Source organism: Amblyomma mixtum, chromosome 7 (genome assembly GCF_055824585.1).
Source record: "Amblyomma mixtum isolate Tamu chromosome 7, ASM5582458v1, whole genome shotgun sequence".
Taxonomy (NCBI): Eukaryota; Metazoa; Arthropoda; class Arachnida; order Ixodida; family Ixodidae; genus Amblyomma; species Amblyomma mixtum.
Window position 1 is genome coordinate 44925626 of NC_143018.1, and position 71615 is coordinate 44997240.

Here is a 71615-nt window from a genome sequence, read left to right on the forward strand (position 1 = left end):
CATAAATGTCAGGAAGTGTGATAATGTTTAGTTCCCTGAAGAGAGGTGCAGTGTGACTATCGTATGCAGCGTTTGCAACTATACGAATTGCCTTTTTTTGTAGGAGGTGAAGTTTTGTAATATTTGACAAAGTAGTTGTACCCCACACTAGGTGACAGTAGTTAATATGTGAAGTAAAAAGGGCACTGAAAATAAGGCGTTTAATACAAACAGGAGCAAAATATCGCAATTTGCACAGGATCCCTGTAATGCGACAAATTTTAGTTGCAACTGCATCTATGTGAGCATTCCAGGACATGTTTTTTTCGAACAGAACACCAAGACATTTAACTTGCGACGCTATCTGAATATCTGCAGTGCCGAGATGGAGTATGGCCTGCGTGTCTATGTTTCGGTTTTTCGGCCTGAAAAAAACAGCTTTTGTCTTACTGTTGTTTATGGCAAGCGAATTAACGGTACTCCAGGAATGTAGTTTATTTAGAAGTACATTTGCGCGTGAGATAAGAAGCTCGGCATCAGACCCTATTAAAAGTATGCTGGTATCATCAGCGTATATGATGAATTTTGCTGTGTTGTCAATGTTTACCAGATCATTGATGTAAAAAGAAAACAGCAGAGGCCCCAAAATACTTCCCTGAGGTACTCCTGCGTGAACTGCTCGTACATCAGACAAATGATTATTGATAACAACTTGCTGGCGGCGGTATCGAAGATAGGATTTTAGCAACTGAAGAAAAACGCCACGGAAGCCATAATGTTGCAACTCGACCAATTTCGTTCTCGGTTTTATTGATTTATGCGGTCTAACTAGAAAGGTTAATTAGGCTATTTCATATTTATATTATTGTATTTCTATCCATCGTGTTCTGTCATTAACCTGTCAATTGTTGGAACTGTCTAGGATGTTCGACACAACGTATGTGAAACGAGCAACGTCTTACTGAGTGGGGATCGAAGTGCGTGGTGGTGAAGGGAACGCGGCTTCGTACTTATATGTTTTTTTTCAGCAGCGTCTCCTTCCGCGGACGCTGTTGTCGCTGCGGCGCGCGTCTTTCTTTGCTTTTCTTCTGACCTCTTCATTCTCCTCTATATTAATTAGGCTAATTGATTAATTAAGCAATTAACTAAACTCAGTCCAACTTAGTTGCAGGATCACTATACGATCCCTTTGATTGGTTGCATGGTTACTAGCCAAAGTACAATTGGCCCCATTTGAAATTCGCGCACTGTGACGTCACGAGCATTTCGACCAATTGAAAAGCGTGACATTGGGGGTGGAGCTAGTTACGAGGCCGACGCCGACGACGACGCGAAACCCAGGAACGGACGCCAAAGAGCTGCGCTCTAAAATGGCTGAGGCTAGTCAGATGCGAAGCATATTGATGGCTAGGCTTGGTCGTCGCTCAAATCAGCCCTGCTTCTAGGCGGCATCCCAACACCTGGCCGCCTCGTAAGTGCCCGGAGAGTTGTTGTTGTTGTGACTGACCACGTGCAGATAGACGAGAGGGAAAAGATCAGAGGAGAGAGAAAAAGGAAAGAAAAGACGCGCGTCGCAGCAACAACTGCGTCCGCGGTAGCGAACGCTGCTGAAAAAAACGGATAAGCGGCCGAAGCCGCGCTCGCCGAAGCGAGGACAGATGCTCGCCGATGCCCGGAGAGCGAGCCAAGCTCAGCTTTATACCACTGCTGTAGCGTCACGTGGTCAGCTGCAGCGCCTCTGATGTGGAGCCTCCACCGCCGTGGCCGACCGCGCGAGCCGGCAGCCCATCTCTCCTCTGTTATGACGTCATGTTGTCACGTGGTCAGCCGCAGCGCCTCTGATGTGGAGCCTCCACCGCCGCGGGAGCCGGCAGCCCATCTCTCCTCTGCTGTGACGTCATGTTTTCACGTGGTGTCACGTGGTCATGGTAGCTCCACCGCCGCGCTCGACGGGCTGTAGTGTAGCTCTAGTAATATGCTTCGCATAAAACACGCAGTAACACTGATTTCTCAGTGCATTCGTCACCTGCACCGTGAAGGTAGGACCAGCCAGGCTGCACGCCGTGAGGGAAAGGAGGAAGATCGCAGTGAAAGAAGAGAGGCAAAAAGAGGTGCCGTAATGGAAGGCGCCGGTATAGTTTTCACCACCTAAGGGATCCTTACAGTTCACTGACATAGCACAGCACACAGGCGCCTTTCCTGACACTGCGTCCGAGATTGCGGCCGAATGACAACTCCCCTAGACGGCACGGTTAATTGCCCACTGAGCGTAATGTAGTAACTGCGCCTTCCTTTTCCTCTCAGACTTTTCAGTTTGGCGGCCATGAAAGGCAGGACACAAAATTTTGGCTTTAAAATTCGCTTGCTCTATTCCTTAAATTTGTTCAGTTCTGTATTTGATATAACAACTAGGCGGAGCTAGCGTAGCGCAATGACATTTTCGCCGTGATACTCTGTGCGACGTTATTTTCGCGTATTATTGTCACAAGAATTCTAAGCTAGCTACTGGGCCTCAGAGCACTCTAGAAGCTAAAGTTCAGTCTTTTAAATTCAGCATCATTGATTATCAGCGGTACCGCGGTCTCTCCTGACTTATTTACGGGCGATATGTGTAGCCGTAATGTGTGCTTCTGTTTTGTAGAGGGACGGCTGTCCCTTCTATGCTCCTGGGTACAAATAAATTTGTGTTGAGTGCTACGTGATGAACTTTTCATAGGTTCACAACGTCCTCGTTATGTGGGGCGTGGGTGTGATGGTGGGAAGGATCACTTCTGCGAAAGCTACACCATCTGGCAGGGAAACATCCCCTACTCATCGGTGGGGACTTCAACAGTCAGCATACTGACTGGGGACGTCAAGGACTTGAAGAATTACAAACCAATCAGCTTATTGTCCGTTGCCTACAAGGTATTTACTAAGGTAATCGCTAATAGAGTCAGGACAACCTTGGACTTTAGTCAACCAAATGATCAGGCAGGCTTTCGTAAAGGATACTCGACAATAGACCACATTCACACTATCAATCAGGTGATAGAGAAATGCGCAGAATATAACCAACCCCTATATATAGCCTTCATTGATTACGAGAAAGCATTTGACTCAGTGGAAACCTCAGCTGTCATGCAGGCATTGCGGAATCAGGGTGTGGAAGAGTGTTATGTGAAAATATTGGAAGATATTTATAACGATTGCACAGCTACTATAGTTCTCCATAAAGTCAGCAATAAAATTCCAATACGGAAAGGTGTCAGGCAGGGAGACACGATCTCGCCAATGCTCTTCACTGCCTGCTTACAGGAGGTATTCCGGGGACTGGAATGGGAAGAGTTGGGGATAAGAGTTAATGGAGAATACCTGAGTAATTTGCGATTCGCTGATGACATTGCCTTGCTAAGCCACTCAGGACAAGAACTGCAAAGCATGATCAACCAGTTAGACAGGCAGAGCAGAACGGTGGGGCTAAGAATTAACATGCAGAAAACCAAAGTAATGTTCAACAGCCTAGCAAGGGAACAGCAGTTCGCAATTGGTAGCGAGGTGCTGGAAGTAGTAAGAGAATATGTCTACTTAGGGCAGGTAGTGACCGCAGATCCGGATCATGAGAGGGAAATAACTAGAAGAATAAGAATGGGGTGGAGCGCATATGGCAGGTTCTCTCAGATCATGAATGGTAGCTTACCAATATCCCTGAAGAGAAAAGTATACAACAGCTGTATCCTACCGGTACTCACCTATGGGGCAGAAACGTGGAGGCTAACAAAGAGGGTTAAGTTTAAGTTAAGAACAACGCAGCGAGCTATGGAAAGGAAAATGATAGGTGTAACGTTAAGAGATCGGAAGAGGGCGGAGTGGGTGAGGGAACAAACGCGGGTTAATGACATCTTAGTTGAAATCAAGAAAAAGAAATGGGCTTGGGCAGGGCATGTAATGCGAAGGCAAGATAACCGCTGGTCCTTAAGGGTAACGGAGTGGATTCCAAGAGAAAGCAAACGTAGCAGGGGACGGCAGAAAGTTAGGTGGGCGGATGAGATTAAGAAGTTTGCGGGGATACAGTGGCGGCAACTGACAAAGGACAGGGTTAATTGGAGAGACATGGGAGAGGCCTTTGCCCTGCAGTGGGTGTAGTCAGGCTGATGATGATGATGATGATGATGATGATACTGACTGGGGATACACAACCACGACACATCGAGGTCGCAGGCTCTGGCTGCTCCTGCAGAACCTCCAACTCACTGTGCACAACACGTTTCAGACGCCTACACGGATCGGCAACAGTGTCAGCATGGACACCAGTCCGGACCTGACGCTGAGCCGCTGTATCCGCGGCGTTACCTGGAACAGAACACAACATACACTGGGCAGTGATCATTACATTATACAAATCACTGTCCCGTACAAACCACCCCGTCACGCAAATACAGCACACAAACTCATTAACTGGGATGCTTTCGCGCTGCACGCACCGCCCTCCCAGACACTCCCATCGCAGACATCGATGCATGGGCGCAGTCACTCAAGCATGACGTTCACCACAACACGCCACACATTGAAACTACAACCGAAACACCTACCCTTGACACACGCCTAGCCCACCTCTGGGAGGCTTATCACAGCATCCTGGAACGCTGGAAAGGCAACAAACTTAACAGGACACTTAAAAAGCGGCTGGCAGCGCTGCAGACACAAATCCAACAGCACTCTGAGGAGCTCTGCAGATCCAACTGGGGACAGATATGCGACGGCATCGCCGGAAACCTGTCCAGCAAACGTGCATGGCAACTCCTCCGACACCTCATTGACCCCGCACGCACCAAATCAGCAACACAGCACCACGTGACACGCCTCACACATGAACACATTGACGATCCCGACACCCTTCTATACACACTTCAAACAATGTACACATCTCCAGGCGGCCCCATACCTCTACCGCACTACACAGGACAAGCACATCCCACACTCGACACCAACATCACGGAGACGGAAGTCAGAGCGGCCCTCCTGATTCTCCGCGCCAACTCCGCACCTGGTGCAGACTAGATCACAAACTCGATGTTCCGTAATCTGGATGACCAATCGATCACCCACATTACGAAATACTTCAACCAGTGCTGGAGGGAGGATAACCTCCCGCAGTCCTGGAGCCACGCGAAGGTAATATTCATACCTAAACCCCACAAACCACTCACCATTCAAAACCTTCGCCCGATTTCGCTAACCTCATGCCTCGGGAAGCTCCTCGAGCATGTTGTGTTAGCGAGACTCACAAGTCACATGGCGGACAACAATCTTTACCCGCATAGCATGGTGGGATTCCGCCCTCATCTATCCGCACAGGACGCCATGCTGCAACTCACACGCGACCTTTTTGACCTGCTTCTTCCAGGCCACACCAAGGCAGTCTTAGCTTTGGATCTCTCCAAAGCTTTTGATCGCATTGAACATCAGGTGATCATGACTGCTCTATCCCCATTGAATGTGGGTGTGCCCACGTACGCCTACATTCAAGCATTTCTGACTGACCGCACGGCTGCGATTCACTTCGGCCCTCTGTCTTCCACCTCCTACACGCTTCAGAGTATCGGCACCCCTCAAGGGTCCGCCCTTTCCCCCTTTCTCTTTAACATTACCCTCATACCCCTCGCCCGAAAATTGGCAACTATTCCCCACCTCAAGCACACTCTTTATGCCGACGATATCACCCTGTGGACCACCTATGGCAGTGACGGCGACATAGAGAACACCTTACAGGAAGCAGCCACCCTCACCCAAAATTACGCACGGACCATCGGACTGTCTTGCTCCCCAGAGAAGTCCGAACTGCTCCTCATCCGGCCTAAGAACCACCGCTGCCCCCGCTCCCCTATTGCCATTGAACTGAATGGTTACCCGGTACCTGAGGTTGGCACCCTCCGTGTATTGGGCCTGCACATCCAGAACAATGGCAATAACACCACTACCTTCAAGAAACTCAAGCAGATTGCAGGCGCGATATCGCACCTCATCCGCAGGGTTTCGGTACATCATAGAGGCATGAAGGAGCGCGACCTATGTCGCCTCATTCATGCCTTTGTCCTCAGCCGTGTATTGTACACTACCCCATACCTACAACTATCCAAACATGACATAAACGCTTTGGATGCTTTGATTCGCAAGGCATTCAAGGTAGCACTTCATCTTCCCCTCAGCACACCCACAGACAGATTACTAGGCCTGGGCCTCCACAACACGATCGGGGAACTGGTGGAGACCCACCTACAGGCCCAATACCTCACGCTCACAAAAATTTCCACAGGTCGGTATATCCTGGACAACCTGGGAATCAGAATACCGTCCAATGACCCAACCCTCCTCGCCATCCCACGACCCCTTCACCGGGAGCTTCTCATCAGGCTGCTCCCGAGGAATATGCACCCGTCCCACCATGAGCACCTCCGCAGAGCCCGTGCGAAGGCACTACATCGAGCGTACGGCCTCGAGCCGGACGCCGTATGGGTGGACGCTGCCTGCACGACTTGGTAGCTATCAAGGAACCGATAACAATGCAGGATATAGAAGTTTGTCATCGTGTCCCGACAAAGAATAACCCATGCCCAAACATTATCGTACAATTCCGAAATCGGTCAAAGCGTGATGCTGTACTTGATAAAGCCCGACAATCAAAGATTACCACTGACAGTCTTCACCTTGAAACAGTTGCACAGGCAAGCGTTGCCGATGGCAATTCTAACTCCGAAGGCGATTCAAACGGCAGCCTGTCTCGGACTCGTGCAGCAATTTATGTTAACGAGCACCTTTGCCCCACATTGAAAAAACTGCTGGGAATGACTGTCACTCGAAAAAAGGAGAAAAAATGGAAATTCGTCTGGACGAGAAATGGACGCATTTTCGCGAGAAAGGATGAATCGTCCGATGCGATCCGCATTGCCTGTGTAGGTGACCTAGATAAAATAGTTTAAGGAAAGTACGTTTCCCTTTGATTTTGTTTCACTTCATCATGGCCACGCAGCTCTTCTTGCCCGCTGATGTTTCTAATTTACATTCGAAAAACAAAAATGTCACTTCTTTCTTTCATTTGAATGCTCAGTCATTACGCAACAAAGAAGATGAGGTCTTTACTTTTCTCAAGTCGCTAAAATTCTCATTTGACGTAATTATGATAACAGAAACTTGGTATCGAGATGATGAAGAAGTTCTAACCCTCGAAGATCACAATACATTTTCCCAGCATCGAGTTAATAAGAAAGGAGGTGGTGTGATGTTAATGTTAAACAAATCTTTTAATGGCAGTGTTATTTCTCGCTTCTCCATGGTAGTGGACGACTATGAAATACTTTCTTATAGCTGTGGCTCAAATGTGTTTTCAGTGGTTTATCGTCCTCCCGGTGGAAATGTGTCTTCTTTTCTTTTGTTTCTTGACGATTTTTTGTCCTGGATAACTGACAATGGGCTGAACCTGATATTAGGTGGCGACATCAATATAGATTCTTTAACTTCATCTCATGAACAGCGTGAATTAAATATGGTTTTGGATTGTAACGGTTTTCGAAACGTCATCTTAGAGCCAACAAGAATGCATGCAGGCTCATCTATCGATGTTTTTATCACCAATGTTCAGTGTACATTCACACAATCTGGTGTAATCTGTGCTCAACTGAGTGATCACTTACCAATTTTTCTCTTTGCTGATCGTGTGAACAAGCGTCAACGAAAGAAACAAATAGTTCAAACATACCAAACGATAAACCCAGATACCTTAGAACTATTCAGAGCCAAACTTAAGGAAGTGTCCTGGAAGTGCGTGTACGAAATTAATGATCCAGATCTAGCGTACGATAGTTTCGTAAAGATAATTACAAGCATATATTTAGAGTGTTTTCCTGAAAGAACTTGCAAAAAGCCAAGGAAAGCTCGTAAACCGTGGATCAACAGAGACTGCCTCGAAATGATAACAAAGAAAAACAAACTCTACAGCCGTTTCCTTTCTTCAAGAGCTCCCGATGACCTTAAAGCTTTTAAAAATTTTAGAAACCAGGTAACATCATTTCTTCGCCAAGCAAAGAAAGACTACATGAATAAGCTATTCAACTCCAATACAGTAAGACGAAGCGATCTTGTTTGGAAGGAAATTAACAATATCTTAAACCCTCAAAGAGACCCCCAAACTTGTACATCGATCACAATAGGCGACTGCGCGTTATCTGGAAGGCAGCTGGCCAATCGCTTCAACGATCACTTTGTTTCACTTGTCAGGAGTGCTCATGATCAACGCTCTGCAGAATATCTAAAATTTCGTACCCCTGAAACTGCGTTTCTGTCCCCGACAGATAAGCATGAGATTCAAAGTCACTTCGCAACCCTTCGTAATAGCAGGTCTCGTGATATAGATGGCTTCCAGGTGCAACCCTTTAAATATGTCATTGATATTATCAGCCAAGTATTAGAGTACATATTCAATATCTGCCTAGAAAAAGGAGTATTTCCAAAGCGGATGCAAATGGCTAGGGTTTCTGTTATCTATAAAAGCGGTGACAGAAACGACCTCTCTAACTATCGTCCAATATCGATACTTCCCGTCTTCTCAAAATGTCTAGAAAAGGTGATGTTTAAACGTATTGCTAGCTTTAGTAAAAAACACAACCTAATAACTACATGTCAGCATGGTTTCAGAGAAGGCAGGTCGACAGAGAGCGCCCTTCTTGTGCAGAAAGAATTAATACTGGAATCATTTGAAAAGAGGGAGCTTGTTCTGGGCATTTTCGTTGATTTTTCAAAAGCGTTCGACCGGATCAACTATGAGACTTTAATAGCCAAGCTAGACATATACGGTTTTCGGGGCGTCTTTCTTCAGTTAATCCGATCTTACTTAACCTTCCGTTGTCAGCAGGTCAAGATTGACAATCAGCTTTCCGATATACAGCCTCTACGAGCTGGTGTTCCTCAAGGCAGCATATTGGGTCCACTGCTATTTAATCTTTACATAAATGATGTTACTAGTCTAGATAACCAATGCACATTTATAATGTATGCTGATGACACCAGCCTATTTTTTAAATCAACTAATGTATATGATCTCTTTGGGCAGGCGAATCAGTGTTTGCTTTCCCTCCATGAATGGACAGCCATTAACTCCTTGGAAATGAATACCAAAAAAACAAAAGCAATGCTTTTCCGTCCCAGAAATAGGATCATTGATTTCCTGGGATATTCGCTGTGGCTAGGTTCGGTAAAAATTGAGCTTGTCTCGGAATTTAAAAGTCTTGGAGTGTATTTCAATGAACATTTATCATGGAATAAACATATAGATACTACGATTAACAAAATAGCTAAGGTAGTGGGTATTCTTTCCAGGCTTCGGTATTGTTTACAGCAATGTGTAAAAAAAAATTATCTTTCAGTCCCTATTTTCTTCTGTTATAGGATACTGCTTTTTGGTTTGGGGGACCACCACCTTTTCGAATGTTAGCAAGCTTCACAGATTACAAAAACGAGCCCTTAGAATCATCGTCAACGTTTCTCGAGACGCACCAACAGAAGCGATTTTTCGTAAAATGAATATAATTCCTATCCCGCAGCAATATAAACAAACCTTATTAAGGCGCTACAGGACTACAGCCATAAACACAGCTATCTTCTTCAAGGAACTCTACAGACTTGAACGCAAGTCTCACAATTACAGCACTCGTACAAAAAATCATTTCGTCATTCCACAAACCCGAACAAATTACGGACGGCAGAGCATTAGTTACACCTTGCCTCTTCTTCTAAACACAATCCAATAGTTATAGTGTGCAGATAACACTATTATTATTTTTATTACCTCACTGAAAGTGTGCATTTCTGTAATTATGTTTTCCACACTGCGTGTATGTTTTTTTCTTCTTTGCCGCAATCCTATGTCACCTTTTCTACAGTCTTTAGCTAAACATTATGTGAAAGTGCCATTTCGCCCTGTTGTTTGTGTTAAAAATATTTTTCATTGCATAGTCCACTCTTACGCCGAAGTTACCAAGTTTTTGTACGGGGCGCAGCCCCTCGTCAAGCCTTTAATAGGCTTTTTGGCTGCGCCCCTAGCATCCTTGTGATGTTGAAAATAAAGATGACTTGACTTGACGGGTGATGAAGCGACAGCAGCTGCGGTGGACTCCTCTTCATCCACCCTCCTCACACTACCTCTCCCTCCAGACACGTCCCCAGAGGCTGCCGAGGAATCCGCCATTGCACTTGCTATCACTCGCACGGAAGCCCGGTATATATTAAGTGACTCTAAAACTGCAATTCTAAATTTTGCTCGAGGCCGAGTTCATGTCCCTGCTTTTCACATACTGGACTCGCCCGATGCACCCCCGCCCCGCCAAGTGGAACTGATATCGGTGGCCGCGCACTCCGGGAATCCCGGAAACGAGGCCGCCAGTCTTTCAACCCGAGGTTCTTTAAACCGGGCACAGGTGGCCTCGGATCGGGGATTCACGAAGGTGCGCATGCACTCATTCAGCGAGCTGACGCAAGCTTACAGAGCCTCACGCCAGCTCTATCCCCCGCCCCACTCCTCCCTAGATAATAAACAAGCAACACTCTGGCGCAGACTGCAGACACTCTCTCTCCCCTCACCCCTTACTCTAGCCCACTATCATCCCTCCTTCCCCCCTCTGGCATGCGCGCTATGCCCAGAACCCTTCGCTTCTTCCCTCCACATCCTTTCCCTCTGCCCGGCGGACCCTCCCCCGCGGGAACTAGAGAACCTCAAGACCTGGGAGGACTGGGAGACCCTGCTGCGCTCGGAGGACCCGGCCGTGAAGACCATCGCCACCGCCGTGCTTAGGAACATAAACACCTGAGGGCAGTGGGGTCGTGCGGGGACCCTGGGGCGTGCCCCGAATTCCTGTTGAAATAAAGTTTGTCTCTCTCTCTCTCCTCTTTATACTAAGTGCATCAATGTACCGTGTAAGAGAAACCTTAGCATTCCCCATCTAAACGTGGCCGCCCGGTTTCTCTAGCTTAGTAGCCGGAGTAAATTTCAACTGGTCGAGAGCGGTTCCGTTAAGCTAGAGCTTATCATTTGGTCTTCTACAAGAAACATGCCCCAGCGGGACCCGCCATAAGCTTAACAACACTAATCGCCGCCTAAAACATCCAGAGCTTCCTTCAAACCGTCACATCCCAGCAGCAGAAGTAAGAATGTGGTGCAACAACAAGCCTACTTTGGAGGGCTCTCTGTGCAAAAATGGCATGTCATGTTCCTGCACAGTAGTGATGACTGACCTCGCCGGCTTCAAACAGCAGAGTCTTTGAAGGGACCCTGAAATGATTCCGATAGGCATACTCTAGTAGAACATATGTGTAAAGGTGGTCTTTGTGGGTATTCCAGTCATATTTGGAAGCTCTGCGTGGAGAGAAAGAGAAAAAACTTTTTTTTATGAAAGGAATTCGAGATACGCCCCGGGGTCCCCGCAAGGCCGCACCGCCGAACCGCACTCAAGTGTTTATGTTCCTAAGGTCCATAACACTGGCAGCCCGGCCGGTGGCGATGGTCTGCACCGCCTGGTCCTCCGAGAGCTGCAGGGTCTCCCAGTCCTCCCAGGTCTTTAGGTTTTCTTGGCCCCAGGGGGAGGGTCCGCCGGGCAGAGGGAGAGGATGTGGACGGAAGGGGCGAAGGGTTCTGGGCACAAGGTGCAAGCAGGAGTGGGGAAGGATGGATGATAGTGGGCTAAGGTAAGGGGTAAGGGGAGAATGTGTGCCGGTAGTCTGCGGCATTGTTGAGTGTTTGTTATCTAGGGAGAGGTGCAACCCTTATAGCTTAGAAAAAAATCGCTACTCGCAGTAGCTCCCAACCGATTAGAGCAACACACCACACCGCGCGTCCTCTACCCCGATGACGTCAGTGGGAAGACTGGGCGAGCTTGAAGTCTGGCTCTTCTGCCCGCTGACATAAACGAGGTAGGAGACACGCCTCAGGGACTCGCCCTGAGGCGTGTCGCCCTAATCAGTTGCGAGCGACTGGGAGCAGCGATTTTTAAAAATTATTTCTACATTATAGGGTCACCCAGAGCTTTCAAATTTGACTTGAATGCCCACAAAGACCACCTTCACACATCTGATGCAGTAGGATATGCCCATCTAAATTATTTCAGGGTCACTCTAACTAGGGCTGTATCTACGGTCATTGCCGCGTCCCTCAAATGTCCTTCCTACCGCTAGAACTTTGTACCGTGATTATCACCGACTTAAAGTCCTCACTGCAATTCTTGTAACTCGGAACTCCCGTGGAAAAATTTCGACTCCTGTTACTCATCTGGCTGAAGACACACCGTATCAAATAACTTGCAGCTGCTTTCTAGCAGCTCCTATCTTACGTCCGCATAGGCAGGTCTCCTTGCTTAAGAATCTTGGTGACCTACAACATCTGCGGCTGTCGCAAAAGACCAGAGCTTCGGAAGCCACATAGCAATTCATCACTTCTTTACGGGTGCATCTGCACCTTTTTTTTAGTTACATGGCGCCTGTCACAAGTTCAAGTTTCTCATCTGCGCACCAACTGCGACAAATGCCGGTACTGTTTCGTAAGATTCTCCGTGCTGAGGCTCTTTTGTGTTCCAACTGCACTGTCCTATGTAGAGGTGTGAAGGCCGGAAAAGACACTGCAATTTTGGAAGAAAAAAAAACGTTTTTTTTCGTTTTTGTTTTCAGAGGAGAAAAGATAAAAAGAAACATTTTAGTTTAGGTTTTTGTTTTTGCTTTGAAAACCATTACAGCGTGCATCGTTGAACGATTGGAGAGCAGTCGTCATCGCAGGTGCCAGGTGGTGCTTTTAAAACACTCGTGCTGCGAGTACGCGAGTTGAAGGCCAGGGCAATATAAGATCCAGGCTTGACTTAAAAACACACTAATACTTGAACTCACGGCTGAAGTAGAACAAAATGGCTGCAAATTCTACAGCGCTATACAGATGGCATAAATAACATAGGCTGCTGCGCACGTAAGCGGTTTTAGCCAAATACAAGCCTAGCTTCTTGATTTCTAACGTAGCAGAGTACAAGACATCCGCAGGAATTTGGTCCAGGACAGGGATCTTCAGCGAAGCACATGGCCCCATCTACCTGGTGGCAAGGCCTTTGCACCAACCAGCCGCTAACTCCTCTGGCTTGCCGACTGCTGCAAATACCACCTTCATCGGCCAGCTGCGAACAAAACTGGTCACGTTTCGGAAACGTCCATACAAGGATTCGCAAAAGGCTTTCAGGGGAACGTGTTCGAAAGCTTGTGTATATGCAGGCGAACCTAGCTGTGGACACAACTTCAATCCATGCTGCTGCGCGCAGTGCCGCATCCAGCGACAGTGGCTGAGTCCGGTATGGAATAACTTATAGATCAGTTTTCATGTTCCCTTTCTCGGTGCAATAGAACAAGTTCGTTCCACAAATATGATATTTATATCTCCATATTCTCCTGAAGTGCAAATATTTATCTGCTCAGTGCAATAGAACAAGAAGTTCGTTTCACAATATGACATCTATAAGTGCGTATTCGACTGAACTTTGGAGCATTATTATTGATCGTTGTGCTGTTGCAAATAAATGTGTTTTTGTCACGTTTTACAAAATTTCCAATTTTTCATGAAAAAACAACCTGAAAAAAAAAAAACGTTTTTTTTTCATGCCATTCAAAATTTCTTGAAATTTTACATTTCTAGTCGTGTGAAACGTGTATATTGTCCCTTAGTGTGCGCATGCTTTTCTGATTGAGCGATATCCTGCTGTGGAGCGTTTAGAGATGGAAGGCGTGACTGCACGACGTAAACCTAGTTTGTGGACTCCGGAGGTCTAACAGCAGATCGGCACGCAGCCGAAAAACACTACCACATTTTTTCTGAGCATTAGCCTTAACAGATAGTTGCCGAACAGACATTTCATTAGGTGCCACGGGCAGAGAAACTGCTTAGAGACTCCATGTAATCCGATCCGGCATGCACAAAACAACCACCACCACCGATCACTTCAGAATTTTCTTCTCCTTTCTCTCTTTATTTTAATCGTTAAGAATGTTCGTTCTGAAGTAATCCGCTATCTCAAACCATTTCAAATATGATGATTTGGCCCTGTGAACCTAGTTTTGAAATGTTCGTTAAGCGTAAACTGTGAATAGTGAAAAGCCATCCACACTCAAGCGTTGCCCTCGCGGCGTGTGGAGAGAACGGAATCAGCGCCGAGGATCCTCAGGTGACGTATTTACTGCCACAATAGCCAGATGGTGCCCGGAGCATCTCTTCTTCACCCGGCGGTGGTGAAGCGTTCGTTCACACACTGCACACCAAGTTCACCGCTCATCTAAAGGCGGGTTCTTAAGTGCGGCGCATGATCCATGTTCGACACAGACACCAGCGATGCTGGTGGTGGCGGCGAAAAGCATTTATTTGGCTATATTTACAGAGAGGTGCTCGGGGAGAGGCCCCTAGTGGGTCTCACCCCTTACAATACAAGGCGGAATCCCTCATTCAGGGATCTCGTTGGTTTTGACCGCTGCGCAGGTCCGTCGAACCAGGGCCTGTTGGGCCGATAGTTCCTAGCAGCCGAACAGAGCCCCCTCTCAGTCCTCTCGAGTAGGGGAAGGGGTTATGGGGAGGAGAGAGGGATTTTTCCTGCATGTTCAAACCATGTGGATGGTGTCGACCATCCACATGGTCGACACCATCCCCCACAGAATAAGCAGCGGCCGTCAAAAGAAGGATTAAAGTGCTTGAGAACCACCGCGCATAAAAGGGTGTTAGTAAAGAGCCTGAGGAGAGTTCGTTAGCCAGCTTTGTGCACTCTCCTCATAGGAGCCGGGTATCTGGAGGAATAGTCTTCCTTTACATGGTAGCAGAACCAGTGATGGAGGTTTTCTCGGTGTTTCTTCACAATAACTAGACCATTATATCTGCCTAACCGGGCATTCAGTGGGCAGCTCAGATAAGAGGTTGGAGTAAGCACGACGTGCAATACATTCTGCACTGAAAAGCAAACCGAATGCGCTTGCCTAGATACTGGATCGTTTATTAGGTATCCATTTCTAGCAGAGCGTTTCGGTGTTGTAAACGGTGCTATGTCAGAGGTATGTTGTCAGCAAGGTGAAAGAAACTGAGGGGTCTGATTGTACGAATATGGGTAAATTTAATCTTGGAATAAAATTAGGTGCAGTTGAAAGTTTCTTCGCTAGTCTGGTGCGATTTTTTTCAACCAGCCCTCAGTGTGCTCCTTTTGCAGCGCAGAACAGAGGGCGCTCTGCAAAGCGAGCGCAGCCTCCTTCATGACGGATTCGCCTTCATTCTCTCGCTGCGCATAGCGCTAACGAAGAACGAATGTCACGCAAGGGTTTCGTTAGTTCGTCCTCACCTAGAGAGTTTTAGATGAAATGTCGTCGCTTTGAAGACTGAATGCGGATATCTCTTTGACACTACGCCTAACTGAACGCCAAGCGCGATGGTCATGGAAACGCGACGTAAAAAGAAGCGCAGCGTTCAAATACTTTCTGTATCATCCGCAGCAAGTGTAGAAGGCCCCCCGCCCCCCCCCCCCCCCCCCCGACACACACACACACACACACACACCTTGCATTGCTTTTTCCTGAAGTTGAATGTAAAACAAGCACTAAGACATTGGAAGCCAGAGGAGTGATAAAAATTTCCTGTCTTTATGAAATTTATCTGAATGGTTAATGGAGGAAATAGACCGTTTGAAAGCAAGCACTGAGTGGAAGGGAGAGTGGGATGTTTGAGAGGTGATCTGTTGGTAGCGTTGAGAACAGACGATGGTTTTTTTCAGTTGTGGCTGACTAAGAAGGAGGCACATAATGGAATGTAGAATATTGCCGAGGGCTAAAGCTTTGGAGTTGATTCGCCTGATTTTCTCTTAGGTCAGCCTACCGCTGGGCTACGCGGCGCGCGAAGTGGGTAACTGATTGACAGGAATGAATACCGGAATTCACGGCATCTTTATGAAAGCGTTCATCAAGATGGATACCCAGGACTCTATAAGATCCAACCCCAGGAGTAGAGGTGTGATTAAGGCGGAGGGAGATGAGTGAGTTGACGAAACGCTGATGGGAAGTGTGTAAGATAAGAGAAGCTCCGACTTCTTTGGCGATGGTTGTAAGTGAGCCTCGGAAAGATAGGGGGAGATTACATTCAGGCCTGCTTGGAAAGTGGCCTTAATTTCTTCATTTTAGCCCCGTGTGCACCAGAGTGTGATGTCATCAACGTAGGAGGTATAGAAAACGTGAGGAATGTCATGAAGCTAGCGAGCGAGTGACGCCATGCCCAGGTCAGAGAGGGTAGGGGATATTACGGATTCTTGTGAAGTACCGCGGGTGCGATTGATACGTAGGAGGAAAATTGTCATCGTCGAGCCGAATCCGAGCCGTACGATTTGTAAGAAAGTTTAGAAATTAATTATATATGTTTTGACCACGCCGCGACTGCTGAATGGACTTCAGAAAGCTAACATGTCTGATGGCATTGAAAGCTTTTCGAACATCCACCATGATGAAAATGTGTTTCAGGAGAAGGAAGAGATCCTCAGCGAAAAGGTGTAATCTAAGATGGGCATAAAAGTGGTTCAGCACCATAAATATCATAGTTTTACATATGCATAAATTATGGGATTTGGGGCAGTGGCTCAAAGGCAGCAGGTTTGTGCGCTTTGGAATTAATACAATTACGCATGGCTTCCCCTACCGTAGAAGTCATCCGGAGGAAGTCAATTCCTGAAAGTCAAGGAACTGGCTTTCTTGAGGCCTGAATATGAAATTTTGGTGAAGTATATTTGTTTTAAGTCGAAATGGCAAAAGGTGCCAGAAAGCTAAAAGGACGGCGCACATTGCATAAAAAGGCCATGACACACGTCTACGCCAGTAGCTAGCTCTGATTGCAGCCACTGCATTGCCAGCCTGGCATGGAAGCGAACTAGCAACCTCACGATTTCCTTTTCCAGAACTGGTGGTTTTATCAGTTTTCATAGGCTTTAAGCTCATGCATACAGCTTTGGTCAAAACTCTTACAACCAGTGGTTTGTTTACTTGCCCTGTATTATAGCTCTTACCGCCTCCTCAGTGATCAAAATGTTTTAAAAGGTGACGATTAAGGTTTTTCCTCTCTCTCTAGAGTTGAAAATTCGAGCTTTGCATAAGCTACCTACTTCATGGCTGAAAATCAAATTATATGCATCGAAGACTTGAGCAAGGGTAGCCACTTTCCTGGCACCTCCTCTGCTTTCCGTTCAGCACGAAAAGCTGACATAGTGAGTAGGTACTGGGGACCCCGACGAACAAATCTACGCATTGTAATAACCTGCTGAGCGGCGGACAGATGACGCCTTGGAAACCGAGTTTCCTGCAATATGTTCCTTCGTTGGTGCGGGCTGACATGAACCCCAAGATGAAACGAATTGGTGAAAGAAAGGGTTGCATGCAAACTAGGCTAATTCCCATTACATTCAGGGCACACCAAGGCAATAATTATAACATAATAAAGACGTCGCCGTATTTAAAGAGAAGATAAATTGAAAGACCTTTCTGCCGAGTAGGATCGGCCAGTAGACTGCACCGCTGAAGAATGCTTTTTTCTTGCTTATCTCTGGTTTGTACACTGGGACAAACCCCTTCACTTATTTAACACGGTTGATAGGTAGCGACAATGCCAAAAGGGAACACGGCAGCGCGTGGCCCTCTGCCCTTCGCGAAGCGCTGGCGCTGAGACCCGGCGATAATCGGCTGCAAAGGCGCATGCGCAACAAGCATGGGCGGATGCTCTTTTCGCGCATGCGCCTGGTGCTGCCCATTCTAGCCAAGTCTTGGAAGCAGCGCTTCGCGAAGGGCAGAGGGCCACGCGCTGCCGTGTTCCCTTTCATATCGCCGCTACCTGTACGCTTCCTGGAATGCTCGGCAGCGCACTCAGACATGATTGGATTCATATCCGCACAAAAAGCGCTATTCTAAGCCGCACAAAAAGAGGTCTAAGCAGCGGTGGTTCTTATGTGTTACGAGCACACTTCCTTTATTGTGTTTCTGACATGTACAAACAGTGATTACGTAAATGTTTACAGGACACTGTCATGCAAACCTGTATAGTTAAGATGGGTTTCAGGATGTTTATTGAAACCCAACAACCGATATTTGGAGTCTGGCTTCTGCAAGTGTCGTCTTTAGAACCTCTGTATGCAGGCCAAGTACCTTACAATGCGGCCAGTACAGTCTCTGATAAACGTTACTTTATTTACGTGAAGTTTGACAAACAATATTCATCTAGGAAACAAGCTCCTCAGCACAGAAAACAAACTTACAAGCAGCGTTAGCACACTTTGAAATTGAAACTCAAATTTCTGCAGCAAAATACATGTTAGTTTAGCATGATAGAGTGTCAGTGCTGTTTGGAGGGGGCATCTTTTGAAATCTGAAAAAGCGACCGTACAAATCGCTGACGGCGTATGAACGATCCAGGGAAACATAGTGGCCGCCGAAGAGCACGCTGGCATACATCAGAGTTACGGCCCTTTTCTCGTAACCCAGCAGTTCGAGCGAGCTATTATCCCCCCGGTGCCACATCGTGCGGCTTGCGTTCTTGAAGTGCTCACTGCCACGCCATTTCAACTTCCTGAACTCTCTCATGATATTGACAGCGGGGAAAACGTCGTCGAGCTGAGCCGTATAAAGCAGTACATGTCTGTTGTTAACAACGTGCTGCAATACGCGCTCGTGATCCACAAAAAAATCTTCTGCAGCTAAGGCAGCTGCGATCTGCGGCCTAGTACCATCCAGCGTCCTCGAAGCACTAACGTGAATTCTTTTCTTAAACTCTGAGCTGTTCGCGTAACCATAATATGCATAAGTTTCCTTGTTCCTCTGAGCCGTTATAATGCTTCCGTGGTGTTTAAATCCAGATAACATTTCAAATAAGCTCTCATTCCCTGGGCTACGTAAGTTTAGAACAGTCTGGCTGAGCAAGTAAGCAGCCAAGGTATAGTTCTTCTTTGTCTCAACCAGGTATCGAATTTTTTTAAATTGTTCTGCAAACTTTGCCATGCCTTCTTCGTCTAGCAGTCCGGTGTAATAGAGATAATCAGTGGAGTCGATGATATCTAACAGAGGAAACAAGAATCCGACACCCAACATCACCCCCTTGAGGTGGAAGGGGACACTGTCTGGTCTCTTTTTCAATATCTTGCTTGCCGCTCCAATGGCTGATCTCGCTGAAAAACAAAGAAATAATAAGGACACATTTCTCTGTGCAAAACAAACGCAGGCTACGAATAGTAAGAGTTAGCTACGCAAAGTCTTATTCCTAACGCTAGTGTTCCTTTATGGTGCGACCCAGTATTACCCGCCTGCAGGCGACGTCAACAGATGGTGTATGAATGATGTAGCAGTGGGGTTTGCTATATTATTGTATTTATTTGAAAACTGCGCAGCGTATTTTGCGCCTATCTATAAAACTTACTGATTTAAAATAAATGGTACGGTTTCACTGCTTACATAAAAAAATAGGTTCAAGATAAGTTGGCCCGTGTGTGTATGTATTGATCAGGCTCACTTTGTTAGAATCACATTAAATGGTCCTTGCATTCTGGGGAAAAAAGTAGTTTTTCGGGATCATTGCACTACTATCCGCTTCTATCTCACTTTCTGAAAAAAATTATTTAAAAAGCACCTCCAAGGACCGTTCGTCCGCATCCGCTTGTATAAGTAATGCCAGAAACCCAGTAAACCCAGAAATTAATGCTACATCGTACAAGACAGACAATTCATCTGTGTTTTTATTGCGTATAAATATTATAGACCTTTATTGGTTTCTACTGATCCTCTTAAAAAAGAATTGTCAAGCAACATTAAAGAAAGAGAGAGGGAGGAGACCGCACCACTACGCTTTGCCGGGCTTGAGGCCAATTTAAGATAAATGAAAAGGAGCCAAATACTCAAAATAGAAAAGAAAAACAATTTGCACACAAGGTGGAGGGGCTAGAACAGCAAGAAATCAGTAATCACTGCGTTTTCTTGGTCTTAGTGTTTAATATTGAACATAATGTATAAAGTACAGCTATAAGGGAGAACCAACAGCAAAGAAAATCTCTAACTATTCGCAAAACATGCTTTCTTCGCCACCGTACACTTATAGGCGACTGTACAGACATATATGTTACACTTAGTGAGCAGAATAATAGGCAGTTAAAAAGCTTACCTCCGTAAGACTCCCCGGCGATGAAGAGATCTTTTCCTTCGTTCCCTGGAAATATGGTGGCAAAGCGACGAAGAAATCGCAAAATGTGGGTGGAGGCTTCAAAAAGTGTTCCATTGTATTTCCCCTTGCGGTTAAAGCTGTACCCCGAACCAACGGGCGAGTCTAGGTAGAGAATATCCCCGTAGTTAAGAAGTGTGTGACTCCTGTAGTACAGATGTCCGGAAGCGTTGATTCCCAGTGGCCCGTTCTCGAGGAACTGTCCGAACAGCGAGGATTTCCCGGGTCCACCTTGCAGCCACAGGAGAAGTGGTTTTTTGTGTGAATCCACCTGCAGGTAGGCCACACAATTTTGTTAGATTGAACTGGCAAATTTCTGACTGGGTCTATAGCAGTGGTAGTAACTTCAGTGCAGTTTTTATTGCGAAAGCAATACTGCTCGCACTTTCAAGCCTTCGCGAGACCCGGCCCCAGTTACGTTTGACCTTTAGCGGAGTGAATATGGGCGACCAACTCGCTCCTTCAGATAGCCCGGCTGCAGTTACACCGCGCCGCGCACCTGTGGCGCTACTGCCGCTGTGACGTCATACCGGCTGTAGATTATGGGCGACCAACTTGCTCCTTCAGAGAGCCAGGCTGCAGTTACGGTGTGTGTTCGCCGCGCTGCGCACCTGTGGCGGTACTGCCGCTCTGACGTCGTACCAGCTGTAGATTATGTTTTCTTTCTATCAGTCGCAACAACATCAAAAAACAAAATATAAAAAAATACTGAAGACGCTTTGAGTCGCCGCGCAGCGGCGGCCGGTAGCTACGCGTGACCTGTAGACGCGGCGCACTGCGTTCCTTCAGTTGGAGGCGCTGCGCTTTTGCTTTCGCAACCTACAAGGGTTAACAAAAGTTAAGGCCCCGCCAATTTTTTGTTTATTCATTCTAACCTAGTGACATCCACCATCTAGAATAAACGGAGGTCCGTTATCACATATATTAACGTTACGAGTTCACGAGAACAGCGTGAACTAAATGGTGCAATGGCAAGTTAAATGGCCAAATGAAACTGACACCCATAAGCACTGCGCGTCAACAGAAGCCAAAACGCTTTATCCTGCATTTGCTCCTCTTGTGACTAAATGAAATGAGTGGCATACTCATGGTAAGCAAGCTACTGTTAGGTCTCTATGGCCGTAATAAATTCCTTATCACCGTAGCAGGACCCGTAGTATGACCTCTGGTGACCAGAAAATTCAAACAGCGCTAGACAACAGGACCAGAAAGAGGAGGAGACAAACACGGCGCTGAACTTCCCTCTTTCTGGTCCTGTTGCCTAGCGCTGTTTGAATTTTCTTGCCACCATGGCACACCAACTCGCCCAATCTGCCATCCTTCTATAGTGCATGACCACTTCACTGGCCAATAGGAAACCGAGCTAAACCCCATCAGGAAAAGCGCCTGCAGCGCGAGCTAGAATATTTCCTTGGTTGGCCAAATGAGCTCAAGGGACACGCGACGGCAAAATCAAGTCATGCAAAGTAGTACGAAATGAAAGGACCACCAGTAACTTGGAATGCGTATGTGCTTGCTTGCCGCGCATTTCCTCGCCACCCGACTATAGCACGCTAGGATAAATTTGGGGCCATAGATCCTATGTTTCGTTTACGCATGCGCTTTCTGCTGATGTGACACGACAATAGCACACGTTCTCTCCGCATGTAGTGCCGAAAGACAGTCACTATACAGTGCAGTCGACCGTTTTCATTCTTGCGAGCGACCGAGAAGACATACTCTGACTATGGCCGCAGTCATCGTTTGCTTTGAAGGCCTGCCAAGAACTGTCTTAACTCCTTCATTTCCTTCAGACCTACTAACTTCATTTCCTCTTAACTGCCTTTTCTTCTTCACCGTTAAATTCCCCCCTTCCTTTCCCCCAGTTCAGCATAGAAAAACGGGCACCTTCTCACGTTTAACCTCACCGTTATTCCTTCTACCTCTCTCTGTGCATCTAATGGCTACTCCGCGGCCTTCGATGAAGTGACGACCTCAGTTATTGTTTTTGCAATTATATCGCTGCCATCAACAAAAGCAATAAAAACGTAGGCGTACAAGACCATCGCCTATGAAGTGCGTTCTTCAGCAGTACTTTGTGAGTGCACTTTCCTGTGAACTGCGCTGCCCGCTAAGGAAGCAGCTCCTTATTCGTATAAATTATTTATATCGCATCAAATTAATTTAATAAAAATTGTCAGAAGCGAAATAAAGACATGGAGACAAAGTCTTCTCAATAACGCATTGCAGCTAGCCCACGGAGAAGTGAAAATAAACTACATTTCAGTGAAAGCAAACACCCACCGGAAAAAAAAAAGTGAGAACTCGTGTCAATCCAAGCGTACTGCTTTTCATCGTTAAAGTATAGCATAGGAAAAGAATCGGGTGGTGCAATGATGATGATGCTGTTGATGAATCCAACAAGTGACGTGGCTAAGGAGCATACGCTGTCCAAGTACCCGCTGTGCATGAAAGTGCAGAGGACCCTTCATGGACTGGAAAGCGGCTCTTACCATAGCCATGGTGATGCCACTGTTGTCTCACTTTCCGGCCATATCGTAGTAACGCAATATGCCCCACAGAATTACCCATACGCGTGGGGATCCGCCCCACATGATCACTCCGTTACCTTCAGTCATTAATAACGAATGGTCGTCCTGTGCTGTTTCGCATGCAGAGCCGTGGCGCCTCTCTTTCGTTTCAGTTCTAAACAAAGACCACGTACGGGTCCTGAAACGTTGTCTGTTTTTTTTTCTTACCATCGGCGAGAGTTCGTTTATCCTGTTAAAAATGATAGAACATTTATTTATTGTTTTGGTACAATGTACACCAGCACTCGAAATGCGTCGGTAATCTTGTTTCGCATAAAAGGCCACCGAGGTGGCTCAGTGGTTGAAGTTCTGGGCTGCTGACCCTAAGGACGCGGATTTGGTCCCGGCCACGGTGGTCACATTTCGATATAGGCGAAATGCTAGAATGTGCGATGTCAGTGCACGTTAAAGAACCCCAGGCGGTCGAAATTATCCACAGCCCTCCACTACGGCGCCTCTCATAGCCTGGGTCGCTTTGGGACCTTAAACCACTAAAAAACAAAAAACATTTCGCGTACACACTGCCTATAGGATGTAACTACCTGGTGAGGCCATTTTCTGGAAAAAAAGACAAAAAACTTATTTTCATTAATACCAAAGTAATTAAGAAAATCGCACGCTACAGCTGTGACAAAGTGCGGGCAACTTGCGCTATTCGAGTGCAGTGTTAGCCACTTCTTCCGGATGAACGAAACACTAAGGCCAATTTTTCTAAAGCCTTGACTGCACCAATTAGCGCAGCATTTTTATCAAAACGGAAAGTGCAGAAAAGTGTGACTAGAGTGCATAAGCAATGCTTACCTGCGATTTGATGTACAAGAAGAACAGGAACGAATTATTCTCGCTGCTGTTCCTGTGGTCAACGCTAATGAATCCGGAGAAGGCTACGAGGTCGGCACATGGCTCCGGCAAACACACTCTGCTTTTCTGTCTCTTTGCTCTAAGAACTTCTTCGAAGTCAAAGTCGCTCGAATAAAATATCAAATCTTCAGAAGGGCCTCTGAAAGATGGTACGAAATCGATGAACAACCCCACTGGCTCTCTTTTCTTTTTTTACGGCAGAATTCAAGCTTGCCGCAGTCTTTCATAACTAAAAAAAAAAACCTTGCATTAGTATTTTAGTGCACTAGCATGCGGTTTACGTCTTTAATAGAAACACGGAAAAATTTGCTTAACACAGCGAAAACATTGCCATAGTTAGGAAACAATGCCAGTCTCTGCGACATCCGTCCCTTAGCACACTCGCGGCATGTGATACCGGTACCCAGTGCTGAATGCACAAATATCTGCAGTATCAAATATCTGCAGTAATAACAATGCCATTACCTTGTATCGTTGTTGGACTTCAACTTGAGAACCTTTAATGAAGTATCTCGACGTACTGTCTTTGACAAGAGTAACCAAGCAAAGGGGTTTGATTCTTAGCTGGGCAGCGGAGCACTTACGGTACCCGTTAAGCTATCAGTCTGCATAAGTTGTAGAAAACCCTTTCGAGACCAAGGTCTCGAAAAGGTCGAGACCAAAAGGTCTCGAAAGGTCTCGAAAGGTGTGGAAAGGTCTCGAAAGGTCTGAAAACCATTGGTGTCACCCCGTAAGAGGCGAGGTTTTGTATTGCATGTACCGCTGCGCAGACCAGCTGTTGTCTGGGCCGATGCCTTTTATCGGCCTTTTTTCACACGGCCGCTGTGCGCATGCGCGCCTCTGCACCTGCAGCTGCTCTGGTTGAAAACAAACCGCCAGTTCCTCTGCGCTTGCGCTCCGCATGTTAGTAACGGGCGCATGCGACAGATGGCGGCAGCTGTCAAGCAGACACACGCCTTCGTTTTCAACCAGTAGCCGAAGAATTTACGCCAATCCCCAGAGGGCGCCACATTTTGTGAAAAAGTTGGATACATGAATTCCGGTCATAATAATTGTATTCCTTCCTTTCTGTGCAATAAAAAAGTCCAATTTTAGGCTAGCACACCCTTTCGATGGCGCCACTGTCCGCGAACAATAAATTAAGGGCGTAGCGGTGTTTACAAAATTGCGCTTGCTTACCGGAGTGGAAAATATGTGCTCGTAACACACAATATAAAGATGAGACAGGGCGATTGATATTAGCATAACAAATGACGTAGGCAGCACGTGCATGTATGCGTTTACGTTTCTGACCCCCTTTCGCCCGCAACACCTCAGTCACTCCAAGCTGTTTCTCTTGCTTTATATTCGAGGACCGAACAAGCATCAAAATAAAACCTTGCATTTCGGGCAGTCTTGCACCCGATTGATTCTGTGAACATGAGCCCACTTTTGTGACCATGAGACCACAAATTCAGTCTCTTGTCAGTCTTAGCTGTGAGCCTCGCGAATGATTGTGTCATCCGATAATTGGCACTCGTAGCCGTGATTCTCAGTGCCTTTATGGCTTCTAGCGAAAAGATAAGAAAATTTAGACCTCACTGTTGTGACAGGTGTCTAAGCTTTATCTAGGGCTGTAACTTCGATTCTCGATTTCAAATACAGAGGGATAAAAAATTCTCGCGCCAGGTATTCGCTCTCCAGATTTAAATCAAAAATACTGGATTGCATATATGAACAAACAACTGTATAATGTCCCGCAGAACGATTATTGTGTTCTGCGCTCAATTTTTCATTTAAAAAGGTCGGTTATTTAGTAGTTAGAAGTAGACGTTTTCAAACTCGGTTGTCCTGTGAAGTGTTTTTGAAAAGAGCCTATCAAATATTTTCTGCACCACACGTTTTGGACTAGACCAGTCAAAATACATATCTTAAATTATACTTTTATCAGCTTATTAGAGGCACGAGTTACAACCAGATTCAAGGTGTCAGTATTTTTACGATTACTAGTCTAAGTATCGTGAACCTTAAATTTTTGTTTTTCTTAAGGGCTGCTGAATTTAGGCACACAAATTTCAGAAATTTCAATTCTGCTATATGCATCTTAATATCTACATTTATACGCATTTGAGGTCTCGCGTCGGAATTTCTTGCAACAATCTCTAGACATTATTTGCTTGTTCACTGCAACAAGTTTAAGCCAGGCAGCCTTAGCAGCATCGGAATGACAGTCTTTATCTGCATTTCGCTTCCTGCGTATATATACAGAAACTGCACTAAAAATAACTTTGCTTTTGTATGCCGCCATAAACAAGATTGTGCGAAAGACGAATAAAATTAGGGGTTGTGAACGGCGGTACAGTTCGTCTGTGGAAATAGCAAGAGACATGGACCTCATTCACCGTTACAATTTGTCAATGTACAAAAATATTCTGTTCGATTCGGCAATGCTGGGCGGGCTCGTTTTTTGCGACGATGCTGATTCCACACTGCGTCTCATATATTGCATCTAACTGAGCTTCCTTTCCAGTTGTTTTAACGCTCGTGTGATTTTATGTGTACTTAAACTAGAACTACGTAGGCTGTTATACTTTTTTCATTGTTAAGACACATTCATACATTTGATCTGAACATCTGACACGCAATATCTCAAACTGGGTGCTACCGCTAGACGTCGTTCTGCGCGCTGCGGAGCGCACACGGCACGGAGTTCGAGCGCTCTCAACACGTGTGCGGGTGACTACACATGGCGGTATGCTGCCCAATTTTCTCTCACCTTTTCTCGATATATTTGCAGTGGGGTTTTCCTCCAAGGGCATTTGGCATCTCTGTGCATTGTATATGGGCCAAGCCAAAAGCAAGCAGCAGAAGAAACCTAAACCACTTCGAGAGTTCCATCATGGACTACGACATGCGGTTACCGCAAAGAAGCGCCGAATGCGCCTTCGTGCGCACATCGTCTTTTAAGCTGTCGTCCGAAAAGGTCAGCTGCGATTGTCGCGAAAATTGCGCGTGACATATCAGAACATCCACAGCGGGAGTGATGTTTTTTTCTATGGTGAAAGAAAACGGATTGTTGTACAGATGTTACTTGGTGTGCTAGGAGTCAAGCCAGGAATGTTCTTTTGAGGGGGGCGTTTTTTGCTAATGCCCGTCCAGCCCTCTAGCCATGATAAGATCAAAGGTTATATGCTCGGCAGTTTTTAGCGCAAGTAATGCACTCGTGGATCCGATGCTTTTACGAGTGGAAAACCTACTGCATTCGGCAGACAGTCAAACTTGGTAAAATTGATACCGTAAAAAGTTACATGAAGAACATGGGCTGCGGCAGCTGTTTTCAATCAGTTAAACTTTTGGAATAAGCTGGTCATAAATTCCGGAGAACATACTGAAAGGACCACAGTCGACATGAAAGCCTATGCTTCCATACCTCCAATTTTTGGGCACCATCTTTAAAGCAAGATAGGTCATGTCACGAGCAATGCACCAACAATTTCATTAATAAAGGTACATACAGCCTTTGTCAAAAGTTTAGAGCCCAGGGGGTTTGCTTCAAAGCACTATCGTTGCGTTCCTGTAGCACTCATGGCAGTCCTACGCATCAGAGGGAGAAGGACGAAAAATCTTCCAACCTTCAGGAGATTTGGAACGCTGAGCGCGCATTACGAGCATAGCAGTGTGGCCCAGAAGCATACCCCCTGGGCTCTAAACTTCTGACAAAGGCTGTACATGGCTTTAATAGAGTTATCAATGACATTATCACAGTTTAAAAAATTACCCATTTATTCCGCCTTGTGCAGCTCCTCGGGTGATTTCCGCCGCCTCTGTGGTAATGGCCGGAGTACATTAGCTAATTAGCTATTAGCTAACACCGCGGGCATCTCAACGACCGCGGTCAGAAGTTTCTGCCGGTAATCGGCCAAATACAGGCGACGCTGTACGCTCAGCGTCAGCATGTGAAGGCTCAGGCGCACAGCCCCACAGCTTGCAGGCTGCAGTCCTTGAGCGGATACTCTCGTATTACAGCGACATCTGTTAAACGCCCAATCTTCGGTTTCGCGTCGTCGTCGTCGTAGTATGTTGTAGTCGTCGACGTAACCGGTGGGTACGTTGCCATTGGAACAACTTGGAGGGTGGTTACCGTGGAAGGAGGGTGTAGCGAGTGTAGATGATATCATATAATCAGTAGGGAGAGTATGGGAAGAACTTAGGAATGAAGTACGGTCCACCTGCGGCCGCTGCTGCGAAGTGTGCCGCCGAGCAAAGGCTCAGCGGTGGCGCTCCGCGGCTGAGCGGTGAATTTGAGAGTATGTGAGGGAAGCTCAAAAGAGCATCCTAGAACTATACAGATATGAAGCCGCTGTCACATTCTCTGCGTCCACATATCGTAACATGTGAATACCATTACAGCTGTCGCTGAATCTCGCATTACACAGTGGTAACCGTCCTGTCAATTTTAATCAACTGGTCAATAAATCTTCCTTTTACCTGTGCAGCAAAAACCATGCGGTGTTGGTGCTGCAGCGAAATGGGAAAATTATTAAAGTTCTTGCATGCATCCCACATAATGAGGTGGCAAGCAGCAGAAGAAAAGAATAACAGCAAAAAAGAAATTGCACGATTTTTGCGGGACTTATTTCTTGCAGAATAAAAGCAGTAGAATTATATGCACACTTCACACAGAACATTCAAAAAGGAGTGATAATAAAAAGACGGATTCAAGCTAGAACAATTTTCAGATTAACAACCAATATAGATCGTACAAGTGTGATATAAACAGTAAATAATATTAATAACAATTTGTTGCGAGAAAAGGAAACGAGCATTAAGTGTCTCGTCAGGTTGGGCACGTAGCCCGTGCTAGGTAAATGAATAGAAAAAGAAATGAAGGATGGAGCAGAAGATTTTGGAGAGCAAGAAGCGCGGTAAGAAGACCTCGGAAACACCTGGTTTTTAGAGCGAAAGCTCTGCTCCTCGAGGCAAACACTCAAGGACAAATGCGGCGCGCTTTTGACCTTCAGCCGACGGAGCGGAGGTTGGTCCTGTGACGTCACGCCACGTGACCCTCTGCGGAGAGGCATCGCTGCTGCGCTCACTCGGAGCCTCGCCGCTGCTGTACCGCGTGACTAGCTGCTTCGCCGGCGCTGGTCGCTCAGCCTCGCCATAGATGAAGCGCGCGCCGGTCCGAGCGTGTCAACTCTTCGCCGCAGGCGTCATGCTAACCATGCTTAACAGAGCTTTCGCTCGAATAACTAGGCTCAGGTCATGCTTAAACCAGCCTAATTTTTTAAACTCCACTGCCATTGCACAGCACGTGGACGTCCTTTTCATTTTGTCGCCATTGAAATGCCGCCGCCACATTTGGGATTACGCATCGGACTAAGCATCCACCGGTCATGACCACCGGTCCATCGCGGTGGTACGTGGTAATAGCCTACTAGTACGAAACGTGGCTACGACAGCTCAATGGCTTTGACGGTGAGCCGCTGTCGCGCGTCTATAGTGGACAAGCAAACCATTACTTTCTTGTGGTTTTCATTATCAGTGAACGCAGTGTCGAACGAAGGCTGCCAGCGTTATTGAAGAGCCGTAACGCCCTTTGCACTCGCGTCTCGGTTTCGCAGTGCTATAGGCTTCATGGGGAGCCCGTAAAGCCATCCTATTTCATTGTGACCCGCAAAGAAGTAGGGACAGGCATTTCCTATTTATTAGTGTGATCATCATTCCCAGCATGTTTATTCTGACTTCAGCACAAAGGCCCCTCCCATTCCTCCTAAGGTATCCTCGTCTGGCGCCCGCTGCGACCATACTATCCCCGCCACACTGTTTATTCTTGGGTCAGCGTGGTCGCTCAGTGGTTATGGCGTTCGGCTGCTGACCCGAAAGACGCTGGTTCTATTCCGGCCACGGCGGTCGCATTTCAATGGGTAGAAATGCTAGAGGCCCGTGTGCTGTGCGATGTCAGTGCACGTTACAGAACCCCAGGTGGTTGAAATTTCTGGAGCCCTTCACTGCGGTGTCCCACATAGCCTGAGTCACATTAAGACGTTAAAACGCACAAAATCATAAAATCAAAGTATATTCTTGCTGTAAGAATCAGCATGTAATCTTATGGGGGCATACCGGGAATACAAAAAAGCGCTCCCTCTAATCGAAACCTCTCCGTACGCACCACCTGCAGTCGACAGTCTGTAGACGACCTGTTGCCCAAATCATCTAAGCGTCAGAAACTAGGAACGCGCGCTTATAGCCTGAAAATTCTTCTGCCAAACAGGGCAGTTTCGTCCGGTGAGATATTGTGGGAAAGAGGTACACCGGTAACATCAGGTGGTAAAAACCGGACGGTATGCTCCAGAAAGCTTCCCGGTAACATCTGACGTAGTCGAATCCTCACACGGAGGTTTGAACGCTTAAAGGTGCACTGAAGAGGATTCTGAACATGTCTTTTTGCCGCGGGAACTCGATCCACACGTTCCTAGCATTCTTAGAAACAATCACTTATTGCCCTGTGTGGCCGATTTCCCCAATTAAAACGAATTAACGTCCGGCTCCCGCCTTTTTTTTTTAATTCTGCCTCGTACGGTGGGCGGAGTCAACCAACGCGTGGAGCGCCTTTCACCCAGTCCCGTGGAGGCTTTGCTTTCGCTTTATTTTGTTTTTTAGGTTTCTATGAATAAATAGCTTCATTCGCAGATAATATAGCCGCAAAATAAGCCCGAAGGAATAAAAATACGCGCGGACTATTTGCTACTACGGACTACTACGTATTACTCCGCCGATGGCAGAGCGGCAAGCCGCCACGGGACTGGGTGAAAGGCGCTCCACGCGTTGGTCGACTCCGCCCACCGTACGAGGCAGAATTAAAAAAAAAAGGCGGGAGCCGGACGTTGATTCGATTTAATTGGGGAAATTGGCCACACAGGGCAGTAAATCGCAGTTTCTAAGAAGGCTGGGAACGTGTAGATGGAGTTCCTGCGGCAAAAAGACAAGTTCAGATTCCTCTTCAGTGCACCTTTAAGTCACTAGCGGAAGAAAAACAAGAAACTGCGGATAGCACCGCAAGAAATATAAATACCTACGCCACCAGAATACCTTCCAAGCTTGCTAGCGCTAATCATTTTAGTCATTTATTTTGATGAAACATACCTCACTTGGTCTACAAAACTATTCCAACATTCTGAAGCGTCACAAATGTGGCGCCGAAGGTAAGGGTAACTACTAGTCGATCCTGTTTGCGTATTCAAATTCAGAGAAGCGAATCTCTCGGCGTGGTGCCCATTTCGCACCGAGGCTTGATTTCTCTCTCCACTCTGCCACCTGCCAACCGAGCGTTTAGACGGAGAGATTTTTTTAAAACATGCGAGTTCGAATACGAATACATTAAAAGGATGCGTAGAAAATCCAAACGGTGGACCGAGCGATACCTAAGGCACGGCACTTATGTTACTAAGGCACGGGAGGTTTTAGAAGCTCTCCGCAAAAGAGAGAGTGTAAAATAATGCGTCGGCGACACCTCTTTGACCCTTTTTAAGACTGAGATGTCGTATCTTGAATTTTTTTGTCGATTGTGTGTGGTCTTGCTTGAGCGCGTGCATTGGTTTTCCTTATATTCGCTGCTTTCTAAGCGGATAAATTTCGACGGAGTTAGCGCTTGTGCTGCGTCGTTCTCCAGTTGTGTTTGTATTTGCCGGCGCTATTGTTTGCTCGCTCAAGTGACATCGAGGATGCCGTAATGTGCAGGCGATATTGTTTGCTTGCTGAAGTGACATCGAGGATGCCGCAATGTGCAGGCGCTATTTTTTCCTTGCTCAAGTGACATCGAGGATGTGGTAATGAGCGGCAGAGCGATCGTTAGTGCGTTCGATTGTGTGCCGAGAGTCGTTTCAACGTGGCGATGGCTACCACGGACTGATGAAAACTGATATTTTTGCACGTGTTGGATAAAGATAAAGGTCCTCTTGCACACCCTCGAACTTCTTCCGAACAACAGAATCATCCATCCTAACTCCTCTGAAACCTATTGTTTGGACGGCGGCAAAGAGGCGCTTGGAAAAATACCACTTTCATCAACAAAGGTAATGCAAAAAATAAATAAGCTGCCTTGTGAGAGCGGCTGAAATTCTCTTTTAGTGGTAGCACCGCTTAAAATATTTTTGTGCTTCACTGCGAGTCGCTGTATGCGTTCCGAAATATCTTCTGGCAAGCTGCAATAGTCGGTCTCCCAATAAAGAATACAGAGCTACTGATTTGACTAATTTTTAGCCACATTATGCCCGTCGAAACAAGGAGGTAAAGAAAGGTGTATCCAAAATACTTTTATTGAACTCGAAGTGATCTGCTTGAGGCACCTGAACGTTTTGTTCTTTGGTTTAGGTACCAGAGCTTCACACCAATTAAACACATTATCTGACTCGCTCATTAAATCAGGAAATTCGCTTTAATACACCAAAATGTTCACCAATGACTGCTTCTCTTCTCTTTTTGTTTACTTGGCTCGCGAAACATGAAACGACTGTCCCTTTTCTCGAGCAACAGTGTGAATTGAGCGTCCGCTCTGCGCTGGTCTAAGCCTAAGCTACTGAGACCCATACAGTTTCTCAGTATTACCTAGAGAGAAAGCTGGCGCCGCTGTCCATCCGTTTTTCTTTCGGGAAGACGAAGTTTCGTGCTTGGCTGGGCATGTGTTATGCAGAACACGCGTATTCTTCCTCAGAATCGGTAGCTTCGCCGCGATGCGCTCCTCTGTGTCCAGATTAAATTAGTTTAGTGACGCGATATTTACTTCCTGGATAAATGTGGAACTTCGGTGTTAGCCTGGTATAGAAACTTTCACAGCGTTTCTTTGAAGTATTCCTCGAGCACACTCCTTTCGTTTGGGCTGAATCCAGATTTCATGCCCTTCAATGGTCAGGCCAATTAAGAAACCACCTTCCAGGCATTTCTGCGTGTGTCCGTGGTAGATGAAGTGCAGTGCCACTAGCTTTTCCGTCAGGTAAAAATTGCGAGGACACTTAGGCAACTAAACTGTTGAGAGGCGAAAGCGAGAACACTGTGCCGTGACGACTTCCGGTGAATGTGACGTCACACCGGTCCGGTGGCTATATCGATACCCAAATTATACATATTTCGGGATCTAAAGTGTTAATTACGCCTAATTACACACTTTTACATCTAATTTGACACAAGTCCGACTTTTTTCTCACCATTCTCTGCCAATTTTCACTATGCCGTGACGACTTCCTGTGGATATGACGTCACATCGTTCCCGTGGCTACATCGATTTCTGCGTTATTTCGACACAATTTTGACATTTTTGACTATAATTAATTCACTAATTACTCTACACTCATCAAACGTGGCTTCTAGGTTCATTTTTTCCTCCTCTATCTGAAGCAACCATTCTTGAACAAGCGTCCTCCCTAGCAACTGATGTCGAGAAGGACAAGATATGTTATCAATCATTTCTGACGCACTTTGCCGCAGCATAAGTACGAACCAGTATTTATATGCAATGACACCACGGTATAGACGCGCTAGAACGTGGCCTTTTCAGCGTGGAGGCTTGGCTTCTTTTTTTTTAGTCCTTGTAGAATTTATACCACGCTATGCAGTGCAGCTGTATACCCGGGAAAAGAGAGAGAGAGAGAGTGAATTGTCGCAACGAAGAAAAAGAGTGAAAACTGAAATGAAAGGTCAGAAAGCTTCGCGCCAAGTTTCTCAGAACTACTTTTCGTACTAGTGCTGTGCCTTTGCGAACTTTTCTCTGAATACTCGTTTCGCTCATTAAATCCTTTGTCAGTGAAAGAATTGCACGGAAGCAACAATAGAAAAAGTGCATCCAACCATTTCTGTAGCGTTTAGCGACGGCTATAGTCGCATGCTTCGGAGTTGAGTGAAACAATATTTAAACCACGGGATAATAAACTAGGCGGTAGAGATAAGATATCAACTACCAAAATTCATGCATAAATTCGGCTTATGAGGCTAAAATATCTCTTTCACTTTTACTATCTAATCGAGGGCCAAGACATTTTCTGGCACATTCATGTACACAACGTATCCATATTGAATTTATCATAAACAGTCACGTGTAGTAACTTGAGCAGTACAATTATAGCCCCAGTTTAATTACAGCTAGCACATCTACAACTACCTCATATAAACCTCTGTAACTTAAAACTATTCTTTCGGGTTGACCTGGTGCTTAACAGAAGCATGTTTTTAATCTTAAGCATCACTCTTTGAACTTAGTCTAATCTTCTGTTTTTCACTACTCTGTCTGGAATGCGTTCGCATTTTCCACCGGTCTGTTGCAAGCAATATCATTGAGGAAAAATGATCCTCACTTTGCACAAAATTGCGAGGACACTTTGGCAAATAAAGCGTTGAGAGGCGAAAGCCGAGTACACTGTGCCATGACGACTTCTGGAGGATGTAACGTCACTCCGTTCCCGTGGCTATATCCGCACCCAAATTATACATCTTCCGTAGATCTTGTGTTAATTACGCTTAATTACACATTTTTCCTTCTAATTTGACACAAATCCAACGTTTTTCCGACAATTCTGTGGCAATTTTCACTATGCCGTGACAACTTCCTGTGGATATGACGTAACACCGTTCCCGTGGCTATATTGACGTCTGCGTTATTTCTACGCAATTATTATATTTTTGACTATATTAATTAACTAATTATTCTGCAGTCATCAAACTTGGCTTCTAGGTTCATTTTTTCTTCCTCTATCTGAAACAACCATTCGTTTTCTCATATCCTTTTGAGTTCTCGAGTTAACAAGCTACCAAAGGTGTGACTCCCTCTGAGAAATTGAGAAACTCTTACTCTGACCTACCGTGCGTTACTACTAACGCAGCTCACTTGACAGTTGCAACCGTAGAGCACCAACGAAGTTCTCTCATGCATCTTCTCAAGTGTGGGCTGCTACCTCAGATTATTCGAAGGATTTGTTGAACAAGCGTTCTCCCTAGCAACTGATGCCCAGAAGGACAAGATATGTTATCAATCATTCTTGACGCACTTTGCCGCACACTGATCCCACGACACAGCCGCGTTGGAAGGTGGCCTTTTCAGCATGGACGCTTGGCTTCTTTCTTTTAGTCCTTGTGAAATTCCTGCCGTGTTATGCAGACTAGCTGTATACCCGGGAAAAGAGAGAGAGAGGGAGAATTCTCGCAACGAAGAAAAACAGGGAAAACTAAAATGAAAGGTCAGAAAGCTTCGCGACAAGTTTCTCAAAACTACTTTTCGTACTAGTTCTGTGTCTTTGCCAACATTTCTCCGAATAATCATTCAGTTTGACAAGTCCTTTGTCAGCGAAGGAAATGTACAGAATCAAAAACAGGAAAATTCCATCCAGTTCGGCAACAACTGTAGTCGCGTGCTTCAGAGTTGACTGAAACTATATCTAAACCTCCGGATAATAAGCCAGGTGGTAAAGATATGATATCAGCTACCAAGATTCATGCATAAATTCTGCAGCTAAATGTTTGTTTACTTTGTGTTATCAAATCGGTGGCCAAGACTTTCTCTAGCGAATTCAAGTGCACAACCGATCCATGTTAAATTTCTTTATCATGATCAATCACGAGTAATATCTTGAGCTGAACAATTACAAGATAATCAGTGAGCAGTATCACAGTAGGTAGTCGATTTATAATGTGTGCTTCCTTTTGTTCGATTCATTTAATCATAGCTATCTCATTTACAGCTGCCTCATATTAACCGCTTCACTCAATTCCATTCCTTCGGGTCGGCCTGGCGTTCAACAGAAGCATATGTTTTTAATCATGAGCGTCACTCGTCGAACTTAGTCCAACCGGCTTCATTTTCACTAATCTGTCTGGAGTGCTTTCACATTTCCCACCGCTCAGTTGCGAGCACTCCACTTCGAGAAATATCACCCTTGCGCCGACAAAAAGTGGCACAGATCAAACACTAATTGCGCATTACTGTCTTCACCTATCTTTTGAGACCATACTCTGGAATCCTGGAAAACCAACTCGTATAATAAATTTCGGCCTTGGTATCCACAAAAAACGCATGCTGAACATGGTGCGCAAAACCTAATCTGCATAAGGAACTTTTTCATCTCTCGTCAGGCGCGGAGCATCTTGTCGTCACTAGTATGTTCGGACTGAATAAATCCCACTGCTTTACTTCATTTAACAAAACTTCAGTTTGGGCTAGATGGTGCATAGCTATAAATGAAATGAAATTTAAGCGCACACGAAAAACGCACACAAGAGGAGATACACACAGGACAAGCGCTAACTTCATCTGATTTATTCGCAGGTAAGAGAGCGAAAATATATACATAAAACGAGACATGCGCAGTAAAGAAACAGATCGTCATATCACAATGCGTGCTCAAGGTATCTGTATTCTGCCTGCAAAAGATTAACTGATGTGTCACTCACACAGTCATGCCCCCTCTTCCTGATGTGAAATGCTTCCAATAATTCACGTGCCGTCTTATCACCGCTCCTGCCAAGAATCTTTATCTTCTTCAGCCGCGGCTCGCACGCTCTGCAGTTCGCACAATGGTCAGCCAAATGTGTCCCTCCACCCCTTAATGCCCGCAAATGTTCCCCCGCCCGGTCATTGACACACCGCCCAGTCTGGCCTATGTAAGCCCTACCGCAGGTCAAAGGTATCTCGTAAACGACACCGGAACAGCAGTCGACATACTTCTTTGAGTGCTTCTTCCTGCAGCCACTCTTCTTTTCCGTGCACGAAATGCGTGAGCAAAGGTGGGCAAGTTTCTTCGGTGCGGAGAACACCACAGGAAAGCCGTGTCGGCTTGCCACCTTCTTCACATGATGGGCAACCTTGTGGATATACGGAACCACTACTGGTTTAAACGAGTTCCTTTCTAGTACGTTCGCTTTGGCGAACATGACCTGCTTGGTTTTTCGAAGAAGGGCCTCGGCCACAGAAACAATGACCGCGCAGGGGAACCCAGCCATAAGTAGCCGGCGTACTTGCGTATTAAAGCTACACTGCATAGCATGCGGGCACGACTTCGAGAGAGCAGACCCCAGGCATAGGCCGGCAATAGACCTCTTAACAGTTTTGGAATGAGCGGAATCAAAAGGTAAAAGCTCTTTCTGTGCCCTCGGAGCGTACTCCCAACAAACATGATCAACTCCTATAGTAAAATTGACATCTAAAAACTGCAACGAACCTTGTAAAGGGAGTTCGTGCGTAAATCTCAATCCCCTCCCGTTCTGCTGAAAGCTCTCCAGGATGCTGCCAACTGCTTCGGTGTAAGAAATGTTGTTTAGTTTTTTCAAAACAATACGAAAATCGTCTACGTACCTAAAAACTTTCAGCACTCCCTTCCCATTAAAGCTTTGCTCAAGGGCGCGGTCAATAAAAGCTAAAAACAGGTTACAAAGCACGGGGGCTACGCAGGGAATTAGAGCTGAACAGCTTAGCGAATAGCATTATTGACTCTAAGTTTAATGCCCTCACTGTGTTTTTCACAGCTAAAACCCATAAGGCAGATGCACCGTTTAGGTGTATAGTAAGCGAAAACGGTACATGGCAGCACGTCCTCAGTAGGTACCTGCAGAAACACCTAGGCTCTCTACAGGTCCATGACCCCTTTACTGTAAAAAATTCGCTACAGGTTGTACAGTTTCTCGAGGGTAATTCTGCAGTTGGGTATATGTTCTCGGTAGATGTGGAAGATCTGTTTTATTCTGTGCCCCACGATGTTTTGTTCGGTGTTGTTAGGAGCGCGATAGAAGAAAGCGGAGAGGTGGAGTTCCAGAACTCATGCGGTCTTACAGTGGACAATTTTATGCGCGTTCTTGAGTTTTATTTAGGTGTCACTTTTATCTCTTTTGAGAATAAATTTTATCGTCAGAGACAAGGGATCTGCATTGGGTCCTGCGTAGCCCCCGTGCTTTGTAACCTGTTTTTAGCTTTTATTGACCGCGCCCTTGAGCAAAGCTTTAATGGGAAGGGAGTGCTGAAAGTTTTTAGGTACGTAGATGATTTTCTTATTGTTTTGAAAAAACTAAACAACATTTCTTACACCGAAGCAGTTGGCAGCATCCTGGAGAGCTTTCAGCAGAACGGGAGGGGATTGAGATTTACGCACGAACTCCCTTTACAAGGTTCGTTGCAGTTTTTAGATGTCAATTTTACTATAGGAGTTGATCATGTTTGTTGGGAGTACGCTCCGAGGGCACAGAAAGAGCTTTTACCTTTTGATTCCGCTCATTCCAAAACTGTTAAGAGGTCTATTGCCGGCCTATGCCTGGGGTCTGCTCTCTCGAAGTCGTGCCCGCATGCTATGCAGTGTAGCTTTAATACGCAAGTACGCCGGCTACTTATGGCTGGGTTCCCCTGCGCGGTCATTGTTTCTGTGGCCGAGGCCCTTCTTCGAAAAACCAAGCAGGTCATGTTCGCCAAAGCGAACGTACTAGAAAGGAACTCGTTTAAACCAGTAGTGGTTCCGTATATCCACAAGGTTGCCCATCATGTGAAGAAGGTGGCAAGCCGACACGGCGTTCCTGTGGTGTTCTCCGCACCGAAGAAACTTGCCCACCTTTGCTCACGCATTTCGTGCACGGAAAAGAAGAGTGGCTGCAGGAGGAAGCACTCAAAGAAGTATGTCGACTGCTGTTCCGGTGTCGTTTACGAGATACCTTTGACCTGCGGTAGGGCTTACATAGGCCAGACAGGGCGGTGTGTCAATGACCGGGCGGGGGAACATTTGCGGGCATTAAGGGGTGGAGGGACACATTTGGCTGACCATTGTGCGAACTGCGGAGCGTGCGAGCCGCGGCTGAAGGAGATAAAGATTCTTGGCAGGAGCGGTGATAAGACGGCACGTGAATTATTGGAAGCATTTCACATCAGGAAGAGGGGGCATGACTGTGTGAGTGACACATCAGTTAATCTTTTGCAGGCAGAATACAGATACCTTGAGCACGCATTGTGATATGACGATCTGTTTCTTTACTGCGCATGTCTCGTTTTATGTATATATTTTCGCTCTCTTACCTGCGAATAAATCAGATGAAGTTAGCGCTTGTCCTGTGTGTATCTCCTCTTGTGTGCGTTTTTCGTGTGCGCTTAAATTTCATTTCATTTATATTTACTTCATTCCTCCGGATTCAGCAGGTACGTTTTTAAAACTGGGAATAAGACGACTCAGGCCGCCGCAGCACAGTAGTGGTCAGTCCTGGCAGTGAACAGAGAAATACACCAACTCGCAGCCGCACTACCTACATGGCTATATTTCCTCTCTTCCATTTTCCCAGCGCAGAGTAGCAGACCAGATATTCGCCTTTCCGGCAGACTATAGAGAAGCTACCATAGTCCCCCATAAAGTCAGCAATAAAATTCCAATAAGAAAAGTGTCAGTCAGGGAGACAATCTCGCCAATGCTATTCACCGCCTATTTACAGGAGGTATTCCCTGTCCTGAAATGAGAAATGTTGGGGATAAGAGTTAATGAAGAATACCCAAGTAATATGCGATTCGCTGATGACATTGCCTTGCTAAGTCACTCATGACATGAACTGCAAAGCATGATCAATGAGTTAGACAGGCAGAGCAGAACGGTGGGCCTAAAAATTAACATGCATAAAACCAAAGTAATATTCAACAGTCTAGCAAGAGAACAGCAGTTCGCAGTTGGTAGCGAGGTGCTGGAAGTAGTAAGAGAATATGTCTATTTAGGACAGGTAGTGACAGCTGATCCGGATCATGAGAGGGTAATAGCTAGAAGAATAAGAATGGGGTGCATGGAGCGCAATTGGCAGGTTCTCTCAGAGGGTTCAGCTTTAGTTAAGCACAACGCAGCAAACTATGGAAAGAAAAATGATACGTGCAACGTTAAGATATCGGAAGCGGGCGGAGTGGGTGAGGGAACAAACTCGTGTAAATGACATCCTAGTCGAAATGAAGAGGAAGAAATGGGCCTGGGCAGGGCATGTAATGCGAAGGCAAGATAGCCGGTGGTTTTTAAGGGTAACGGAGTGGATTCTAAGAGAAGGCAAGCGTAACAGGAGGCGGCAGAAAGTTAGATGGGCGAATGAGATTAAGTTTGCGGCGATACGATGGCCGCAACTGGCAAAGGACAGCGTTAACTGGAGAGACATGGGAGAGACATTTTTCCTGCAATGGGAGTAGTCAGGCTGATGGTGATGATGATGATGATGATGATGATGATGATGATGATGATGATGATGATGATGATATAAGCAATTTCTTGGTTACGCTTTTTGGTGCAGCAACCTTTAGTATTACCGTTGTTGATGATGGCAATGCTGGTGCTAGAATAATTTTTCTCGTTTACAGTCATCGGTGAAAATCAGGCTCTCAATAAAACTTAATCTCCTCCACCATACCGGCACGCCCCTCCGTTCGGCCGTACTCTACCTACAACAGGTTTTTTTCAAATAAACTAAAAAAATGCTGTACAGATGCATACCTAACATGCTTACTGAATATTCGAGCAAGAGTTTTTTTTTTATATTCTCTAATCATCTACCTTCAGTAAGCGATTTAGTAAGTGAATGAATGATTGAGTGGGGGGGTGGTGTCCTTGCTGCAATTCATAGGGATATATCTTGCTCTGTTGTTGACGTCACTTCCGACATCGAATCATTATGGCTCATTTGTCGCACTGCCCCCGTAACAGTACTGCTCGGCGTTTGCTATAGACCTCCACAGACTAATCCTGACTTCCCACGTCATCTCAATAATACCATTCATAAACTTCGTTCCACATATTCAAATGCTTACATCCTTCTTTTTGGCGATTTTAACTACCCTGACATCGACTGGCAGAACTTATCTAGCTCTGAAATAACATGCCATGCAGAGGCAAATAACTTTATCGAAATGTGTCTAAATTTTAACCTTACCCAATTAGCATCACAGCCAACCCGTGTGACACAAGAATCAGCAAACACACTCGACCTGATATTAACCAATAGCCCCGAAAAACTAACATCTATCAGTTTTCTTCTGGAAATCAGTGACCATAAAGTCATACATGCTCTATTTTCATTTCACTCTACTAAAAAACAGACATCTGAAAAAACAATACGTCTATACGATAAAGGAAACTACAACGCAATAACTGAAGATCTTAGCACTTTTTTTCCCGAATATGAATCCGCATTTCACACTCGCTCAATTCATGAAAACTGGTCAATCTTCAAGAACAAATTAAACAGTCTAACTGATACGTTTGTCCCGACGATTACTTTTCACACTAACCGCAATAAACCCTGGTTTACTCGGCCCTTAAAACGACTAGAAAACAAAAAGAAACGATTTTTTCGCTCCGCCAAACGCATAGACACACCTGCCGCATGGGAAAAATATTACCAAATCGAAAAATTATACTTACATTCCGTTCGTGATGCCAAGCACTCATTTTATCACCACGACTTACCAAACCTACTAATAAGCAACCCAAAGCAATTTTGGCAGGTCCTAAATCCTACGCACCGTTCCCATATTACGTTAACGAATGACTTGAATGAACCTGTTGCTGATAACAACTGTGCAGATGTTTTTAACAATGCATTCGCAACTGTCTTCACCACCGAGTTTGACGCGCCTCCACACTTATCATCCTTTAACTTGGAATCCTTCATGCCGGCTATCGCCTTTAGCGAAGAAGGCATCTCATCCATAATTCATAATATGAAACTGTCGTCTGCAGCTGGTACAGACCTAATTAATTCAAAACTTTTGAAGAACGTGAACACTATTTGCGCAGCCTATTTATGTCTTCTTTTTTCACAGTCACTGTCTTCAGGAATCATTCCAGCTGACTGGAAACAGGGCAAGGTCGTTCCAGTCTACAAATCGGGTAACAGAGACTCACCTTTGAATTACCGCCCCATTTCCTTAACTAGCGTACCGTGTAAAATAATGGAGCACGTCATATACTCACAAATCATGAACTTTCTTGACGCAAACGAATTTTTCCATCCTTCACAACACGGATTTCGCAAGGGCCTCTCATGCGAAACCCAACTAGCACTCTTCCTTCATGACTTACATGCTAATCTCGACCGTAACATGCAGACCGATGCTATTTTTCTAGATTTTGCGAAAGCCTTTGACAAGGTCCCTCACCGCCGACTATTACTAAAACTTTCGCAGCTCAACCTACACGCTAATATTTTAAAATGGATTGAAGAATTTCTAACTAATCGTTCGCAGTCTGTCTATGTTAACGGCCACCTGTCTAAGTCCGTCCCAGTAACATCCGGTGTCCCACAAGGATCTGTCCTTGGTCCCCTTTTATTCTTAATATATATTAACGACTTGCCCATGCATGTTTCCAGCAGCATTAGAATGTTCGCCGATGATTGTGTCATTTACCGTACCATTAACAATCGCGATGATCAACACACCCTTCAGGCAGATCTTAACAGTGTATTAAATTGGTGCAATAATTGGTTGATGTCCCTTAATCCTACTAAATGCAAACTCATGTCTTTTTCTCGTCGTCGCAACCCTTATCGTTTTTATTACTCTGTTTCTGATACACCGATTGAGCTAACAGAATCGTATAAATATCTGGGAATCACCGTCTCTCCTGATCTCTCATGGCGCGCTCATATCAGTAACATCATTTCAGCATCAAATAAAACACTAGGTTTCCTGAAGCGTCACCTCCGTCTTGCCCCACCTGAGGTAAAGCTGCTCGCGTACAAATCATTGGTAAGACCAAAATTAGAATATGCATCTGCCATCTGGAACCCACATCAAGTATATCTAATCACTGCATTGGAATCTGTTCAAAATCGTGCCGTCCGGTTCATTCATTCCTCATACTCGTACGACACCAGTGTTTCAACTTTGAAAGTGAAATCCGGATTGCCACTCCTTTCATTTCGTCGCCGCATCGCTAGCCTCGCTCTTTTTCACAAGTTTTTTTATTCTTCCCTGAATCAAGCACCGTACATCACAGCCGCAGCACGCATATCTCACCGCACCAGTCATCCACTGCAAGTTGCACGCCCATCGTCGCACACTACTACTTTTTCTGCATCGCTCTTTTCGCGAACAGCTTCAGACTGGAACGGCCTTCCCTATGACATCGTCGTCATCGCTTCGCCATCTGTTTTTCAAGCGCGTGTAACAAATCATCTTCAATGTTAATCATTGCTGTTTTTCAAGTGTATTCCCACCCCTTATGTAACACCCCCTGAAAAGGGGGCCTTTAAGGAATAAAACTGAAACTGAAACTGAAACTGAAGATAGCTATTGGGCATAAATTGGTAGGCAAATAGAGGTTGCAAAAATAAACTATTATCCGCAGACAAAATAGATATTCATAAGAGATGTTTATGAGGGCTTTCAACTCGCTTACTGTTAGCGAACATTTTTCTTTTCATTTTTTGCTCTAGTTCACGAACTGTCCTGCAATACAAATAGACGGCGTTTGATCATGCGTGCCTTGTAGGTGACCGTCGAATATCTTCTCTGTAGTTAATCTGCCGCCTATTTGAGTTATTCTATCGCATATGAGGTGGTGTAAAAAATACCTCAAAAGTGTACCTCGAAATTTCACGCTGCTCTTCATAGTCTGTTATAATGATTCAAATTATCACTGCCAAATGTTTATCTTCAACTCGCTATTTCGAAGGCGTGTTGTTTTCTTTAACCGCGATAGAATATCTGTGCTTTCGTAAGAAATGTCACGCGAGGAAATTCGACAAACAGTGATCTACTCAAACCGCAGTGTCCCCCGCAACATCAGGAGGGGATCGATTCGAAAGAAAACAACTGCTACATCAAAGAGACGCCAAAATCGACTCGAAACCGAACCTAAATGCTAAATTTAAAAAGACGTTCATAGCAGACCAGCACTGCTATTTTTGAAGCAGAAAGCTCTGGCCTACCCGCATAGAGAGATACGTGTTTTTGTGCGGAGCTTAGGTATGGTCCTCAGCGCAACAATCTCTTTTCTGCGGTATGCATGACAAAAACAAGATGCAGATATTCACTGCCCTGTCATGGAAAAGGTCGCCTGAAATGTCTGTAATTCCAGTTTAAAATGACGCATGGCAGACAAAGATAAAGGGCATCGAACCGCAAGTCGGTTCTGTAGAGGAAAAGATTGCAAGTTATTCCTTACTATACGCAGATTATGTACTCTATGGAATGTAATATAGTATTCATTTAAGCAGCCGGGTACCATCTTTGCCGCCATTTTTAGGACAGTGGCATTACTAGCCGCATTCCAGTAAAACCACGATATCTAAAGCATGCTTTGCGGCTTTCAGGAGTCCTTTTGGCTACGGCTGAGAATGAATCGACGGCGTAGAGGTAGACCATCCGCCTCACGTGCAAGAGGACCGGGTTTCAAATCCCGGTACCGCGCAGTTCTCCATCGTCTTTAAAAATAACTCTGTCTGTCGATGGAATATTGCATAACTCGGTATCGAATGCGCCCTGATCTCGGTGACCAGAACTGACAATGCACTCCCTCATCAGAGCACGATTTGGCCACCCTGGTGTAGTATTTGTCGGCAACCTTTTATGAACAACCTAATTAACCCTGGGTGCTCAGTCCCCAGTGGCTTCGGAGAAACTGACCAAGACAACGGTCAGACCTGTGACACAGCAGAGAGTGTTAAGAATCTCTGGCTCCGGGCAGGCCGCCATTGGAAACTGAACTTGGCAACGTCTAATGCTAGAACCTTATCTAGTGAGGCTAGCCTAGCAGTGCTGTTGGAGGACCTAGCGGGTATTAAACGGTGTGCCATAGGTCTTCGTTAGGTTCGAACAGATTAACCATATGCAGTGTTAAAGAACGGGCGCGTATTATGCTATCGTGGACTAGCGTAAGAAAAGCGGACAGACTAGAACTAGGTGTGGGATTGCTCATCAATCAGGATATAGCTGGCAACATACAAGAGTTCTTTAGTATTAACCGGAGGCCGAAAGCTATCGTAATTTGGCTTAATAAGAGGTACAAACAAAATGTGGTACAGGCCTACGCGCCTACATCTAGCTATGATGACCACATCGTAGAGAAGCTTCTATAAAGACTTGGAATCGGCAACAAACAAAGTAAAATCACAGTACACAGTTCCGATGGGCGTCTTCAATGCGAAGATAAGCAAGAAGCTGGCTGGGGACCAGAAAGTAGACGACTATGGCATAAGCTCTAGGAATAGCAGGGCGGAGTTATTAGTAGAGTGCGCAGAGATAAATAATTTACGGACCATGAATACTTTCTCCTCCAAACGAGAGAACAGGAAATGGACGTGTAAGGTCCCCATAGGTGACACTAAAAATGAAGTAGACTTCATAATATGCAAGGATACTACGCACGCAGTGGGTGCCACTCATCTCACGAGACGACATGTAGCTCATCCAGCGCATGTCTTCCTCATGCAGCTTATGTCTTGCACACACACACGCCACGCACACATGCACCTCACTCAATTGGAGACAAGGGCTCTGTACACTCTCACATCCTGGCACTAACGGGTGCACACTCACAGCGCGCACTCTTGCCGAAAAAGCTGGAGGTACACAGACACATGTCCCGACACAAATGCGTATGCACAAGTGTACACTGTATGGACGCGCACAGCACACGCAAATGTCAGAGACCGGAATCTAGGCTTATTTCACAGAAAAAACGGAGAACAGCCTTCATTGCACACCAACCGTCAGTTAGGTTCGCCCTCCGGCCTAGGGTAGTTTTTTCAGACAGAGGGCGTCTCTGACCAACAAGGGACAGAGCCCTGGTTGGGACATTAAATTTCTTCTTTCCCTCCTCCACGCAAAAAATGTGAGTTCGCTACCTCGTAGCCAATCCTAGCCTTTTTTGGTACCCAGTGAGGCAAATCTGAGCAATAGTAAATGCAATAGCGGTTATTTGTTTACAACCAATGCGGTGTTCTGATAGGTTCCCTAACTAAATTTGTGGGTAACGCGTGCTCAACTTCCCAAAAACTGGTCCCAGTGGAATGAGTTTCTGCTCAGCAGTGCTGTAATATCATGCTGCCGCCGTTCACGGGATAAATTTTTCAAATCGCATTATGGGCTTACACCGGCCGAATGACTAACGCCCTTACCACCTAGAAAGAGTGCAAGAGAAAAGGTTTAGGTTTATGGGTTTTAACGTCCCAAAGCGACTCAGGCTATGAGGGACGCCGTAGCGAAGGGCTCCGGAATTTTCGACCACCTGGGGTTCTTTAACGTGCACTGACATCGCACAGCATAGGGGCCTCTAGAATTTCGCCTCTATCGAAATTCGACTACCGCGTCCGGGACCGAGCCCGCGTCTTTCGGATCAGTAGCCGTGCACCATAACCACTGAGCCACCGCGGCCCAAGAGAAAATAGCAGTACAATTTCGAAAAATACATCAACTAAACATGCTGAGTTTCATACCATGCGCCGCGCACAGAGCAGCAGACGTACATGCGAGTAACGTATTGGCCTTAGCCTGAATGTTGAAAGGACTTTCTGCCTCATTTCCAGCGCATGCACAATTGTTTAGTTTCGGTGGAGGCCAACGGGATCCCGGAATAGGGAATGACCGACCACTGAAACTCCAATTCAACTCTCCGCCACACACTGTGCCTTCACTCTTCTCTTCCGAAATAAAATTATTACTACTACTACTGTACTTAAAGGGACTAATATGGTAGCGATTTGCTCGGTTTGTTTCGCTAAACGGATTTGTAATTTTATTGTTTGAACATGGGGTTTAGACGGCTTGTTTGAAATCAGTCAACACAATAATAAACATGTCCGCATGGTGGAAAAAGGCTGCACTTCAGGACCTATGCGCATGTAACTCTTACTCAAGCATACACTAAGACTGACCGAGCCTGTCGTCCATCAATAGCTTCTATTGGCCGCTTCACATCGTCGGTGGTATTGTGGTAGATCATAACTGATAGCCTCCACGTTCAGTGCCATGTCAATAGCGCAATGTGGACGGGGTCCAACCTAGCAGGAGAGCAGGTGTTACCTTACTCCACGCAGGAAGGTATGCTGGGGAAAAATTGTTTGTTTTTTTTTCACTCAAGTACTAAGCAGCATTAAAGTGATCTCCAGTTATTTTATTTTTGGTAAGTACAGTCTCCGAAGTATGCATTACTGAGAACTAATGTCAAACATTTTGCCAAGCTGCTCATACATAAAACCAACCATTGCCTTATGCACACATATAGCACAGTAGAAACCAACATACTAGAAAACACCTACAGTCAAAGCTTTAGACATGCAAGAATTCTAACCTACAGCGAAGAATAGCCTATAGTGTTCAGGCTGTTTTCTTCACACGAAAGATTTTACAACCCCAGCTTATGCAACCATTACTTTTTTTTTTATAGCCTTCATCTTTATGTACACATTGCGCCTTACGGAAAGACCTGTACGGAACGAGGTACCTGACCTTTGAGTTCTCCATGTCTTTTCGCTTTGATCCTCCAACTAAAGAACCGATAGAAACAAACGAAAATGAAAGCAGGAAAAAATATATTGTTTTCAAAACTACGCAATCTAAATAATGCGATATCAGTTACCTGCGAACCATGTTAATTTACTCGCAACTTACTGCAATTGATGCCAATTTATTGGCATTGGTATTGACCTCGATTCTCATCAACACATATAATTGGCAATAAATTTTGCGAAAACTAATTTACGCCCACTACGCTTCGCCTGCTGCCGACAATGTCCACGCCGCTCACAAAGAGCTCGATCATCTTGAACACGGCCGCAGAGGCATCAAATATCGTATGATGTCCCGCTCGGGAAAGGGCCACGCACGTCAACGCTTTCGTTGTCTTCACGTATCCCACGAGCTTTGACCCTTCGCCCGACTCGTACCAGGGCTTCCTCGCTGCTTTCCTTAGGGCCGCCGTACCCGTCCAGTTCAAAGAAAGGATGTACTTCTCCAGCTTCACAGCGGGGAGCACGGTATCCATGGTACCCCAGAAGACCAACACCTTCGTAGCGTCCAGGAGGTACTCCATCTTGCCCCGGAGGTCGGTGAGATAGTCTCCAGCAAGGTACAGCATGACGTGCAGCCGGTTGCTATCCACGACAGCCTGTGGACTCAAGTGCAGGGACTTCTTGAGCAGAGGTCTCTGCATGTACCTGTAGTAATGGACAAATTCCTGAGGCCTCTCGTCGCTTAGCAGGCTGGCGTGGTCGTTGTAGCCGGTGAGCTTCGAGAAGAGGCTGGGCGTAGGGTGCAGTCGGAAGATGGTGTGGCTGAGGAGGTGGAGCGCCAAGGTACGGTTGATGCTCCACAGGCTCCGAACGCGCTGCATGGCCCGATTGAAGATCGCATGGCCGTTGACGTCGAGCATGCCAAAGTGGTACAGAGTGTCGGCGGAGTCCATGAGATCCAAGACGTTGCCCACGGCTGGAGCACAGACTATCACTCCCGACACTTTCAGAGGTACGCTTGGGTCGTCTTTCGTCAGGAGGCTGTAGGCCAGTGTCACCGCTGCACGAGCTGGAATGGGGCACATAGGTTAATGAGCACAACCTTCAAAGCAAAGGCTTGAGTCGGTCACTTTATCAAAACGAGCATGGAATTAATTTCGAAACTAAGGTTTTTTTGTTGATTTTCACAAAACTGTAGCGCATTCGAAACAAAGGTCGAGGACCAGATACGGACGCACACAGTGCTCACTTCGAACAATTTTATTAGGAGTACGCACCGCTCCCTCCTTTTCCGCACAACACGAAGCTATATGCGTGAACTTTAGCATGGTCGAAGGGAAGCAAATTTTTTGTCAGGCAGACAAATCTAGATGGACAATAAATAGTATGTTGGCCAGGCTGGTAGATGCATTAATGACCGCATTCGAGAACAGAAACGCAACACACAGAAAAAGGACGAATGTGATTTGTGGCTTGTATTACATGGCCGCACGTGCAAAATTCACTTTAAGCCGCGCTACCATCACAGTTTTTTAATCGGAAAGAGCAAGAGCAAGATTACACGAGAGACTATCAAGACTGAAAAAAATCACTCGATTATGAAGCGTTTGCGTTAGCATTCCATCTGTCTATCTCACAAGAAACTTTCTTTCCTTTGGTAGCCCTGAAATTCAGGCATATTATTTTGTGCTGCGGCAATGGGCCTTGCATAAATAGCGGGCGTGCTTAAAACAAAGTTTCTGGAAGTTAGCGCTGTGTGTTAAAATGTCGTTTTTCACTCATGTCTTCTGATTCTCTACGCCTTCGCAAGCACACACTCAGCGATTTTTCATCGTTTAGGGGTCGAACTACGCTACCACAACCATTAATAATTTAGAGGTTAAATCACTATTTAGGGCGCAACTGTTCGTCTGGAGCAAGCAACGTAGGGGTGCAACCGTTCATCCAAAGAGAGCAAAGGATGAAAAAGAATTCCTGAGCGGGGTGGGAATCGGACCGCTAGGTCGTCGGTTGGGAGGCAGGCGAGCTATTAACTAGATCAACACTACAACTGATTCAGCATTCGAAATACGTTCGCTACTTATACAAAGCATGAAATAGTAAGTGTAGCCCAGTTGTATTTTATCATGCGTATCGCGATTATCCATGCAAGATGAGGGTGTTATATTACCACACGCCTCTGCAGCAGGCTTTGATAAGCCTCAAAACATAAACGACGTGCTTAAAGCGGCGTTTTTCTCGCAAAAAAACACGTGGGGTTCAACTATTTTTGAACCTAGTGTATCGAGAGTAAGCTCAGCTGTTCATTATTTAGCAGCATGTCTGGCACGGCTGCGTTCTCAGTGGCTAGCGAGACTGGCTTTCCAACGATCTGCATCCGCGGGATGATCGGATTCGGCCTGAAGCTTACGCCGAAGCGAGCGCGCCAAGCCACCGGCGCGCGTTCATTGCGGCGGCGGTGAGACAAGAGCCAGCACCGCGGATTAGATGCAGCGGGGGTGGGGTGCGTCACGTGACAGCCCAACGTCATGAACGTACCCCCGCGCCGAGCCGGCTCAAGGTCATCCGGCCGCAGACGAATGACCTTGGGAGACCTGGCGCGGTAGAGCTTACGCTCTGAAAATGAGATCGAGCCGTGTGTGTATTGACCAATGTCACGCGGTCCTTCGCAGCCGACGCTGCCGTGATCGTGACAAAGTTCACTCGATCCCTAATGGCGCCGTATCGGCGTGGTCTTCTTTCCTAGCCGCCACGGCTGATGTAAAGTCTCGTTTTTCCTCCCAGTACAGCGATACGGCGCCGAGCGGTGTTGTTATCAACCTTCATCTTTGCTGTTGTGTGTTTGTTGGCTGCAGTTTAAATCTGCTTACGGCTGTGCTTTCCTGTTCTTCCTACATTTAGGCAACAGTAGTTCTTCAGTCGATTTATGAGTGCAGGGTGCTGCGAAGACGACCGGCCATTTGTCACTTCAAGCACCACTTCGCTGCCAGACAGTTTAAAACTGTATACTTACACTAAGGAAATGAAATTGCGTATATTCTTTGAGTTCCCTACTCAACTCACCCCTATGCACGTTTCAAAAAGTTTCGGATTTAAAGCGCCACATTTTCAGTTACCGATTTTTCTGATGTCACTAAGCATTTCAAGAAACATCGTTCTTGGCCTTCGCACGGACAGCGACAGTGTTCTTTTTCTTGAGCTACCTTATCTCATTAGTTTTTTTCACCACTTGCATACTTTCACGGACTTCGATCACAAAAGGCGAAAATTTAATAAAGCAAATGTCTCAATGAAGTTAGGCACCTACATCGGAGCAGAGCAAGACACCGGGGTCAGGAATTAATGCTGTTGGTCCCTATGTCCGTCTACCGAGGGCTAAACCTCTTCACGGCTGTCATTACTCCCGAAAAAAAAACTAAAAATCGCTTACAGTGCAGCAGTGATCTTCCAGTTACGTTCTTTTTAAAGAGAAGTTCTTATTTCTAAGATCTTGAACTCATAAGATCACGAGGAGGGACTCATTTGCCTGCATGCGAATATTGCCAACAGTTTTTTAAACCAGCAAGACCAAAACGTTCCCAAAGACAGCATATCTTAGCAACTGAAGAAACAGCAAATCCCTTCTTCTTGAGTTTAAAATCGCAGATATCTAACCCTTCCGAGTAGAAGGCACGCGAAATGGGGATATGTTTAACTTTAGCAATTTCCAGAATGACTGTGCGGTTCATGTAAAATTTTACCTTCACTATATTATTACTCAATTGCCGAAGAGAGAGTAGTGTCATGTTCTTCGAAACTCACATCCGTAGCTCTCTCCTGCGGTGTAGAGGTCACGACCCTTGATCTCAGGAAACATGGTAAGGAACTGCCTGAGAAACTCGCGAATTGCAATCCCGCAGTCTTCGCTGTTTCTGGCGTAGCCCATCGACGACTTGGTGAAGCTGAAGCCTGCGCCGACGGGCTGGTCGAGAAAGAGCACGTTGAACATCCTCTGGACAGTGTGTCCCCTCCGGTAGAGCACACCTTGGGAATTGATGCCGAGCGGGCCGACCTCGAGAAACTGGCCGAAGGTGCTCGATTTTCCGGGACCTCCCTGAAGGTATATCAGGATGGGCGCCTGTTCGGGGTTGATCTGAAGTGACCAGAAAGGACAAGATATTACTCACTTAGATTCCTTGAGGACCAAGCCTGAGTTTCGCATCACGACATTGGCATTGTAGTTCTACAGCGTCAGCTCTTACTAGGTAAACAATAAACCTCATATAACGGTTTTCGCTGATTAATCCGCTAAGGCGGTAAGCTTAGCTCTGCAGGGCGAAAGCCTTTAATGGCTCATACTGTCGTCCGAGAGCAGAGGGTGTCACACCTTTGGCAACGTTTATCTCGCGTTAACTCGGGAACTAAAAAAGATACGAGAAAACGAATGGCTGCTTCAGATAGAGGAGGAATAAATAAACCTAGAAGCCAGGTTTAATGACTGTGGATTAGTTAGTTAATTAATTATAGGTAAAATGTCGAAATAGCGCGGACGTCGATATAGCCATGGGAACGGTGTGATTTCATATCCACCGGAAGTCGTCACGGCATAGTGAAAATTATCACAAAATGGTCGGAAAAACGTCGGATTTGTGTCAACTTAGATGGTAAAATGTGTAATTAAGCGTAATTAACTCTTAAGATCCCCGAAAGACGTATAATTTGGGTATCGATTTAGCTACGAGAACGGTGTCACGTCACATAAAGCGGAAGTCGTCACGGCATAGTGTCCTCGGCTTTCGCCTCTGGACACTGTAGTTACCAAAGTGTCCTAGCAGTTTTTTGCAGCTAATTCCACACCTTTCGATTTAGATCTAATTGCAAGAAACAAGCTTAGGTGAGCATTTTAAAGTTCAATTTATTGGTGACTTGTGCGATATCAGCCAGCAACTTGTCTGTACGAAGGAATTAGCAAAATGACGCGCGTTATGTTTCACAGGGATTTACTTATCCTGTAAGTACTGGAGCGTGGCTCACCAAAGCTTCCATGTACACGAAGAAGAGGTTCGACTGGTGTTCCTTGTTGACGGTTATGAAGCCGGAGTAGCCGGTTGCGTTAACACGCGTCTTCAAGATCTTCACGAGGCTTGCTTGCCTGGCCTCCTTGATAGCGTTCTTTTCAATCATAGGCGTCAGGAAGAGACCCCTGTCTTCAACATTCCGAGACTTAAATGACCGTCTGTGAGTGTTCCAAAAAGAACAAGAAATTTCAGTAAAGGTGAAGATGTTTAAAGTCAAACCGAGAGTTTTGCCTGCCATTAGACTCCTCAGGTCGTAAGGCTTTTCCAGGAAACAAACAGAAGGTCAGGCTTTTCAACAGGCGCTTTCAGAAAATAATCTGTATGAATGGCTTTCGCTAATTCTGGTGCTCTATAGGTTTTTTTTTTTTCAGAAATACGTTAGTTTGGTTTGGTTTGGTTTGGTTTATGGGGTTTGACGTCCCAAAGCGACTAAGGCTATGAGAGACGCCGTAGTGGAGGGCTCCGGAAATTTCGACCACCTGGGGTTCTTTAACGTGCACTGACATCGCACAGTACACGGGCCTCTAGAATTTCTCCTCCAAAGAAATTCAACCGCCGCGGCCGGGATCGAACCCGCGTCTTTCGGGTCAGCAGCAGAGAACCATAACCATTGAGCCACCGCGGCGGCTAGAAATACGTTAGTGTCACAGTACAGCGACCAGAGGAAGCAATTAAAGATTACGCACGCCGCTTGTGATCGAATGCCTCCAAATAATCTCGGGAATTTTTTCGACTCGTCTTGCACATGGCGTACGCCTAGAACTGGTCTGTACCACCTCATTCGGGGAAGACGACAAAAGCGCCCTATCTTGCAATGATTAATCCGCAACATTGTTTACAACACCCTCTTTTCTTCTCCTGTTGCAAACCTCTTTTTGTATTCCTCTTGCTTCCAAAAATGCAGATAGCTTTTGTTTTTAGTCATGCGTCGGATTTGTCCACTGAAGCTGTCGACTGTATTTAAATTTCACCATAACGCGTTCCGCGTCAGAGTACCCTTATTTACATGACGCAGGGTGAATATCTTTCTTCGCCACCAAGCCACGAATAAAATGTTTGGGTATTTCGTGAGTCTTAAAACCTAAATACACGCCTTAAGGACAAACGAGATGAAGCTGTAGTTGTTACAGAAACAATTCTTCGCACGCCGTACCCATACCACACCGGTATCAAAGATATGTTATCCTTCCTTCTGAAGTCCCAATGACAGCTGATTTTTATTGCTTGGCCAGACTGACACCGAGGATATATAAACAGCTCATTTCTTGGAGCCTTCGACTCGCTTTTCATTAGTAGTGCTTCTCTGAGAAGATATATATTCGCGTGCAGTGAAACCTTGCAAAAGTATGCGTACAATGTAAGTATTTTTTCTATACTCGCTCCAGGTCGCTTGGACGTTTCTAGTGATTACCGTACTTTACCTCAGACTTACCTGAAGAACGACCTTGAGACCGCTGTCTCTGTACAAAACAGGAGGCACAGCGATAATCCCAAGAGAATTTTGGTGGCAAACTGCATTTTACTTCTGATTTCGGACCATGTATCTGTAAATAGCGTTGAGACCACTTTTAAGGCCTTCGATTTCCTGTTGAGGGTCCGGAGACTTTCTACGGAACAAGGTTTTTTTTAGTCTGCCTTTATACTTTGCTAATCCTCCTCAATACACAGACAGGCCTCGTTCAGACGCATGCATCGTGCGAAATTTGCCAATCGCAAGTCTCTCTCAGAGTTACTATATGCTGTCCTGAATATTGTACCCTAACGAAAAATTCCACGCGTTCCTAATCTGAAGTATGAATATTTCCTCAAAGCGGGCAATCATATCGGATAATAGGGTTAATATTGCAATCTTACAGCGCAGTAGGGTAGCTAAAGAAAGGTTAAGAAAAGACATAATGCCGTGACAAATACAACGTACGGTTCGCCAAAGTTCATGATTATTACCCGCAATTATGCGACAGAGCAAATTATGCGACAAGGTCACGGTCTCATGTTAATAGAGTCAAAGCGATTATAATGTAAATGGGCTCGTAAAAAGCGTTCAACAAATCGATCTCGCCATGCTGTATACTGTGTGCGGAAATAAAAGAGCATCGATTAAAACCGCAAAAACTTTAGCAACTCATTATACAAACAGGCCACCACTGAACAAAAAGAAAAAGATTTTAAGGTGCACTGGAAGAGCAGATGCATGAATATTTTGTTTTTGCGGTGAATTACTGCGAAAAAGTGACACCGCAGAGATGTCGGCAAATAGCGCAAATGTACGAAGTGCAGACACGATGCTCTCTTCTGTCTTTATTCACCTTCACCGTCGTCTCGCAGTGTTAATTCGCATTACGGAGCTCCAGTGCACGCTTTATACTGTCTTGGAAACATTTGCGCGATGTGCGATGATAGCGAAACCGTGTTCTCAATAACAGTTCTTTCATTAAACTAAGAAACCCTTAATCCCTGATCACCGCTGTAATGAGAAACTCCTCGAGAACTTTCTGATGACTTGGAATACGTTAATACGTTTGGCTTAAAAACTCCAGGACACGTGCTCATCAATCGAAATACCGCCCCAAATTAACATTGATATGGCGCTCACAAGAAAGGATGAAGAAAGTCCACTGGACATCAACCCTCATGACGTGCACCTATTTCAGCAGTCCCTGTTTTCGGCAGGTGTTCAACTCCAATTACGCATCAAATCGCCCAGACATCTACTCTGATGCCTGCACATCGCATCGTGAAACAGTTTGGGAAAGCACTATGCTTGAGAACTTGTATCACTTTTTGGAGTCCGTAACAATACCTTGCAGAAGCAACAGGATTTGATTTAGGGCACGACACGTAAACAAACTAGCGCTGGCACATAGGCGATTTCGGGAAGTGTTGTACTATCACGCTTGCCCGGGTAGTGTACTTATGAAATCAAGCATCGAGTACGCATGTGACCTTAAATTTCAAGCAAAAAGAGTACTGAAAAGATGCGACGCTGAGCTTTTCAGACATGTGTGAAATGTGGTCGCACCATTGCGTACACTCAAATGCAGATGAAACTCACAGCATAACTGACCTTGTAGTCTTGGCTAAGCGTCCTTTGTGAAGCCTCCGTGGCTCTCCATCACCTCTAGAGCGACGCTAATTTTGGGCTCCAGGAAAGCCCCGGTTTGGAAGGGGCTAGAACATAGTAGCAGTAATTTTGCGCCTCACGGCGCTAGGCTTGAAGACGTCTTCGTTTTCTTTACTTCCGGTGAGAGCACAACACCGTTCTTTTTTTTTTGCGCTCATTGCTTTTTCCTTTTTTCACAAAAACAAATAGCCGCCGCGGTGGCTCAGCGGCTATGGTGCTCGGCTGCTGTCCCAAAATACGCGGGTTCGATCCCGGCCGCGGCGGCTGGAATTTCTTTGGAGGAGAAATTCTAGAGGCCCGTGTACTGTGCGATGTCAGTGCACGTTAAAGAACCCCAGGTGGTCGAAATTTCCGGAGCCCTCCACTACGGCGTCTCTCATAGCCTCAGTCGCTTTGGGACGTTAAACCCCATAAACCAACCAACCAACAAAAACAAATATGCCTTTCCTTTGAGACAGTAAATGCTGACTACGTATTTCCAAATACATTCCTCATTTTACTTTAAACGCTTTCGACGGATGTCGAAGGATTGACCAATATTTTCTTTCGCCTTTGCAAATTGGCCGTCAGTAGTGGCCAGAGCTCTGATCACAATAGTTGGTGGTGGTAAAAACCTTTATTGACAAAGAGAAGTTTGGGTGCGCAGGCCCATGGGCCCCCGCATGGCCTCATTGCACGCAAACGTTCATGTTGCTGTGGTCCATGACGTCGACAGCCTGGTCCTTGGCGGTCTTCAACGGGACCAAGTCCTGCGCAACTCCACTTGAAAAAGTGACTAGTATCATTAGCCGCTATCCGGTTTCTCACGGATGGTGGCGCGATCTGGAAGCGGCAAATAAAAGCTGTTGTTGCCCTATGTCGCCGTTGTCTATTTGTAAGCTTTTTTTTTTTTGCTTTTATCGCTGGTAGTGGCTCCCTACCTTAGACGAGGAGGGCATCTATAAAACGAAAGATAACATAACCGCTGTTTTATAGCGCGCTAAATACGCTGCATCAGGAGTGTTGTGCGCTTGTACTGTCAGCGCTGCTGCCAGATGCCTTCGCATTCAGCTTCCAACAAATCAGGAATGACGACAGCACAGTGGAAAACTAACGGAATAGGCAGTTTCTGATCAACATTCTTTAGTACTACTTTTGCACACGAGATCGTGTAATCTTTCCAGACTTGCGTATACACTACCCTATGTCCACTATTCTTTCCCCGTAATTCCGTTCTCCCAATAGCACAGTATACCGGTTTCGCCTCCAGACTCGTGTCATAGCTTTTAAAATGACATTTTCGGCTGAAGAGCATCCCAAAAGGTAAGACCCCGGAAGAGATGGTAAACTGCATTCTTGCTGCGATTTCTGTGTGAAAATCAAATGACCAGAAAGAAATCATTTAGTGGCTGCAAAAATTGGAGGTGTCGTTTTACGCAGTCGAAAACGCGGGGCTAATTCATCACACTACAGAACCGCTGGAAATGTGCCCTTTAATTGTGCTCTTATCCGTTGTCATCGCAATTTTTTTTTCTATTGGCCGCTAGGCGGTGCTCCACAAAAAGAAGCAGGGAACTGTCATTCAGAAAATAATGGTGGATTTCCTCTCCTACACCCCCCCCCCCCTCTTTACTAGAATTACTAGAATACAACCATGCAGCTGCATGCAAACTGCGTAGTCTTAACCTACCCATGGTGGTTGGGACCACAATATGGCTCATAATTAAAATTTCGGATTATGTCACTCGCTGCTCATTGATGAAATCCCATAGAAATGCACGAGTTCGGTTGCAATTAGCTACCCTGCAGGAGAAATACTGCCAGATAATTAACTTTTGAAGAAAAATACCAGTGTAGAAGGGTTTGGAAAGGATTAAGAATCGTTCATTACTACAAACTTAATTGTATGTTTCCAATCGTCGCTTCCAATTTTAGGAGAGTACTAGTTTTTGGAATTGCAAGAGGTCTGCGTACGAGAGGGCGATATTAGGAACATTTTTGCTGCCTCGTTCCCTTTGCGTGACAACTTCCTAAGCCACGCTTAAAAATTCAACGAACACTTTAGCATAACCAGGCGATGATTGAAAAAATGATTCTCCCCCATCAGCTGCTTTCACCTGAAATGTAGTCTGCTTTAATGCAGTTTGGCATGTCGTCCAGAGCTGCCTGAAAACACGCCGAAGAGCACATCATAAAACGAAGCATTCTATAAAAAAAAAACATTTATTGGCTTTTTGAAGCACTTTTGCCGGCATGAAGGCCTATAAAACAGGGAACATAAATATCAACTTGCATTCCTGGATTGTTTTATATTAGAGCTAAATTTATTCATCACAGTTACCTCAACAAGTACGCTAAGAGTTCACAATAAACGCTGATAACCGACTTAAAGACTTCGGCTTACATAAAAACATCACTAACATAAAACTTGCAGGCCATGTTGCTTGTTGGCTTGCGCTGAAGTTCTGCCGAGGAGCAAAAGCTAACGAAGACCAATTTCAGTCCGACATTTTCAAAACACTTCCTTGCGGAAGGCGAAATGGTGCCGGTTGCAGTGGTCGTGCAGGATCTGGCTCAGCGCCGGCGGACCGCAGTAGAACACGGTGACCTTGCCTTTCTTCTGTTCCTTGATGCCCTGGAAGACTTTCTCCCAGTCGGGCCTGCCCGGTTGGGTTCGGCTCTTGAGACCCGATATGAGACAGCGCTTGTCCTTCTCGTGGAGCAGGTCCAGCGCCAGCTGCAAGCCCACGGCCTTCATGTCCGTGCGGCTGAGCGCCGACGTGATGTAGATGTGCACATCCAGGAACCGTTCCAGGACGTCCCCGAGGAGGGCCTGCTCGGCTTCCAGGTCGCTCAGCAGGCGCACGAACCATTCGAGCGACTGCTGGGTGCGGTTGATCCAGATGAAGTCCACCTTGCGCAGCTTCATGACGCTGCTGGGGAGCTTCTCGACCCAGCAGTGGTTGCACTGGGGGCAGGTGGAACGGGCCTGGTAGTACCTGTTGGCAGTAGAATAAAGTAAAAAAAAAGGACGACGTCAGGTCTATTATGTAGTTCTCAGAAATAAACTATTCGGAAAGTTTGCGAATCTGAAAACCCCGAATGAGCGGCATTTGCATTTCAGCTGCCTGCTTATTTCGGTGGGATGCATTGAATGCTCACGCTTTTACAGATTCTCACCGAAAAGCCTTTAGCCACTGTTTGCTCATATGCCGTTTGTCATCTTCACTAGCTGTCAATGCAACCTTGGCTAAAACTTTGTACTTCCGTTGATAAACCTAGCAGGTTGTGCTTACAAGTGATAGATGACGGCTTCAGGCTGATGCTCTCAGAATGGCTTCCGTAAAGAACTCGCTCAAAGAAACACACGCCCACCAAATAACAATTACCTGATCGAGTGCGAAGTCTGCGATACGGTGATCCCGCTGACATAGCTGTAATCACAGCAGCGGTACTGAGCGGGTAGCGTTAATCATTACAGGCGAATAAAGCGCAATAGAAAGAAACATTCTAGGTTTCTAGAAACATTCTAGGAAAGAAACATCACTTGCATCTAACGTAAAGTTTTTCCGTGTATGCAATTAGCTCTGTGCAATTTAACTAAATGTAGCATCTCCCATAAAACTTCAGAGATACTTACAGAGACCGTTCATGGCGGACCTGCTTCGTTAATTTCTTCATGAGAACTAGACCACACTAATGAGTACCGCTTCGAAGCATTTAGCAAGAGAATCAACGAGTGCGACGGATCACTCGCAGATTCGCGATTCCGCAGACACTGCAGGAAAAAGTGCTTCATCCTGAGAAATCGACGTATGATTGAGGAAGACCACACATACCTATACATGATACTTTGAAGAATGCTCGCAAACGGTGTGACGCCGATGCCAGCTGCCACCAGGACCGCGTGCTGGGCGCGGAAGATGTGGCTTGACGGCGACCCGTAAGGACCGTCGATGCGCACGGTCAGCGGGTTCTTGGCAATGATGAGACTCGTGTAGTCGGCGTAGCGGGCACCAGGCTGCAACCCACTGCCCACGATGGCCTCGAGCTCACGGCCGGAGTCCAGGAAGGAGCAGGTGTCCCTTTGTTGTGTACCACGAGGCATTAGCACCACGCTCTCGGATTCCCTGAGGCGGTCTCTGTCGATGTAGGCGCCCTCCAGGCCGTCCAGAGAGCGGAGCTGCAGATTTGCAGCGCTGACCTGCAAGTGGAGAAAAAAAAAAAGGTCTTTGCATTGCCGCAGATCACTGAAGTGAATTCAACAATATCGATATGATCGATATGAAAGTTTAACACTGATTCGTGCATGTGAGACACGTGCAGCAAAAGCAAATGTGTCGCTTTAATGGTGGAGGCGCAGTCTGGCTGCCCTATCAGTCTTGTACTAAATAATAGTGCATTGAGAGCATGTCTTGTCAGAACGAATTAAGTCTGCATTTCCCACATTAACGCAGCTTTAGAATTCATTAGAGCAAAATACAAGCACGGCTATTAAAAGACTATGAAAAAAAAGGGCTAAAAGTGGTCTGTACAACAAATGTGCTCAGCCGTTGCAAAACCCCTTCAATTCCAGCAAGTGCTGCCCAAGCATTTTATCCATGCAGTGGATCTAAATGTGCAGCGGTGAAAAGGATATTACCTTACCACCGCAGAATGCGACCACGGCAAACTCTTGTTACATAAACAGCATATCAGCAGCACCGCCAAAGTCTAAAGAATGGTTGCACTGTTACTGTATTTTCAAACAGGCCGCAATACTAGATTGAACCACCCCTTTAATTTGTTTGTTGGCAACTACGGCTCCATTTCGCCATCATCAAAGCTTAATAAATGCGTTTTTCCTCTTTCGACTTGCCTGCGCTGTTCGTGTGCGGACACAATGTTTGGCTACTCAGATTAATTTCGTGTGCCACGTGGGCCCAGGGCGATTTGAGGCAACAAGAGCTGAAATTTCGTTTAATGCTTTAAGCAAGATCAAAATATTTACCTGAATGCAACTAGAACATAACATTTCACCATCCTTTCAAATGGTTTCTGAAAAAAAAAAAAACGATATCTGCACCAAAAATCGACGCAACGATGAACACTCCTAAAGCCCTCGAGCGTTGTAATCATCAGGAAACGAAGCAAAGATGTGAAGCAGGCACCGATTTTCTCCGGCAGTTCTTCCGTTCGAACGCAGCCCAGTACACATGCGAACCATTCAGGCACAAGGATCTTGCCGCTAACAAAGTAGCTGCGTTAAGATTCTGCTTTATTCGAACAACATCGCTCTGCTCGAGCGCTCTGGACAAGTGTCATTGCCTCTGTACATTGTCAGCACACAGCACACGCCTTGCTAGCATGAATAATCAGAAGATAACCTAGCAGCGTTCTTTGCAGAAGCATCGAACTTTTCATTCGGCTTAAAGTAGGTTCAACAGTCCTCTGCAGACAGAAACATCCGAAGTGCAAAATAACATGCAATATGTGGACAAGATTTCCATAATCGTTTGCCCACATGTGCGGTTACTTAAGATGAAACAGTTTACGAAGATATCAGAACACGTAAATGCGAAATTAAAAAACAAACGCGCCTCAAGTGTAAAAATAACCCCACACGATGCAGCAGTGAAAGGCGCCAAAAAATTTCCGAAGCACTTCTAAAAAGCACTAAGTCGCGCTCTCTACCACCAATATAGTACTTTCCAATAATTCACAGCAAGTAATTTGCTCTCGAATAAATAAAATAAAGTGAGGCTGATGTTATTCGCTAACGGTACGCAAATTTTAGTTCAATGTGCTCACCTTGCCAGACGGAGGTAGCTCGGATGCTTCTCTCCTGAAATTGTCGAAGTACTGGTACAAGTGGTTCGTCCATCCTCCGAAGGAGCGAATGTGCAGCCAGATCACGTCGTCCTTCTCCGGTGCACTGCTGATGGTGAACGGGTGCCACTCGAACCGGGCCAAGCAAGGGATGTTCAGGTAGACGTAGTCGCCCGGGTGATAGTCGAAGTCCGGAGGCTTCTTAAGCACGAGGTGAATGACCTTGGAGGGCAGGATCACCCCCTTCATGACCGTGGTCATCCCGTAAGAGCTGAAAAAGCGGCAGGCTCGCACCAGCATCTCGATTGTGAGCAGGAGACCCGGAATGAGGAACCACTTCCAGAAGTTGGGGGCGTGTACTATGAGGAAGAGCCAAAAGACGGTGTAAAGCAGATGGGTAAAGTAGAAGACTTCGAAGCGTCCACTCCGGCGCACGCATGGTAGCGAGCAGACAACCATTACCGTGAGGACAGCTACAAGAATCCATCCGGTCAAACACGCGGTGCCACCGACCCAGCCGATGTCGTGATGCGTGGTGAATAAGTACAGGGCAAACAGGTGCCAGTCACCTTTAGAGAGCCGCGCGAAGTTCAACACATGAGCCACAGTGTGAATGATGCTGTAGACAAAGATGCACCAACCGGTCAGCTTATGGTAGTAGATGCTACTGTCCACCGGCAAGAACCGGCCCACGCTCTGACTTCGAAGCCAGGTGATGCAGTGCCTCAATACTGGAAGAGCCGTGAACGCGCAAACAAAATTGAGCAACTGACCAAACTCGCGAGCGACCAACTCGTATTCGCTGTGCAAGCCCATGGTCGGGGCGTCTGGCATCCACTCGACTTCGGAGCCTTCCTGGGTACTGAATCGGCCGTCGCTAGAATGGTTTAGTCCGGCTAGCGCCCCCATCTGCCATGTTAGAACTTGGAACCAGTAACGGTCAATGCTTTCCCTCAGGTCTTGGTGCTTTTGCGATTCCGCTTCCATACGACTAAAGAACACCGCCAACTGGAGTGCAAAGAAACAAAAACAAAAGGAAGCGCTCACGGCGTTGTTCTTCACATATTCCCTGGTTAGCTTCTTGGGCCAACGCGAGGCCAGCGGTCGCTTTCCTGTCCTTCGTCTTGAAGGTGGAAGAAGCCAGCGCTCTACACTTACGGTTAGGTTTTCGTAAAGCCCTGGCCGGCTCTGAAGCTGGCAGCGAAGCTCATCTAAGGTGATTGAACCTGTCTCGTCTCGGTCGGCATCCTCGAAGAGGACGCGGGTAAGCTCGTCCAGTTCGTACTCCGTGAACTGCAAGCCATTTTCTTCCATGCAGGCTCGCATTACGTCTCGCAGTTCTTGCGGTTGTATGAGACCATCGCCGTCTATGTCGTACAGCTGGAACAGTATCGTAAGTTTGTCGTCCTGCGACTTGTTGGCGAACCGCTTGACAGCTGCAATGAACTCGTCGAGCGATATGGTCCCGGACTTGTCCGTGTCGAACAGCTGGAACATGCGTTCGGCGAAGAAGGCGTTTCGCGATTGAACGATAAGCCGGAACTGTTCCCGGTTCAGCTCCTGGCCGGGCCCAACAGCTTCGCGGAACACACGCTCCAAGTGGCTCAGGTTTTCGATGGTCAGCCCCGTCGGGGACTCGGCCTCCGGTAGTCTGGCGATGATGTCCATGGCGCTTCTTCCAGTCGAGCGACCGAGACTTCACTTAATACTGCTACGACTTCGAAGATAAAAGTTTTAGAAACCTGGTCCGAAAGCTCTTCACCATGCCGTCTTCATAAGCGTCCCAACTTTGTTGCAAATCATCAAGTCAGCTCTTCCACTCTTGGATGCCTCTAAGGGACAGAACGAGTCGCTTGATTTCGCTGCCGTAGTGGGTGTAACCGCACCACCCGAACGAACAAAAAGCAGCCCCCCGCTTTACGCCAGCGCAAGCTCGTAAATAACCTCGCCTGTCTGACGGATTTCCTTTTGAATTTCCCAGCGCCACCGCTGCCGTCCAGCATATCGGTACTCCCCACCCCTAGCAACGATTAAAAGCGCACGTGTTCTGCAAGTGAAGATAGCGCACTAAGTTGCTCGGCTTCTCAACTGATAACTGATTTTCTGTTCGCTCATATGTGTCAGTGGCGCACTCACTAGTGTGGTGCAACTTTATGTTAGCGATGCTCGACGACCGTTCAAGCCTTCGTACGGGGGGGGGGGGGGGGGTTCGACTTTTGTAGGCACGTGTGGTTGAGGCGGACAAAGTGAGCGCTTATTCCAACATTTTGAGCCATAACTGTGTGCAATCAAGCAGCGTGTGCTCTGAGACTATACTGTAAACTAGGAATGTCCTGCAGTCAGTTAGAAACGTGCGCTATTCGTGACTCTGATTGGTAATCGCCGCTGACGCGTAAGTTCCCGTGTAGTATGCGCACTGAGCAGTGTGTCACGCCATCCGAAGTTGCAGAGTATAGTGCGGTGAGGACAGTGCTAATTGAACTTTGCAAAGGACGTATGGTTTTCCTGGTTAACACGTAAGTTTGTAGCAGAATTGTGCGGTTTTCTATATTGTTCTTATAATGTTCAGCTATTTGCTCTTTTTATGTTGTGGCGCTTTCGAATGATGTTCGATTTGGCCAGAGACGGAACGCGGAACGAGGGCGCTTGGATGTTAATTCCACAGGCCCATTCATTAACCAGCACATTTCCTTCGATTTCAGCATTACCAGGTATCCAACTCGGGGCAATTGTAATGTCTGGATTGCGTTTATAGGATTCGATCACAATGTCTAGGAGGGTTTCCAGTAGTCGACGTTGTGTATTGCAGATGGCTTTGCTGGATTCGTTGTAGACGTTGATGTTAGTAACCTGGTATTTAGCTAGTAAAGATGCTTCTTTTGGGGCATTTATTATAGCGTGGGTTTCTAGAGTGGTTGCGTTCGGAGGGTTGGAAAATGGCTGTGCTGTGTAGGAGATCGGTGTTGTCTGTGCGGGTGTACACAAGGTGTTTAGGGAAGAGGTAGTAATTCTCAAACAGTTTTTTCTGGGTAGAAATATTTTTATCTCAAAACCTTACTTTTGAGAACTACTGAGTCTTCCCTGAAACACCTGGTTACATTGCATAAGCGCATAACTCTATATGAGAGCATGCGGTGGCCGTGTATATTATTTTATATGTCCTCTTTCTGGGGTGATGGTTTGTTTGTGCTTGACATAGACCGTCATGGAGGTGCGGCGTCATGTTTTTTTTTTGTAAAATTAGAGAAGCGATCTAGCGCAGTAGCTGAGCGCATTGGCTGAGTGGTGTCAGGTTGACTGGGTGACGCCTCCTCATTGCAGGATGTCGGTTCCCTGTTCCGTACAAGACAAGCTAGCTACTTGCCTTATCTTTGTTCTGTACTTCGGCGAGAGTGTGAAAGAGTCCAGTGTGTTTAAGTCGCTAGGTGAGGTGTATATGAGTAGACCGAGAACGGCCTTGTAGAAGTTTAGTGAAGCTTCGAGTTTTCCAGTTAGTGTTTATGTTAGCGTTAGATAAAGGACGGCGGACAGGAGTCTACTATACACGAGCGCTGCGATGAGCTGCGTTTCTTTTTCTTCTCCGAAGCTGCATTTTTTGCTACAAATCCGTCAGATTAGGTGCGGCCACCCTGTACCGTATTCTTTGTTGACATTGGTCAATTTCAGGCTTACCTTTCATCTTCCATCGACATAATTTGCGCGAGTAGTTTCAGGAACAGTTCCGTAATCTTTCTAATATAAAGGTTTCAGTTCGCACCAAAGTTATGGGTAAGCTAGAAGACTAAATATAAAGCGCAAAGCAAACCTTGGCCACACAGGCCACAACTTTGCCACAAAGGCTACAACTTCCTGGCCGTTACATGACGCAATGCACATTGCGGTGACGCGGCTGGCACCGTATCACTACGCATCACCTACTCACTCTGTTGTAAGCAACCTTTGCTCTACAGTTTCCGGCAGTGTTTATTCTGTGGCGCTGTGAAGAGCGATGTTCGTAACATGCGCAGATTGTAAACTGGTGGCGTCGCTCACTTGTGTGAAGCGCAGTATGTGGCGCGCAGGTGGCAGTTCTGGTAGGTTGAATAGCTAGGATTTTACGTTCAATGCTTTCAAAGCAGACAGTAAGTACAGTGTTAACAAAGCATTAAGTGAGTTGTTCATCGCATGCTGCTATCAAATTGTTCGTGTGCCGAAAGCGCAGCACTTTATTCATTGTGTATGATCGTCATGATGTTTGTGCCTAAAATGCCGCACTATTCGGGTTGAAAAGTACTACTGCCGCGGCGCCCTCGGTCAGCCAACACGAGCGGCCATTGTATACTTTGCTTAAAAGGTAAGAAAGCCGGCGCCTGATTGCATGCTAGCTGTGCATGTTCGGAAACGTGCACCAAGAGTGTTGTCTGACAGTTCAGCTAATTAGGTGTCCAGTACAGCAAGCCAATTAGGGAATCTTGCTGAAGTTTTCTTGTTAAAATGCCGTAACTTGCTCCGCGTAGTATACATCGAAAACATATCTCGCAAAATTTTCATCGAACAGCTGTAAACTGCCCGTAGGCTGCCTGAAAAAATTTTTCTTTGGGTTGGCGAGCTCACATATGACCATGACCCCGACACCACATAGTATATACGAGCAACTGCTTCCACTTAATGGTACGCGCCGAACAGTGTTCGCGATGCTACACCGTGACCCATTTACTTTAAGTGCGGCCTGTAATAAGAAGTAACTACGCTACGGCTCTTACAGCGAGACCGCACCGTCTCAATTCGAATTACAGCTAATCATTGACAATGCGATAGCATACTCAACGGTTCCACCTCGACGACGCTCTATGCACGAAGTTGATTTTCACTGTTCGCTTCTTTATACATTGAAATTTGGAAAAGGCTATTGTAGCTCAGGATAAAGATTTATCCCAGATTTGGTTAACTGCTATAGCTCTACACGATGATAGCCATTCATGTGACCGTCAGCCGCTCCCCCCTCCCTTTCGTCTCCATTTGAACTTGGTAATGCTTAAAACTGTATTTAATGAAGCAAACAGCCACGAATTATTTCCTTAAATTGGGAAATTCGTAGAATCGAGGGAGGCATTTTTCCACCCTTCGAAATCTAAAATCGCAACGTAGCTGCGCCCAGAAGCTACTGCGGCATCATATTTGCCGGTAACCCGCGCTTGCGCGTATGAACAGTCCGCGAGGGTGACCCGAATCCCTTATGCATGAAAGCGCCATCTAATAAAACAGATTAAATGCCAAGGCGGAGCGCCACCGACTGCCGAGCCCATTTTTCGGTGCAGTGGTGCAGCTTGCAGTCCCGTCCAAACTGAACCTCAGCCGCGAATTGGGCGCCTAGATGTTATTGCTGGCATGCTGCCAACAACCTGCTATACATCGTGGGCGAAATAAATGAGAAATCACCTCTTTTCTTACTAATTTATTTCGGGGAAAATCTTCATTAAATCGGGTTTACTAGAGGTTTGATTCGTTATTTCGAGTTATCGAGAATGTTGAACAATATGAGTACTTGTAGGGGAATCAGAATTTGTTCGCAAGATCGGGAACTTCATAAAATCGGGTTTTTTGAGATTGAGTTTTGACTGTACAGCACATGAACCGTTATACTGCACACCATTGAGTACATTATACAAGTCACGCCAACCTATGCAACACGTTGAGCTCGCGCATTGAGTACCGAAGTAGGTTCTCTCCTTCTCTGACAGGCTGATTATCCCTGCATTTTGACATCATACGACAGGCGGCATTCGGAAGTGAGCTACCGGAGCAAACGCACCCTGCCGCCTAACATTTGTTCAAGGGCCGGCCAACCTTGGCAAGCGGACCGATGCTCCTTGCCGGTCAAGTGGAGGGTAAAGAGATTAAAGAAAACTGCTAACGTTACATGGCGTCTTCGTTTAATTCCTCCGGTGCTCTTGCAAGTTTAGAAGATATTCTTTTGTGACGATTCCACTCTTCAGGTGTCCTGCAGTCTTAAGGAGTTTCCGTTTCTCGAAGTCAGCAGACACGTGGCTAAGAAATAGGGCTGAGCACAAAAATGTATCTTTGATACCGACACCATGAAAAATTGTATTTGCGATACCAACACAAGATATCGAATCATAATTGACTTCCGATACAGATATACTCTATGGTCGATACTTCGATACGCCACGAAAATTGCCAATATTAATAATGGTCGTAACATGATTTTCTAGGTTAAGCAATTGATCCGTTGTTTCTCTAATTTTTATTCTATCCGATGTAGCGCATTGTTTTTGAAATGTTATTAACGAATCCGGTCACATTGCTTTCTTTAAGCGCCACTATCGGCACAGTTGGTGTCGTTAAAACATTAGCATTTGAATGAAGCCATGGTGACGTTGCAATGATCACTTCCGTTAGTAGCATAGCAGAATCCCTCCTTTTTTTTTTTTGAGGATAATGTTTTTCATGCGCACCAGTCTCTGAGCACGTCACTACATACAAATAAACTTAAAACTGTTTCTGATGCTTTCCGTTTGTTACTGCAGTATTTAGAGAGTGTCTAGAAACAGAAATCACATGCTAAATTACATCCGCAAAACTTTGTAAAATACATCATTTGGTGTCACTGAAACAATATGGGGTGGCAAAGCATGGTAGTCTGTTATTGTACGCGCAAAATAAGAACAGCGCAAAACGTCACCCATAAAATAAAGTTCACGGACTTTGAAAGAGCGGTCACGCCTTTGTGATACATAAGATGGAGGCTTTATGTATAGGTCCTTAGGTATTCCTGTTTTAGAATGGCATATATTGTGAAAAAATTGGTCTCAAATTTTTTCTGCGCTCTTCAGCTCTTGCCATTTAAGTTTGCTTGAAATATCTCGCACATTAAGATTGCTATTGTAATTTCCTTGAGCAAATCAAACAGCCCTGATTTGAATCTTTTCGAGTGCATCGAAAAGTTCGGCGATATGCCGTCTATCTGCCAAACAACTAACATAGGACGGCTTAGTGTGTGAATGGCATTGGCATCGTCTCTCCCTACTTCTGAGAAACACAGCGCTGGAAGACAAAGGACAAGAACCTTTTTTCAGTGGGCTACCATCTGATCGAGCGTCACCGGCTCAAAGCTCGCTCACAGCAGCCTCAAAATCTACAGCATACTTCTTCTACAGCATACACTACAGAGGCTAGAAGGTTTTCCTAGTGTCGTGAACGGCCGCCGTTTCAAGGGGCCCCTGTGAAACCGGTTTGGATGCACAGCGTAGGTGGCGCTGCAGCTGCCAGGCGTGCGGTTTTTGGCGCGCTATGCAAGCCGCGCCGTTCGCCCAGCCAGTTGGCAAGTGCGCGCGGACGATTTGTGACATTGAAGGTGATGCCACACATCACGCAATCACATGTGCATCCAAACGCATTCGAAAAAATGCGAGTAAGCCTTGCATTTCAGCTGTTCAGTCAGGAGGTACTAAAGGGTATTTTCTTTTACCGGGACTATTTGCAAAGGGACAACGTCAGAAACGTCGAACCGACAGAACGGTTTGTAAAACTAATGGAAAGACTAATTTTTATAATGTCATCTAGAATCCCATCAAAAGGCCTTCGTGCTGATTCAAGAAGTGCACAGTTTTTTAATGAGTTCATTGTTTTTCTCAAGGAATGGGAGGAACATGCTGCACAGTATGGTGGCGGCTTTTTAAGTGCAGGAACTGCCCTTGGGCTGCGTGTAACGCTGCAAAGCACACTGTCGCTTGTAAAATACCTCACCACGTCGCTGCAATACAAGTACTAGTTGACTGCAAACCTAAGCCAAGACAGGATGGAGAATGTATTTGGGATTGTGCGCCAGTGCTTCGGTTGCAATGATCATCCAACTGTGCGGCAGTTTTTGATAATTATCAACAACCTTTTTTTCTACAGCCTCGCAAAGCCTCCAAAAGGAGCAAACGTACCTGCAGAAGTCGTGACTGCCCTCTTGCAACCATCTGATGTTCCCAAAGAAAAAAATGAACGAATAACTGAACTTGTCGATAATTTACTGGATGGCGGAAACTTGGCTTCTGCTGCAGAGCTGCTCGAGGAGCACAGCAGCCTGAGCGATCATCAGGGCTGTGTAGAGAAAAAAAGTGACAGCAGACTAATTTTTTTATGTAGCTGGGTATGTTGTAAGAAAAATCCTTAAAAGATTTCCTTGCCCCGAATGTGCAACTTGTTTCAGCACTTCGCCTTTGCAAGCCGAGTCAAACAACAATGCCTCACTTACTCGAAATTTTGACCATGGAGGCTTAGTTTATCCATCAAGGCCAATTGAACAGCTCATAGCTAAGCTTGAGGACGCATTTACGGTGTTTTTCAGCCGCAATGAGCTACACGCAGATAGCATGGACAGCTTTCTGCATTTTCTTCAGGGACGTGAGCTTCAAGGTGTGGGCTGCGCGGAGCATGGACGTCGAATTACGACAGAAGTGGTCAAGTTTTACGCCTTGACTAGGATGCATTTCTTTGTAAAGTCGGTAAACAAAGAGCGCGGCGCGCAGCGAGAAAAGAAAAAGTTGCTGAAAATGAGGCGCTGTCAGTAGCCTCGCACAGGGCACTTCGCACAAAAAAAGGCATTAGTACATTGTTGTCATGGAACCTTGTGTAATAAAGACGTTCCACCCTGCAATTTGTGCCGCTTCCTTTTCTCATTTCGGTATCATGTACAAAATGCGTTTTTACGCGTCTTTACGGCGCAGTAGGTAAGGCCCGACGTGACGCTTGCATTTGCTCCTGCCGCAGCACACTCGGTGTTACAGCTAGTCCGTGTCGAATCTAAATGATAAGAGAACCTATGCCAGTGTTTGCACCGTGGAGCGCAGGTGGCCGCTGCTGCCGCAGTCGACGTAGCCGCCGCGCGCTGACTCCGTCGTCTGAGCGTCGCCGCTTCTCCTCCTCGCCACCGTTTTACCCTTCGCCGCCGCCGCGCGGTCGCCGCCGCCGTCCCGAGAGAAGGTTCTTTCGCAAGGCGTTGCGAGAAAGCGTGAGCGGCGGCGGCGGCCATAGAAGAGGCGGCCTCCTCGCCACTGTTAGACCTTTCGCCGCAGCCGTGCGCAGTGCACATTTGAACAGCGGGGCATATAAGGCGCGCTTGCCCATAGAACAGGCGGAGACACTCGCCATGGAAGGAGAAAAAGAAGCAACAGTCGGACGGCGCAGAAACACCGATCCAGAAGTGGTAGCTTGGGAGTTGGCTGAAAAGCAGCGAGAGTTTTTCGCTTATCCAGGCTTAACCTTAGCTAAGCCACAGCGAACGTTTTTGGCTACGGAGTGTTATTAATGCACCATACACTGTGAATGTATTTTCGATACCGATACTCTGGTACTCTAATTTCTGACAAGGGCTACCTAATATCAATATAAAAAGTGTGTCGAAAGATGCTATCGAAGATACAGGTCTTCAATACCGCCCATATGCCTGTTAACAACTAAGACACTTATAAATCATTTATCGGTAATTCGACTGTAAACATGTCAACGATATTTATTCATGTTCCAACCTTTATTTTCTGCTACACACACCTTTCAAGATGAAACAGCACATAGGGCGGATTCAACACTCGGAATGTGACAAGTTCGCTTCGTCGTAGTCAATGTTATTAAGAAAACGATAGACGAGATCGTATACGGCGTCACAAGTGTCCAGCCCCATCGAGTGACCCGCATTCAGTACAAGGGCATCAACAAGATTTTCAGTCTTCTTTACGTAACCTGCAAGCTTAGAGGAAGCCGCAAACGTTTTCCACGGTTTTCTTTTAGCCTGACGATACTTAGAGGCGCCTTCCCAGTTTATTTTAGTCATGAATCTCTCGAAGGTAGAGGGAGGAAACAGATTGTCCATCTGCCCGTACATTAGAAGAACTTTTTCCGACTCTAAAATGCGCTTAACGGAGCCCTTGATATTATTGAAAAAATCGTTTGGAGCCAAAATGTACTGAATGAGCGGTCTGTTACTGTCAAGTTTTGCGTGCGGCAATACGTGAAGGGCGCGTTTCATATCTGTGTTGTTCACAAGTTCTACATACTTTCTAATTTGGCGTGGTTCTTCAGTGTGTAGTATGCTGCCTTGATAATCATAGCCTGTCAACAGTTTGAACATACTTTGCTTCCCACCGACATTCATGTTGCCCACGGTCTGAGCTAGAAGAAGAGCGGCAAGTGTCTTGTTTGTTTTGGATACGTTGTGGACCGTCTTGAATCGTTGATTTAGCTGATCGCGACCGTCGGCATTCACCAGTCCTATTTGGTAAAGAAGCTCCGGGGACTTGAAGATACTTTCTTCAACTGGGGCGAAGAATGCGGAGCTAAGAATGAGACCAGCCAGGCTTTGCCTCCGATACCAAAACGTTCGCAGACGCAGGGCTAAGGAGATTGCAGCTCTCGCTGAAAAAGAAAATCACACAAGTACTTAGACTTCAAAACTGCGCTATACCACAGCATAAATACGCTAATCAGACATTGTAAAACGCCAGTTGGCCTGTTCTCCTCAATCAAATCCTAAAAGTAGCCTTTAACTCTTCATTACATTTATTATATGAAGATGGTGGTCAGCCTTG

At 46.0% G+C, this 71615-nt stretch overlaps 3 protein-coding genes across 3 annotated transcripts; all 3 read right to left on the reverse strand.

Moving 5' to 3' along the window:
- Positions 1-17986: 17986 nt before the first annotated feature.
- On the reverse strand, positions 17987-26607 carry LOC149335871 (venom serine carboxypeptidase-like). Its single transcript, XM_089552415.1, has 4 exons — positions 26426-26607; positions 23611-23809; positions 20183-20510; positions 17987-19196 (listed from the first exon to the last, which is right to left on the reverse strand). The coding sequence occupies exons 1-4, from the start codon at positions 26548-26550 to the stop codon at positions 18352-18354; spliced, it is 1497 nt and encodes a 498-aa protein (XP_089408541.1). The 5' UTR covers positions 26551-26607; the 3' UTR covers positions 17987-18351.
- A 20714-nt stretch (positions 26608-47321) lies between these two features.
- Positions 47322-53654, reverse strand: LOC149335872 (venom serine carboxypeptidase-like). Its single transcript, XM_089554575.1, has 4 exons — positions 53569-53654; positions 52093-52294; positions 50881-51211; positions 47322-48148 (listed from the first exon to the last, which is right to left on the reverse strand). Exons 1-4 carry the CDS (start codon positions 53652-53654, stop codon positions 47322-47324), a joined length of 1446 nt encoding a protein of 481 aa, XP_089410701.1.
- Positions 53655-57607: 3953 nt separating this feature from the next.
- On the reverse strand, positions 57608-62712 carry Nox (NADPH oxidase). Its single transcript, XM_089554576.1, has 3 exons — positions 61027-62712; positions 59076-59440; positions 57608-58235 (listed from the first exon to the last, which is right to left on the reverse strand). The coding sequence occupies exons 1-3, from the start codon at positions 62710-62712 to the stop codon at positions 57749-57751; spliced, it is 2538 nt and encodes an 845-aa protein (XP_089410702.1). The 3' UTR covers positions 57608-57748.
- Between the last annotated feature and the right edge of the window lie 8903 nt (positions 62713-71615).

Excerpts from the sequence above, each read along its gene's own strand:
- LOC149335871 (XM_089552415.1), bottom strand. The coding sequence starts at position 26,550 with ATGATGGAACTCTCGAAGTGGTTTAGGTTTCTTCTGCTGCTTGCTTTT. Across the intron at positions 23,810-26,425 it reads TGCAAATATATCGAGAAAAG|AGGCCCTTCTGAAGATTTGA; the intron begins GTGAGAGAAAAT and ends ACCATCTTTCAG. Across the intron at positions 19,197-20,182 it reads CGCCGGGGAGTCTTACGGAG|CGAGATCAGCCATTGGAGCG; the intron begins GTAAGCTTTTTA and ends TTTGTTTTTCAG.
- LOC149335872 (XM_089554575.1), bottom strand. The coding sequence starts at position 53,654 with ATGCAGTTTGCCACCAAAATTCTCTTGGGATTATCGCTGTGCCTCCTG. Across the intron at positions 52,295-53,568 it reads GTCTCAAGGTCGTTCTTCAG|ACGGTCATTTAAGTCTCGGA; the intron begins GTAAGTCTGAGG and ends GAACACTCACAG. Across the intron at positions 51,212-52,092 it reads TCGTGTACATGGAAGCTTTG|ATCAACCCCGAACAGGCGCC; the intron begins GTGAGCCACGCT and ends TGGTCACTTCAG.
- Nox (XM_089554576.1), bottom strand. The coding sequence starts at position 62,712 with ATGGACATCATCGCCAGACTACCGGAGGCCGAGTCCCCGACGGGGCTG. Across the intron at positions 59,441-61,026 it reads AGCTACCTCCGTCTGGCAAG|GTCAGCGCTGCAAATCTGCA; the intron begins GTGAGCACATTG and ends CTCCACTTGCAG. Across the intron at positions 58,236-59,075 it reads CTTCAAAGTATCATGTATAG|GTACTACCAGGCCCGTTCCA; the intron begins GTATGTGTGGTC and ends TACTGCCAACAG.